Below are 72,089 nucleotides of genomic sequence, written 5' to 3'. Positions count from 1 at the left end.
AATTTCATAATAGTCAAAAGAACAACCCAAACAACCATCAAATCTATGATAAGGTTGCAACCCAAAACAATGATACAACGAGCGGCAAGCTCGGTTTACGACTAATACAGCTATACCTTCAAACCCTTTCTTCTTTCAAATACATGTCAACAACAACAACAAAAACACATTCAGGTTATCCCATCAATTTCAAGCCATAAAATGCCATAAGAACAACCTCAAAATTGTTCAACAAGCAACAAAAATACAGCTACGATTTCTGACTTTTATTTCACGGGTTTTCAAATGTACAAGCTAGCTATGACTTCTACAAGCTCAAATACATGAAGGAGGAGTGTAATATTACCTTATAACACTTAGAAAAACTCTCCACTTGAGCTAGAATAAGTCCAAAAGTTGCAACCATAAGAAACTCACTAGCACCACGGGATTCCTAGCGTTTGATTTGCGTTGTTTACCTTTATTTTGTTCTTGGGTGATATGGAACCCTTAAAGAGAATTTAGGGATGTATAGGATCTGAAATAAGTGATAAATGATGAAAGGATCAATTCCCTCCATTTTATACACTTTTAGAAACTTCCACCGCCTCAAGTGGGTCCAAAGGAGATGCCTGTGCAGTCTCGGGAAAACGCAAATATCATACTACTCCGATGTCGTATCGATGAACGGTTTAATGTGTCGGAAACTAGACTGGTTGACCTTTGATATGGCAGGTTGATCACCCTATAACTCCAGGTATATTGGGAGAAAATCTCTGTGACATCTGACCTAAATTTTCAATAAACATATAAATGTAACTTGCGACAACTTTTGCAGACTTTTGTTTTACAACTCGCTTGACTTCAAAACTTAACATATGACTCTTAAATACTTCAAACACATTAAAACATGACCTCCATAGCATATTAGGTACTCCTAGTTTGTACATCAAAAGTACGGGATATAACATCTTCTATCCGTTTAACCTGCAACCCTCACGATGCTTCCTTAACATATGTTTTAACGTATCGTAATCTTTATAAAGGTCTTTAACCTATCCGTGTAACGAACCGTTTGGTCGTTATAGCATATTCACCCATTTACCCCCGTTGACCCTTTCCCGAGCTCTATTAATACTATTTTGACCACGGGCTGGGTGGCACAGTTCCCAAGGTAGTCGGGCGAGTTTTATGATGACTTTTATGAAATAGGGCCTTAAAGTGAGAAGTGTTTGACTAATAGTTAACTTTTGGGTAAACAGACCTTTTTAGAAAATCTATCAATTTCGAGAGGTCCGGATGGTCAATCGTTATTTGGTGGTATGTCGGTTCGGTTCCCAAGGCACCCGAGAGAGTTTTGAGTTATTGGTTGGAAAGTTAGTCTTTGGATTTTGGGTATTGACCCGGTCAAATAGACCTCTGTTGGGAATTTCGAGACCGTGAGTGAGTCCCTAGCATGTTTTTATGTGTGAATGCATGTCTGATTTTTATCTATAAGGTCTCGGGTGATTGTTAGATTTTGGGATTGAGATTATGAAAACCATAAATTTTTTGGTGTCTGGTGTCCACCGTAGCAGTACCAGATGCGCCGTAGCGGACCCGCCACAGCGGGGCCTGGTCTGCTATGGCGAGTGTATGGGTTCCGTGGTGAGTCGCCACAGTAGATGGGAATCCGCTAAGGCGGGCTCGTGATAAGGAAATGAGAGGCACTATCGTGGGCCTGCTGTAGCGGACCAGTAACCACTGCAGCGGATGAAGCGGACCAGATTATATCTAATGCCTAGACAAAACCCTTCATTTCCTATCCCTTCAATTATTATTCCTAAGCATCTTTGAGGCGATTTGAAGGAGTTCTTGGCTAATTTCTCTTTTGGGTAAGTTCCCTAACCTAGAATTCATTTCTTTACCTTTCCTAAGCTTGAATCCATGCTAGAAATTCTATAGAACTTAAGAAGGAAGAGAGGTTTTGATGTCTAGTTCATCATTTGAGTTTTAGTCCTTCTAAATGAGATATGTTGGTGGATTTGACTGATCCAAGTATGGAGTTTGATGATTTAGTAACTAATCGGCTTGAATCTTCCATTTAAGTTGATGAGTTAAAATATTGAAAGTTAGGGTTTACACCCAATTTGGTGGTTTTGACTTGAATGGTGAAATTAATCTATTTTTGAGTTAATTTAGTAATTGAAGAGTAGAATTGAACTTCTAGAACTTTGGGTTACCAATCTCACCCTGAAAATACACGTTTTACCCTTGTGGGCCCGTTCCCCCCCCCCCCTTCCCTTATACATAAGTGATTTAGATTTGAGTGAAGTATAGCAGTATGGGTATCGTTGTTTCTTATTTCAAACTTAGAATTCGCTGATGGATAGACTTTGAGTACTTAGAGGCTCTCCGGAAAGGCAAGGCGAAGGTTTGATTGTTCATGCCTTCTGCTCGGCTGTCAGGTAGGTTACAACTTACCTTATGATTAGACTTCGGTTATCAAAGCATATGTAGAGTTACTGATTGTTGGAGAAAGCACGTTACGCTTTCGGGTATGAAGTTGGGATGGATTACCTAGTTTGGTATTATTGTTTGATTATGGGCTTGTCGCCTTGTTGTGATCTATTGGCTTGTTGCTACGTGTGTGATATTAGACTTGATACTTAATCATCTTATCATGATTGTGAAATTGCTATCCCTCACTTGTTGGGTATTATCTTGGATAGAGGAAAGAACTTGACTTATTACTGATATCGAGAGGTGTGTCCATGTGTGGCACGATTGATTTGATATGTTGTCATTCTTTATTGATATTATGTAGTGTACTCATTCTCATCTTTTATAATACTCTGATATGAGCTGAGCTTGGTATTGTTGTTTGATTGTGGCTTGTTGCCTTATTATGATTTACTCGTGATATTATGATATATGTCCATGTGCGGCACGATTGATATTGATAGATTCTCATTGGCATTAATATCATTCATGCATTCATACTCATATACTTAGATCGGGTTGCGCGCCGTAACTTATATATATAATTGAATCGGGAACGGAAAGACTTCACTTCAACACAATAAATGACGTCTACTTCATAAGTGCTAAGGAAAAATATATCACCAAAAGGAAAGGTGATAGGGGAGCCTAGCCATTTCACTCTACCCGAGTAATAAAGTGGAAACCCCCCTCACGATCGATTAAAAGGAAAGTCGCCCAGAGATATATGTTCAAATCCAATTCGTGAAGACAGAGTAAATTCAACAAATATAAGAAAGCAAGTCCTAGGCCTCACTATCTATCAATCAAGAAGGTAAAGGAGAGAAGGTTTGATTGAAAGTAGTACGTCTACAGGGATCTGTCGTTAACGATTTGATCGGGACATATCCAATTGAAAGTCTAATCCCAACCTCTCTGGAAGGAGCTCCAAAAAAGACTTGACTTCAGGGCGGGGAATCTTCCTATAAGTGAGCACCAAGTCAAATGTATTCAAAAAGGGCTATACCTCTGCCTAGACAAAGAGGACTTTAAGACAGCCTCGTAGGAGACATTGGATGTAACCAGCCTTCAAAGGCGGAGGAGTAAAAAGCAACTTTCGATTCAAATTAGAGAAATGCTGAGCTTTATCCGCTTCCATTCATTAAGGTATTATTATAGCCTTCTAAATAGTCAGAGTGGGAACTCAAAAGTAAGAACTCTTAACCATCATTCCAACACTCTAAAGGGAATGAATGTGTGGATCAAGGAAGAAGGGTGGGATAGCGCCCGATTGATTGAGCATCTTACAGCTCGTTATGCAAGCTAGCAAAGCCAGCGCAGAAACAGCCCTCGGATCCACACAGGGTAAGTCAAATGAGGTTATCTTTAACCTACTGCTCAACAATTCCAAATCGAAATTGGAAATCTTTATTGGACCGTGATAGCCAGCTAAAACTTAACAGGGTTGAAGCATCTTCTTGGAATCACTAAGGAAGTAGGAAAGGATCCAGGGTTTCCTGAGGCCCTGAGAGCCAGGATGCTTGCTCTTGAAGATGAAGTAAACATGGTCATGGGCTAATATCTCGGTGTTGTTGAAGGTATGAATGAACACTTTACCCTAATTGGTTGGGGGTCGGCGGGAGCTTAGTAGTTTCTTAGTCGTTCAAAAGTCAGACTGTCGTAAGCCCGACACTATTCTATTTACTCTCTCAAGTGAGGGGCTGGTTTATTTTGCTATAGGGGCCATCTCCTGTCATCCCTTACCTATGGTTCAGGAAAGGGATTGACCGGAATGATTGCAACGAGACACACCAACACCACTACTTAGAGGTGGAAAGGGGGTCGGAGGATGACAGAGCAATCACGCCTTGCTCCCTCCTGACATGTATTGGGAGGGAACCTCCTTTCAGAGTGTGATTCGTCGTTTCCAATGCGGTTAATTATTATTAGGCTTTTTAGGAAAGTTCCCCTCTGCCTATGCAGTTAGCTCGACTCCAGGTATAGCTCTTAATGGGCATATAGCCATAGGCAGGAACTCTTCTTTTTATCTTATTCTTTGGTCAGGCTGGTAATCCCAACCAAATAAGCAATCACAATCGCCATAAGCAACCTATTTCATACCCTTTTCGTCGTACTTCCTCTTCTCCTTCTCTTCTTTCTCTCCCTGTCGAGCTTGTTGGAGTGCCATTGCCAAGATCTAGTGTAATTCCTTTTCCCCGGGAGCTAGTCCCACTAGTGCTAGTATCAATAGGAAGATCTTTATTGCTTAGGATATTTCTTTTTTTATCCCCTTTAGTGTAAAAGTAATTGGCATAAAGAGCCCTTAATAACTTTCTTGTCATGTACACAATAACTGAGGATAGAGGGAGTTTCAACTCGGCCTTCTACTAAGAGTGTTGCAAATTCCCTTTCTTATCCCTTCTAGTTTAAGCCTTTCCTTCCTATGTAACCAAGTCCTCCTATGAACCTATCCCCGCCTAAAAGATTGGAAAGATTACAACTAGAAAGTAAAGGCTGAAGTAAAGGTTGTCTTCGAGCAAGCTCTTAGCTTTCATCGTGAGTGAAAGAGGAATTGATGCAAGAGAATACCCTGCTAGTCTTTACTTACACAGAAGAATAAGATGGATAGAATGGGATTTCAAGGAAAAATAGCCTATATAAGAGAAAGAGTTCCTCACTTGACTTCAAGCTAGGGAAGGCTAGTTCAACAACTAGAAAGATCTCACTTCTGTTTACTCAGATGCTTTTTTCTTATCGAAGACTCTGGCAGCTGGAACTTATCGGCAGCGACTCTTACCACTGCAACCTAGGCACTCAGGCCTTGGAGTTGATCTGTCAGTCCACCGTTACCACAAACATCTACTTTGAAGTGAAGCGACTTCGTTCATTCCCGAGTCGATAATTGCCAGAGGATGGAACCCAGTAATGGCACATCAGCTTACCGATTCCTTAATAAGCATTCATTCCTGGAATTTACTTGGAAAAAGTTATCCCCATATGGAGTCCGCCCAAGGAGAAATCCAATCCAATGGGTCACTGGGACTGGGCTTGACATCAAAGACAGAGAAAAGCGTATAAGCGCAAAAAAGGAAAATTGCCTAGGAAAACAATCCCAAGGGAAGCTTTTCGCTAGTGCTTTGCCCCACCACTGAACATTGCATTGCTATGGTCAGTAAACAGCCAACAAGTGGTTCCGAATGACCTTAAGGAGGCCCCGGCGTAGCACCTTTCTCGCTCGAAGGATCTATGAAAGTCCCACTACGAATTCCTATCCCATTAATAAAGTACAGATAAATAATATATTCCAAGTCTGACTTTTAAAGCATTCGCATTGAAAAAAACCTTTGGCTTTGGACTTTCTTCTTTGATAGATCTTTCCTCTCAAAAGAGGTTTTACCTAACCCACTATGTCCTTTGTTTAATACCCATTTTCAGGAACGGGAACCTTGAATTGAAAACCCTTTCTTCTGCCCTCACCGCTTCTTTCGCTAACCCTATCCACCTCCTTTGCGGAATACCAGAAAAAGAGATGAATTAGCAGATCATAGGGCTAAGTCGAAGCATGCCTGAACCATCTTCGTCGGAGACTGAGTTAATATACAATCCCACTTTGGAGACTTCCCTTCGGGATAGGTAGGATATGGTGCCACAAATTGTAGTCTACTCGGCATGCGTCGATTCTTTGCTGGAGAAGCCTAGATCACTAGTTTTGGACTATCGAGAAACCCCCCTCTGCCCGCATCCCTGGAACTTGCTTTGCTTTTTTTTTTCTTTAAAGACCCCGCCTGCTTCACACCTTCTATGATAGGGGAAATACATCCGCACGAGTACTAATTTGATTAGCATAAATGAGCCTCTTCTGAGCCCTTGAGATTTTACGTATAAGCTTCAGAAGATTCAATTGGATCATTCTTGGCACAGAAGAATGAGGAAGCAAAGGTACAGTGTGCTCTGGAACTCCAACACTTGGGTTGAACAAAAAAGGCTCAATCTTTCACTATTCAGGAGTAAGGGAAAGCAAATACGATCGTCGCAAGACGCCCTGGAATTCCATTCTGTAGGGAAGGAGGACCTACTGAATAAGTCTCCAATCAATCGTAGGCGGGTGAGAAAATTGATTTACCTCTTTCATTTAGTGTTCATTGTCAAATTGGACACTTAACCCCCGCCCCCAACTACGGGGGAAGTCACACTTTAACTTCCTGCCTTGACCTAGGCCTCACATCGATCTTTCTGTCCACTGAACTCATCAATCAACCTTGACCTTGACTCTCACTACGTACTCCAACTATATCTATTAATGAAAACGCTTTATCTAATGAAGCAGGAAGAAGACTAGGAAAGAAATCGAACAGACAAGGCTCTGTAAGAGAAGAGCTAACTAGAGTACGCCTGGAACGCCGAACGAGGAGTATAAGAAGAGAGTTTCGAAGGTCAGATCGGGTTGGCTGGTAAAGATTGTGTTCCAGGTCAATAAAGACTACAAACTAGTACTGCTAACAAGAAGCTAACAAAGCGAGGCTGCTAAAGAAGAGCTTGTTCCAGTTCCGGATACGAGAATAAGAAGAACGGAAATACAAGAGGACAAGAAGGAGAAGAGGCGAGTACAGTTTCACTTTTGTTTCACTTGCTTGGTAACCTCTTTCCCAGTCGGAGATAGGAAAGAATCCAAAGCTTGCAAGGATGTTAGGCTTCGAACGCTGTTAGGACAGAGAAATGGGAAAGCTAGGACGAAATAGCCTACCTTGAATACAGAATCAATTACCAGACGAACTGGCTGGCCCACTTGTACGTAATAGAATCAAAATCAAGGTAAATTCCCCTGATGGGAGTGAACATAGGGATTCCCCGACGAACGAATGCAATATATGGAAGGCTTACGGATGTAGTATTGGACGGCTTTACCTATGACATTTCCTACTCCTACTTTTCATACAAAGAGAATGGGCAGCCTGGAAAACTTGGAATGATTACATAATGCTTACCACCTTCGATTCGGTCTATTCTAAGTGGTCCATTGGGTAAGCAGTGGAGGGAAGAGGTCTATACCCATTGCCGTAGCTAAAAGGGTTCCCTTTCTTACTTGATTGAGACTGAGAGTCAGGGCATCAGAGGGAGGGACTCAGAGCGAGTCTAGGGTCTTGCAGGATCACTGGCTAGTAGCCATTATTTAGGTGCATTTGCTTTAGCTTGAGTGCTTCCATGCCCGATAAAGTTGATAAACTGAATAGAAATCCTTTTGCTTGGGTCAAAGGAGAAGGAAAGAAAAAAATCCTAGCTTTAGGGGAAAGAGATTAAGGATAGTTTGACATAAGTAGGAATCCATTGTCACGAGTGAGCAGCTGCTTCTCTTAAAGACTGGGCTCCCAAGGCATAAGAAAAAAAGAAAGCGGATTAGGAAAGATTCAAAGGATTGCTATACTCATAGACATGGTTCAGGTTAAGTACGCAACAAAGAAAAAGGATCAAAACATTCATACTAAGGAGGTGGGAAAAGGCCCGAATCGAAGGGCTCTTCTTTCTTTGATTTGAAAAGAAGGTGAGAGCCTTAACCCTCTGGTCTGTGGGGAAACCCTTCAAAGATAGAAAGTCAATGTCCTCTTTGAAGAGTTCTTCGGTGAAAGGATCGCTAGCATCCAAGGATGATCTGAGCTGAGGTCTATCCCCAAAGGGATAAGGAGCAGAGCAACTGGCGTAAAAAGAAGGGATAGGGGCCATACTACATAGCCTCATTTTCGTACGAAATTTTCAAATTTTTCACTCTTATTATATTCAGTTTGAGATGAAAGGACATCAGATAGTCTCATTCAAACAAAGAAAGATAGGTAATGGACTCTATCCAAGACTGAGACAACATAGGCGAAAGGGGCTTAGGGGACAGCTAGACGATCAAAGATCAAGCAAGCGGATGCAATCAAAGAGCATCACCACTTTCTCCGTCTTAGACTTTTTCGACTACTTCGAATGAAATGCTACAGGAAAGGGGTTAGACTAACTATTGTTCATTTCCCTTTAGCCACTCGCGAATGGGCATCAAAAAGAAACTCCCACTAAAACCTAAAGGAAGATTCAATCCCCTAGGTACAAGTTAAACATCAACTCAAGAAAGTGATAAGCGAATGGGGATAGGCCCGGAAAGGGTATTTCCCCTTAGACGACTAATATGACCACTCTTTTCCATTCGCGAACGCTTAAGAAGTCATCTCCTGATTCGTTGATCTATTGAGCTAAGGCAGCTCTGCATATAGTGTTTGACTCATACTTTATCGCCGCCTAGTCCTTTCGAACCTTAATCTTAAGAAATTCCTGAACGAGAAACCGGTATGTATGGTTGCGTATGCCTGGAAACTAGTCCAGTATATATATATACATATATATATATTAGATCGGGTTGTACGCCACAGCAGTACATGGACTTCGCGGGTCCCCCATAGGTCATGACTATCGAGGCGTGGAGGTATTCTGCCCGGAGCATGTGTGTATCATTGCATTGCATTACATCACACGTGTATTCATATTACATCCATCCACATCTCTAATTTGGTTGTTGTACTTATTGTATTGTATGGTGCATTTCCACATTGATTTCCTTGGTTGATTATTGACTTGAGGTATCGTGTGCCTGGTTAATACATACTTGGGGATTGATGGACTCGAGTATTAGAGACTTTCTCTTCGGCTATGACTTGAGGTTACGGAGTTATATTATTGGTTGTACTAGTGTTTGTGGTTATTCTGAGGAATCGTGGAAAACTTGGCAGACTTGTGTTTAGGTGCTTCACCATAGGCTATGATTTGGCTATTTGATCCTACTGTAATTGAGTTCTTATTCTTGTACTGTGTTGTGTCTATACTTGATTGTGAGCATGTCTATTCTTCAGACTCTTCCTTTATATATGTCAGCTAACTGTTGTCGGCCTATGATGCCTACTCAGTACATGTTGTTTGTACTGATGCTACCTTGCTACACTCTTCTTCGGGGTGTAGAGTGTGTGACATGTTCTATTTCTTGTTATACCCCGCATTTTCAGAGCATGAGCGTGACACGCGCTTCCTCAAAATTGACAATCATGTTGTTGCCACATAATTTAAACTCACGTTGATAATGTTGTATTCCGTACTTTTGGACGTCGGATTATTCATAAGCTGAGGTGGGGCCCACGCGTTGAGATTTATTTTAGGACACATGACAAGTTATATGAAGCACATATGTGAAGTTGAACACAACTCAAGAAAGGCCCTTGAGCCGAATCAAAGTGGAAGTCCTCCAAACAAATATTTTTAAGTAACGTTTTCGGGTGATCTGAATTCGAGGGGCAAAACGGTATTATAAGTTTGGAATTTGGAAAATTACCAAGAAATAGAAGTTGTAGATAATTGAATTAGCTTTCCAACCATAGGTAGTGGATCCAAAGGTGACATCGTATTAAGGAGATATGGACGGTTTAAGGAAGAAAGGTCAGTGGGCTAGGCCCAATCCGAGCCCAACCGGGTTAGGCCCATTACCCATGTCTTTATAAGTGCAAATTTCGGCCTTCCTCCTCATTTTAAGACCAGGAACGCCCAGAAAATTCTAGGCAGAGAGAGAGAAAAAGAGTCTTGGAGAAGAAAAACCAATTTTAATCGAAATCTGAGCCCCGAATCCCAAAGCCCATGAAGGGAAAAGTCTTGTACGCTGCGTTGTCTTCAATTTGAGCTAAAAATCAACCAAGGAGAAGAGTGATAACGTGGTGGCTGCATGCTTAAGGTATGAAAAAGGTTCCTCTTCATTTTTAACGAGTTTATTTTGAGTTTCGACGGATTAGCACGGAGAGAATAGCCTGATAAATTCGTTTGTTGGTGTTGTGAATTATGGAATGAAACTTGAAGAAACTTTTGGATGGTAATAAATGTATTTAACTTGTAAAATGTGGAGGATGTTGTTATTAATGTCATTGGTATTAATTTCAGCTTCTTTATGGAAATAAAATTATTAAATAGTTATATCGCAAATTTGGTTGGTTGAGAAATTTAGAAAACAGTGCGCGGGCTATTTTATGGCATACGTCGGTATTGGAAATGATGTTAATACTATTGGTATTGTTGTTGATGTTGTTGGTTGTTGAATTGGAATTTCGGGCTAGGCATATAAACAGGGGAAATGCTGCCCGAACTTCGGCAGAATTTAAAGGGGTTTTAATTAATGTTTCGAGACGAACGTACGACGATGATCCTAATGATATTATGAATGATTCCATATGTAGAGTACGAGGCTACAAATAATTCTTACGCGAGTTGCAAGACGGGAAGTCAGTTGAAAGTCGAGAATCATCTTCCAGGTATGTAAGGCTTACCCTTTCCTTCTTTTGGCATAATCCTTGTGAAACAAATAGACAAAGTATATGTATGATTTCAAAGAAACTCCTATTCTTAGAGCCACTAGGATGACTAATGTTCTTGACTTCCGAAAACTGTTTTGTTATGTCTTGATACATGTGTGTGGTTCCAAAAGTTCTATTTTGATTTGATCCATAGCGATATTCGAATGGTACTTGAAATGACTATTGCTTTGATTTTCCAAAGATAGCTTCTGAAACGTTCGTAGAGGTTTCTGTACTAAAATGTTCATAACTTTCTTATACTAACCCGGATTGACCCGAAACGTGTTTGTGATCTTTCAAGTGTCGTTTTGTGTACTCATCCATCAAGTCTTAAAAATTGATTTATGTGCATATAGTTTCTCACTACTCTGCTTGTGCATGCCTCAATGCATCTTTCACTGAGTCCCGGGCCAGGATATGTTATCGTGCGTATTCCACTGCATTGTTCACCGAGTCCCTCATTAGAGGGCCGGGTACGGTATATGTATATGATGATATGATTATGGCACCGAGTCCCATGATGGGCCGGGTACGGTATATGTATGTGATGACATGATTATGTCACCGAGTCCCAAGATGGGCCGGGTACGGTATGACTTCATTCACCGTGTCCCTCACTAGAGGGCCGAGTACAGTATATACGTATTTATATATATGCATGCATGATGATATGATAATGTGATGACATGATTTTATCCACCGAGTCCCATAACGGGCCGGGTACGGTATATGATAATGATATGCATAATTTATGTTTTAAAGGCAAGAGTTCTGGTATTCTGAACATTGTACTTGTTTCTGTACTCCTTATATCAGTTATGATCCTCTTTACTGTATATCATGCCTTACATGCTTAGTACATATTCCGTACTGACCCCCTCTCTCCGGGGGCTGCGTTTCATGCCGCGCAGGTACACCCAGATGAGTAGAAGCCATTATAGAAGATATTCCAGCGGAATTGGTAAGCTCCATTTGCTCCTAGAGTGTTGCCGAGTCAGAGTATTCATGCTATGGTATCTTGGTCGATGTTAGAGACTTTGCAGACAGAGTCGTGGGTATAGAATGTCAGTCTTGTAAGCGGCTCCACCAGCCGATGTGTCATTGTCACGACCCAACCCCGTGGCCGCGACTGGTGTCCTAACTGGGCACCCATACGTACCTACCTGACAGAGTTAGCGTACCAACCAACTAATTAAATTAGACATATACAAGTTCATACGGATATAGCATACATCGCACAAAATCTATTTATATGCATAGACTTATACATAAGCCGTTGAGGCCATCATAGCAAGCAGGGTCGCTTAAACCGCAATCTCACACATACCTACCAGAACAGTGACAACCCACAACCCACAAACATGTCTACAGGCCTCTAAAAGACATAACAGAATCAAATGACGGGACAGGGCCCCGTCGTACCCCACATAAACATATGTACAGAATATACAACAGAAAAAGGTATATACCAAAAGTATAAGCTCCGGATCAAAAGGGAGCACTCCAAACTGCAGAAGAAGATCCTACACTGGTGGCGTATCACGCGGTGCGTCTGTACCTGCGGGCATGTAGCGCAGCCCCCGAAGAACAGGGGGTCAGTACGGAAAATGTACCGAGTATGTAAAGCGGAAATGTAACAACAATAATCATAATCTGAATCAGAAATACAGAAATATAACGGACGAACTCGAACCCGAAACCGAAGCAGAACTACAGAGTGTACGGACAGATTCACACAATATATATATCGTAAGCACGGGGCATAGCTGACAGAACCGTAATATGAATCAGAGGGACAGAGTATAGCTGACAGAATCATAACACAGATCAGGAGTGCAGAATGTGGCTAACCAAAATCGAAATCTGAGTTAGATGTACAAAATGTGACGGACTGAATCATATTCCAGATCAGACATACAGAACTGTAACAGACAGAATCATGCATGCAGAGTCATAAGCATATACATACATATCAGATCCCGGCCCTTTAATAAGGGACGCGGTAACAGATCCCGGCCCTCTTAGTACGGGACGCGGTGGACAGACAGATCAGATCATATGCCATCCTGGCCGCCATCCCCATACAAACACATTATCAAATCATATTCAGATGTAAACAGAACCCGGCCCGCACACCGAGGGACGCGGTGAACAATGCTGTGGAATGTGCACGAGTAACAGAACCTGGCCCTGGCGCAGTGAAGGAATCATTGAGGCATCCACAAACAGATTAATGAGAAACCATATGCATACAGACGCAATGAAACGGAAATAGTCCAGATGATAGGTCAAATCGAATAATCGGACAAAATCCATAGTAGATACGCATAAATGTCATTTGGAATGGCACGACAGATTATATCAAAGTAAAATGTCTAGAACCGCTCCAGACGTCAGAATATATTATGAGACTCATAACTATAGTCATAACGCTTGTCATATAGCGGACAGAATAATAACCAAGTGTTACCTGTGAGTTTCGGACAGAAATGGGTTAATCAGAGCCATACAGAAAATATCAATATTTCGTGGGCCCACCTTGGGCCGAGCCGAGTGGACATACATGAAATTATGGATCATAAGTAATATGGAGTCGTTCATGAGAGTTTTAGGGCATTCTGGCTCCATTAGCAAACGTTGCACACTTATAGGTCAATTTGGCGGCAATTTAGAAGAAACTAGTTCAATCTTACTGAAAGATTTGGAGCCAATTTCAATATCGAATTTCGAGGAACAGGGTCGTTTCTAAGGCTCGCGTCTGAGCCTATTACATTTAGAACATGCCTAAGAAAGAAGGAAAAGACTTTACATACCTTGGTTGCGTCCTACGCTCGTCCAAACTCGATTCCTGTTTCGCCCAAAGACTGCAAATGGTCACATTTACCAGTTACTATTCATGAGACTTAAAATTTTAATCTTAACCAATGTTTGCCTACCGAAATTTCGGCAGCACTTCCCCTATACGTATAGCACCCCCGAGACGTAGCTCGGCTCAATATACCAACAACAACAACCCAACAACATCAATAATATCAATATTCCAATCAAAACGCATTCTAACATGAATAGTATTACTTTCTTCAAAATGCAATAACTTTCGTTCTAACTTCACACTTTCCATCCGATATCAACGTTTTCATATTCATCTACCAATCAAGATCACTCCGAACATTTCATATCGTTTTACTAAACATTCACAAAATATACGAAATATACAAGTTTTCCACCAAAACCATAATTCACTCAAAATCTCCAATTTTCAACATAATCATTCACAATGCATTCTTACCTTCCAATTTCATTAACAATCACCATAATTCATACTTTAGTGCTTTCATTTCCATAATTACATAAACTACAATAAAGTTACATAATTTCCTTCAACAACTTAACAACAAATTTTTCCATGACAACAAGAACCATTATTCTTCCATTTACTTCACAACAACACAATTGACATACTAAAGAAATTTAATTCATCTTCCATCATCAACACAATATCACACGTCCATACCCTATATTTCCAACTTCAACCATATTATCTACACACCTTCACACACACACGGCCAACATACACACACCACAATTTCCATAATTCTCATTCCATTTCAATCATTATAACATACATGAATCTTCCATAACACAAAAGAACAAGATTCTTACCTTTTTCTTGAAATTTCAACTTGCCGCAAACGTGGTTCCCTCACCAAACCAATTATACCACGTCGGAGAGCGTCTTGAGCTTGTTACTAATTCAAGAAGAACAAGGTTTTTGGATTGAGATTGAAGGCTAGAAATTTTTTTTCTTTCTTTCCTCTTCTTTCTTTCCTTGGAGCCGATTGCTCTCTTCTTCTTTTTTCTTCTTTTTGCTTGATTTTTCTTGAAGGTTCTAAGGATGATCACACATATATACATATCCTCTTAATTGATTAAATGATCACATGATCTCCATGTGCCATAGGCTTGGGCCAACCCTTGTTGGCCGGCCACCCCCTAGATTTGGGCTCCAATTTTTCTTATTTTATTTTGAGCCCAATTCATTAAAACCTCGTTTTGTAATTTCCGAAACACATTTCCAAAATTCCAATTTTTGCCCTTAGCCTTCCCCAACACTTCCACACCAATATTTTCCATGAACAACATACATATATAAGTTCAAATCCACATGTGACCTTATTCCTTACAAATCGTAATTATTTCGAGTTTTCCGAATATGCAAAAATACGGGGTATAACAGTCATTATGCATTATGTTACAGATTCTTTGTGATTACAGATTTACTTGCCTTGAGAACGATGAAAAAATGATTCTGCAAGCCCTTATTATGTATTTTATTCCTATTTGATTTAAAGAGTCCAAAGCGGTTATGTGTGTAGTAAGAGTCAGCGGGTTCGCTCGGCCCTAGGTAAGGGTCGGGTGCCCATCACACCCTGGTAAGATTAGGGTGTGACATTTCTGTTCCTCGAGAGTGTTTTCCGAGATAGTGTTGTTGGAGACTTAGGGTGAGCTATTGCCAGATCTGTAGCCCGAGTTTCCATTCTTCGTATACTTGTCATCTACTTCCACACAGTATTCCTTTTGATGTTATGAGCCTTGTATGGCAACATTCAAATAGTTCTTATTATATATTCAGACCTATATGTTTATTAATAGCTCTTATGCTGACTTAGACCAGATGCCTTGAGTAGAAGATGTATTCCGCACTTATTCTCTTTTGATATTGAGATTTATTATTAATTACATTATTCTTTTGCATTTATAGTTTGTATGTAAGGGAAGGGTTCTCCTACCAAGGTGGGAAGTGGTAGGTGCCCGCACGACTAAGCGATTTTGGGTCGTGACAATCCGGATCATATTGATTCACTTACGACACATTCTAACATGAAAGTATGGGGTGTAACAGATCTGTTTGTCTGCAACTGTGTTAAATGAAGAACATGACATTGACACATACACTATTAAGGTTGTTGATGATCCAAGAACGTTGAACGAGACCCTTTACATCAAGCCTCGCAAGAATACCTTATCATTCAACGAGCTTGTGGCTATATGGGAAAAGTTGATTAGTAAAACTCTTGAGAAGATCTACGTTCTAGAGGGACAAATTCTCAAAGACATCCAGAGTCAGTAATCTTCATCATTAGTCTTTAGTCAAGATTGTTTCTTTCAATTTAGCATTGGTAATCCTGAAATTGTTTATTGTATACTGTTGCAACATCTCTAATGCCAGTCAATGTCATACTAGCAATCCACCACTCGACATTTATGAAGGGACATCAAACCAGTTTTGCTATTAAGGCATCGTTTGGGGTTGAGGCCTCGAAACTTTATCTAGATGTCAAGTACACCAGTGTGGAGGAATACCTTGGTCACTTTGTCTAATTTTTACATGTTTGATGACTTCGATGATGAGTGTTGCAGGACATTTTTCCCGAAACTATGAGTGCCTGTAATTTGTGCATTGGAGACATGTTGAATCGTATATTTTAAGTCTTTTTTTATCATCTATACGAAGTACTGTGATGAAACTACAGAAAATGGAAGATATTCGTGTCTTTTTGCTTTTGCATTATCGCTCTACCTTCTTTTGGCAGATCTTAAGCTGGGATGTAATTGTTAAGCTGATGAAAGAGCCTTTGTTCTCAATAAGGATCAAGCAAAGAGGACTTTTATCGAGATATTTGAAATGTGTTATTCCATTGTCTATTTATGATTCACTTATTCATTATTCTCTAGTTTTCTTATGAGTTCAGGTAGCCCGTGAAACACAGTCTAATTGTTTGTCCTAATAATTAAGGAATTCATACTAACGCATCCAACTTTCAAGCCCCTCCCGTTCATAGGATTCAACATTTATGATACATTTTCCGTTTTGTTGTTGATTCTTCATTCAGAATGATTCGGAGCTAGGGAGGATTGGATCTCCCTCTTGCCACCTATCCCCGTCATTTATTCCATCAGGAACCTATGTAATAGTATCCCTATCATACAGTTGATGAACTACATAGGGATTGAAAAAAATCGTCACTTTGATATGAAGATTTGGAATGATGGGTTAGTACCTTGCCATTATCATTCATGCTAAAAAATATTTAGTACTTTTAGGCATACCGTCAAACATTTTTGCTGCTCAAAGTTCTACCCTTTCCATTATTGTTTTCTTCTCTTTCACGATCCATTTTGACTAAGTCGTGCGGGCACTTATCTTTCCCACCTCAGTAAGCGAACCCTCAACCCAACAATAACGAAAGACAAGAATAATAAATCAAGCAAGCATAAAAGAATAATTATGTAAGTCTCACAATAATATGTAATAGGAATAGTGCGGAAATAAGGAAACAACCCCTAGGGTCTGATCTAAGTCATACAAGAGCATCTAATGAAAATATACAAGTCTGGAATAGTAATACATAAATCTATCTATGTCTCAGAATAGAAGTAGTAAGACATAAATAGAAAGAGTCTTCAAGGCAGCGAACGTCTCGTGCTCACCCTGGAAACCCGATGCCATGCTGATGACGACTATCGGCCACGAGAGATGGAAGCAGACCCAACCTGATACTCTGCATTCGTAAAGGAATGCAGCAAGTGCAGGTCAGTACAAAACAACAGTACTAGTAGGTATCATCGGCCGACTAAGCATAGCTAACATAATTCAGACAAAAAAACAGGATAGGCAGATAAATCAACAAGTATAAGTCAAACATAATCGAAGCCAAGTACACGTCATCGCCTAAGTAGAGCATCTAATCCCAAATGTGCCAAGTCTTAATATATCAAATCCGAAACCAACATCACAAGTAAAATACCAAATCATCTCAATATAAGCCATGATGCAATGCAATAATGTATGAATGCAATGCAATGTCATGCAAATGTTGTGTGCACATGTACTCCGGACGGAAATATCGACGTCTCGATAGCACAACCCAAGGTGACTCGTGAAGTCTAAGTGCCACTCGTCCCGGATCTTTGCCTAACAGACAGACGAGACCTCTGATCTTTGCCCACGGGGGGTTCTCACCGGCACCACCCTGGGGGACCCGTGAAGTCCATGTACTATGTCGCTCCGTATCACACAGCATAGAGACGACCTTTCCACCCTTCACGCCTGCCGACCATCTCGTATCACACAGCATAGAATGGTCGCGCAATTAGTATAAAACCTCCTAAATATTTCAAAACAACATAGGCCACATCGTCACGGCCCTGTCAAATATGCCTTATATATATATATATATGCAAGATTAGTGCTCAATGTATGATTCAAGCATGCAGATGCCAAAAACAAGATCTCTTATGACACTCATTCCGCTCCGGTACATGACCTCGGATCACGAACTCTCATCTCTCTTTCACATAATCCACGATTCCGGAACAACCATCAGACATCGGACTACTCACACCACTTGCCCACAATCCACGACGTCGGAACAACCATCGGACATCGGACTACTCACATCACTCTTATGCAAACTGAGCTCAGCTCATCACAGTGTTTCATCAAGTGTCAACAATGTATCAACAGTATATCATGACGGATGAGAATGAGTGCAATGCATATGTCAACATCAAGAATCAGGTCAATATCACAAGTACCAACAATGAGTACGCCAACAACATATTAATGTCACAAGTACCAACATGGGTACGCCAACAATATATCAGTGTCACAAGTACCAACGTGGGCATGCCAACAATATCATGAAAGACTACATAAGTCATATAGAACTCTGTCCTCGTATCAACATCAACTCGTAAGATACTACAATATCACAATCAAGATGGAACAACAAATCCCAATATCTACTCACAACACGTGGCATCAAGCCAACACAATAGAACAGTCAAGTCATAACACAACGGGGTGGCTAGCCCCAATCACGCAACAGGGCCCAACCTAAGACAATATCCAACCCAACTTCATACCCGCAGTTTTACATGCTTTCTCCGACAATATAATAGAAATATATGCTTTGCTATACGAAGTCTCACCGAAGGTAAGCTATAACCTACCTGGATGGCCGAACAGCAACACCAACAATCACTCTATAGCCTTGCCCTTCCGCTGAGCCTCAATATCAAAGAAGTCTAGGCATATTCAAAATCTATATTAGAAATCATGAAGAACGATACTAACATTGTTATCATTCAATTTAGGTCAAATCCAACCCTACAATTTGGGGAAACGGAGCCCACAAGGTCAAAACGGGAAACTCGGGGGTAAAATATCAAATTAAGCACTAGGTGATCATAACCCAACAACTATTTGCTAAATTAACTCATGGAATCCCATAATTTCGAAATTGAAGCAAAACCCCCAATTTTGGGTATAAACCCTAACTCTTTGATTCAAGAATTCAACTCTAATAATGGAAGATACATGATCAATAACCTTAGATTCATCATAATCTAGCATAAACTCCATCAATTTCATCATTAATAAGCCTAGATATAAAATCCATCAAAACCCACTTTTAATCTTCCATTAGTAAGGGCTAACAAGGAAAGAGAAATCCTTAAGATGATTAGGAACAATGAAATAGGTAAGAAGGTTTAGGAGAGCTTACCACTAAGAATCTTCATAATAATTCTCCAAGAAATGCTCCCAATATGAACCACTTTCGGAATAATAATGAATGAAAAGACTTGGGGTTTTATATCATTTAAATACCCTAGTCACTGCCCGATCACCGCTTCCGCGGTCACTCAGACCGCTTCAGCGGTGCCGCTCCAGCGGTGCATTGACCGCTACAGCGGTCAAGCCCAAATGGCCAGGACCGCTCCAGCGACAGGGTGACCGCTCCAACGGTACCGCTGCCGCGATGACCAAGTTTTCACACTTCAATCCGATTTTTCAACTAATTTCCGAGGCCATCTGCTCACATACCACATACATAGACACACATAAAAACACGCTACGAACGCGCTCGTGGCCTCGGAATTCCCAACGAAGGTCTCGTTGACCGAGTCAACCTCCGATACCTTAATTCCAATTTTCCAACCCAAGTCCCAAAATGCACCCGAGTGCATTGGGAACCGAACCAAATATACACACAAGTTCTAAATGACCATCCGGACCTCTCGGAATCGACGGATTTTCGAAAAATGTCCGTTTACCCAAAAGTCAACTTTGAGTCAACTCTTTTTCGCTTTAAGCCCAAATTTCACAAAAAGTCACCCGAATCAAGTCTAGACACCTCGGGAAGCGTGTCAACGGTCCCCTCGGGTCAAAAGTGAGCTAATCAAACTCGGAAAAGGGTCAAAAGGGTCGAAAATGCAATAATGACCAAACGGCTCGTTACATTCTCGATGTTAAATCGAGTGCATTCATAGAAGAACAAACAACCACATGGCTACACAAAATTCAAAAAGAAAATGTAACAAACAGGATATGTGTAAATCATATACCCAAAATTATACCCGCTGTACTCAAAAGAAAAAATAAACCAAAACTACAAAGAGAATTTTAGAGGCAAAATTAAGATTGTAGATCAATATTCTCTAAAATAGAATCACATGTCTACATTCCCTTCAAGAAATTATAGATAGAAGCTTAAAAAAACTTTAAAATGCACATAAAACGAGAACCAAAATGAATTCTTTTAAAAGTAAATCCAGAATCCAAAGGCAAAAGCAGAAGCAAGGAAAACAAACTGCAGAAGATGAATGAAAGTAGAGAAAACTATTGTTTCAATATGGATACTTACTATGTCTTGCCCATCTTCTTCACATGCATGTGAGAGATCAGTTAAGAGTCAAAGCCAGGAATTTCTATAATAGCTATAAGAATATCTTGTAACTTCTCCTAGATTCAGTAGTCTAGCACGAACATAGATGGAGAATGTATTGAACGGGGCTAAATTCTAAGAACAACAATGATCAGAAATGTACCTTTCTAAGTTCTTTGAATGTCGAGACATCTCGGACAACGTTGTCATTTGAAGCAACGCTGCCCAAGTTTATGCAAAGGAAATGAATCGAAGGCTAAACTTGTAGACTGCAAGCTCGAATTTTAAGCTTCTCCAAGGAGGAGCGTAAGAGAATTGAGAATTTTTGGAGGAACAATGTACTGTGGGTGGGATAGAATAGAATTTTCACCATCTAGTGTTTACATGGTCAAATGTAGTGTACGTTTTTTTCTGGAAGCTAATGAAGATCGAATTGATTTATCCTTATAAAATAGTGATTGCAAGAATGCTCTTCGTCGTACCTTTAGACTCATGCTTATTATATAGTGAAAATATAATCAATTAAATGTATTAAAATCATGGATAATTTTTTCACAAGCAAATGTAATTTTAGAAAGAATTGAGTAAATAGATGAATTTTTAATCTATATAATATTATTATGTGAGATTTTCCCCATAATATAGATACTGTAATTATTATTTTTCTCTAATCTAACTTACATTTATAAATATATACTTTGCTAACCAAATTTTAGTAATTAAACTTAATAAATGACTCATAAAAGATTCAATATAGAAGCAAAGCGCAACATCAAATCTAAACAATGATATGTCTCTTTTACTTTTACAAACTATCAATAAAACAATATCTTAAAATTGAAAAGTGTACATGAGCTTAATGAATGCTGGTTTATAAAAATGAAAGAACACGTTAGGACTAAACATTTAAAGAAACAAAAAGTGAATGCTCTATGGTACTCCCTCCGTTCAAAAATAAATGAATTCTTAGGGTTGTTTTTGTTCAAAATAAATGAATCATTCAAAGTCCAAAGAGATATTAATTATTATTTTCAAAATTACCCTTCTCTTAAATGTTTCTTCAACTACTTTACATTTTCTAAAAAAAAAAAAAAATCAATGCATAAATTGCACTAATTGCAAAAGAGTAATAAAAAACTACTCCCTCTGTGCTAAAATGAAATTTTGAATGTGGCACACCCCTTAAGAAAGTAAATTCATTACAACAAGAGTCATTTGACTTTATAGTAAAAACTGAATTCTAGAACACTGAAGTTCATAAAAGCGAAAGATGGAGTAGATTTTTGCACATTTTAAGTTGGATAGTCTTTGTTCAAATTTTTATTTCTATGTTAAATAAAATGTTGTTTTACAATTGAATCTATTATTATTATTATTATTATTCAATAACTTTACTTGGACACTACAACACCAGACGAATTAGGCTTCTTTTGGGCTGCACGTCCTGCAACCCGGCCCATTAATGTGATAAGCAAAATTCGTGATGCAGCTCAGAAGCAACATAACCTTTAACTTCCAGCCACTCTTCTTCCCCGTCCTCATCAGGAAGTAAACATCATAAGTGTGTTTTGCTTTAACGTTAAAACCAATTTAAGTGGAATTGCTCGAAACTTAAATCTAAAAAATATTTTTAAATTGGAGTTTCTAAAATTTTTTAATATAGATGCAAAGCTCAATATTAAATCTAAACATGATATTTCTCTTTTACTTTTAGAAACTATCAATAAAAGTATTTTAAAATTGAAAAAGATATATGAGCTTAATGAATGCTGGTTTGTAAAAATGAAAGAATACATTAGGACTAAAAGATTTAAAAGAAAACAAATCTCTATATGACTATATTTACTACTTCCTCCGATTTACTTTGCTTTTCTGAATTTGACTTGACACGGAATTTGTTTAAAAAAATAAAGAAGATTTTTGAATCTTATGGTCTTGCATTAAAGATATTTGTAATGTGAAAAAATAAATTCTTCTTTTTTTTTTTTTTGTTTTATTTCACCCAATTGGGCATTTTATTTATTTAAGAAAAGTAAAATGGTCTCATATTCTTCCAACTACAGAAAACAAATGCAAAATAAGAAAACAAATATAGAACTTGGTCCAAATAAAAAATGTTGTAAAAAATACTCTTTCATCTCGTAGTCTGCCAGGCAGGATGTTGAAATTACAAATTAGGAAAAAATATTTTTGAACAGACTAAACAAAGAAAGGTATAAAGTTAATAAATTAAAACAAAAAGAGTAATTAGTATGTTCTAGACAAGGATGTGGAACATATTTAGACTAATTTTTTAAGTAAAATATTAAATAAAATTTTATATTATTTTTAACAATAAATATTCGATTCCTAGTATCTTTATGCACTAGTCCTTCCCAGGACTACTCCATGTAATTTGGAAATTAACTAAAGGTGACACTCAAGTTTTCTAATTACTAAAGGTGATAACTTTGACCAACCCAAGTTAAAGCTCACTTAAATTTATGTTTAAGTTAATTGGGGTCCAAAATGTAATTTTAAAACTTATTAAACTTTTTCAAAATACAAAAAAAACTCCAACTTAATCCCAAAAAACCCAGTAGCCCTCTCCCCCCCCCCCTCCTCCCACCCCACCCCCCACTCCACCTTCCCCCAAAAAAAGAATTAAAAATAAGTTTTTAATTTTTTTTTGTACCACCCACCCCGGTGACCCAACACCCCCACCCTCCCAAAAAAAATTAATTTTGGTTTTAAAAAAAAAAGTTTGAAAAGTTTTTTCTATTTATTTTTTGCACCCCCCCCCCTCCTCCTCCCACCCCTCACCCCCCTCCCCCCTCCCCCAAAAATTAAAAAAAAAGTTTTGAAATTTTGTTTTTTGTTTTTTTGCACCACCCATCCCCGGTGACCCAACACCCCACCACCCCCACCCTCCAAAAAAAATTAATTTTGTTTTTAAAAAAAAAAAATTGAAAAGTTTTTGTTTTTGATTTTTTGCACCACCCCATCCCCCTCCCTCCCCCCCCCCCCCCCCCCCCCCCAAAACAATTTGAAAAAAGTTTTGAATTTTTTTTTTGCACTACACACCCCCCGTGACCCACCACCTCACCACCCCCACCTTCCCAAAAAAACGTTTGAAAAGATTTTGTTTTTTGTTTTTTTGCATCCCCCCCCCCCCCCCCCACAACAAAAAAAAAATCTTGAAAAGAAGTTTTGATTTTTTATTTTTGTTTCTTACTCCACCCCGCCACCCCTCTCCTCTGTCAGGCCCCGAACTTGGGTCTGGACGTAACACGACACCCGTTGCCTGACTACATGTGACCGAGCGAACCAACTGGCTGACTGAATCAACATGTGGTGTCATAACATACTGAATGCGAAAAATAAACTAACACATGCTGATATACTGAAACTCTGACTGATACATAATCAAAGTGCAGAAACACTAATACAAGTCTGAAGCATAACTGTAGCCAACATAGCTTAACTTGAAAAGCCTGCGACTCTGTCTAACTGTTACTCTAGTCTATGAAGCCTCTAATGAAGTACTGAAAACACTAATTGTCTGTAAATACTGAAACTCACTGACTTGTCGCAACAACTTCTACTCTTTCCAACAACTCACTGACTTGTCGCAACAAGTAGACTTCTTGTTGCAGCTACATTAGTTTTTGCACATATTTTACAGTTGTTGGATGAAACAGAGACAACTGTACCTGTCTCCTACAACTAAGTGATCAGTTGCAACAACTCACCTAAGTGATATGTTGATCTTGTTCAAATCACAAATGTATGTTCTATTGTTAATAAATTGTTGAAAATTTTCCAGCAAGTAATAAATTTGTTGCAACAACTCTGTAACATGTTGGGGTTTTTCCAACAAGTGACAGGACTTGTTGCAGCAACTACTAAGTTGTTGAACATATCACAACAAATAGGAGGACTTGTTGCAACAACCATTTATATGTTGGAATTTATCCAACAAGTGACAGGACTGGTTGCAATTAACAAATCTGTTGCAGCAACTAAGTTACTTCTTGGGGTTTGTCCAACAAGTGACACGACTTGTTACAACAACTGAGTAAATTGTTGCAACAGCTGAGTAATCTATTGCAACAGATGGCTAAGCTGTTGCAACAAATCAAACAGTTGTTGAAGCTTTTGCAACAAGTTACTAATATGTTGCAACAGATGGCTCAAATGTTGGAACAAATTACTCATCTGTTTCAACAGATGGCTCATCCGTAGCAACAATGTACTTAGTTATTGTAAAATATTAACTTTATTGATCACTAAATATCATTGATTTCCTTTGTTTATGACTAAATATGGGTGAATCAAGTAGTTCATATCAAATCACTCTAATGATCACTCGATTTAGTGCATAATGACTTAGTTGCTCATCTGTCCTGACTCAAAATACCATCAAATTGATTAAGTACATATATTGATCACTAAATATCATTGATTTCCTTTGTTTATCACTAAATATGGGTGAATCAAGTAGTTCACATCCAATCACTCTAATGATAACTCGATTTAGTGCATAGTGACTTAGTTGATCATCTGTTTTGGACTCAAAACACCATCAAATTGATTAAGTATATATATTGATCACTAAATATCATTGATTTCCTTTGTTTATCACTAAATATGGGTGAATCAAGTAGTTCACATCCAATCACTCTAATGATAACTCGATTTAGTGCATAGTGACTTAGTTGATCATCTGTTTTGGACTCAAAACACCATCAAATTGATTAAGTATATATATTGACCACTAAATATCATTGACTTCCTTTGTTTATGACTAAATATGGGTGAAACAGGTAGTTCATATCAAATCACTCTAATGATCACTCGATTTAGTGCATAATGACTTAGTTGATCATCTGTCCCGACTCATAATACCATTAAATTGATTAAGTATATATATATTTATCACTAAATATCATTGATTTCCTTTTTCATCACTAAATATGGGTGAATCAAGTAGTTCACATCAAATCACTCTGTTGATCGCTCGATTTAGTGCATAGTGACTTAGTTGATCATCTGTCATGACTCAAAATACCATCAAATTGATTAAGTATATATATTGATCACTAAATATAATTAATTTCTTCTGTTTATCACTAAATATCATTGATTCCCTTTGTTGATTACTAAATATGGGTAAATCATATCATAGCTGTTGCAACAATTACAATATCTGTTACAACAATTGCAATATCTGTTGCAACAATTGCAGTATCTGTTACAGTAATTGCAGTATCTATTGCAGCAAGTAATATAGTTGTTGAACAAGACATATCACTTGTTGGATAAACACAACAAGTTACCTAGTTTCTGCAACAAGTCATTCCACTTGTTGGAAAAACTCAAACAACCAACCTAGTTGTTGTAACAAGTCGTGTCACTTGTTAGACAAACCCCAATAAGTAACTTAGTTGCTGCAATAAATTTGTTAATTGCAACTAGTCCTGTCACTTGTTGGATAAAGTCCAACAGATAAATAGTTGTTGCAACAAGTCCTCCTATTCGTTGTGATATGTTCAACAACTAACTAGTTGCTGCAACAAGTCCTGTTACTTGTTGGAAAAACCTCAACATGTTACAGAGTTGTTGCAACAGATTTATTACTTGTTAGAAGATTTTCAGCAATTTATTAACAACAAAATATACATTTATGATTTGAATAAGATCAACATCACTTAGGTGAGTTGTTGCAACTGATCACTTAGTTGTAGGAGACAGCTTCAGTTGTCTATGTTTCATCCAACAACTGTAAAATGTCCAAAAAGTAATGTAGCTGCAACAAGAAGTCTACTTGTTGCGACAAGTCAGTGAGTTGTTGGAAAGAGTAGAAGCTGTCCAACAACTTTTACAGTTATTGCAACAAGTAGGCTAAATTATTTATACACACTTTAGCAGTTGTTGCAACAGATTAGTACAAAAGTTGCAACAACTGCATAAATTGTTGCAAGTGTTGCAGAAACTACAACAATTGTTGCAATAAATTCAGAAGCTCTTATACAACATCTTTAGCACTTGTTGCAACAACTGTAACTGCTAATGTAAATTGTTGGAAAATCAGCAGCTATATCCAGATGAATAATTGAAATAAAACAACATTGTTTTACTTACCAAATGAGCGAAAATCACCTATGAAGTAATGCCCACTACTACACGAATGAAATTCGGTCAGAAAATTATGTAAATCGGGTGAGTTTGTTATTTTTCTTGAGCAATGTTTTTCTAAATGAAAGAAGAAAGCAGCAGCAACAAAGGAGGAGGAGGAGGGTGAGTGCGGGGTGGAGGGTGAAGGGGCAAAAAAAAAAGGGGGTGGGGGGTAAGGGTGAGGGGTGGGGGGAGAGAGGGTGAGCGGGGAGGAGGGGTGAGCGAGCAAAAAAAAAAAAATCGCTGTGGGGAGGGGGGTTGGTGGGTTTTTTCCCTACCAATTTTAGGTTATTAGGATTTTATTAAGTTGAGCCAAAGTGTAAAAAATAAAATTTGGGAGCAAGTTAAAAAATGAATCAAAGTCCTTAATCACTAATCAAAATTTTATCACTTCTACTCAATAAAAAAAATTTGAGTTACCTCCGCTCAATTTTAAAAGCTTTTGGTCACCAATAATTAATTAGCCCATGTAATTTTCCTTTATTTTATCAATTAAATGCCCCAGTTAGCCAAAAAAAAAAAAAACATCTTACATAGATCTAACACCCGATTTGGGTGAAACGGAAAAGGGCAATAAAAGAAATATCGTCGACGACTTAAATTGATCAGACTCGGAAAAATTCATCCCGTCATCAATGGCGCAGAAAGGAGAATCCGACGAAGGCAGCAACAACAACAACTTAGATTCATCATCTTCCTTAAAATTCGGTACAGCTGAAGCATTATCTCAAGTCCGTAAACTGACAGATGTAGGAGCAATGACTAGACTTCTCCATGAATGCATTGCTTATCAACGTGCCCTAGATATTGAACTCGACACTATCCTTTCCCATCGCAGTGATCTCGACAAACAGCTTTCTAGCCTTCAAAAATCTGCTCAAGTACTCGACATTGTTAACGCTGATGCTGATCATCTCTTCTCCAATGTCAGCTCCACGTCACTCCTCGCCGATCAGGTAAATGGAAAATTACGCTTTCAAAATCATTAATTGCTTTGTATCTGAGCCGAGGGTCTATCGGAAACAGCCTCTGTACCTGCAAAGGTACCCTCCCTGACCCCACTTTGTGGGATTACACTGGCTATATTGTTGTTGTTGTTTGTGTATTTTTGAAAATATTTACGCCAGGTAGCCCATACTTTTGAGTTTGCTACCCCGATTTATCTCATATTTGTATATAAACACCTTTCATACACTGTATACAAGGTTGATACATTATTTACAATGCTTTTCCCCTAGGTATAATGTCGTGTGTGTATATATATATATATATATATATATATATATATGACTGTGAACACAGTTATTGTCTCATAAACTTCAATTTCTGGATCCACCTATCTATATATATACACTGTAATATATTCAAACATGAAAATTATATAGAGTTCCAGTTGAACGCAGAGAATGTGCAATATGAAGTTTAGTGATTTGTGCAAAGTGTCTAAATGTGGTGCCAATTTAGATTAGTATGCAGAGGTTGGTCCATTAGACATGTCCTTTTTAGGTTTGTAATTTGATCCATTAGGCAATCTGTTAATCAAGAAATAAACAGCAGTGGTGAATTGTCATTAACAGCACCAAACAGGAAAATTATGCTCTATGTATTCTCGCTTTTGTTATTCCCTGTTTTCATATTGTTTTCAATATGCTTGGTCCTATCTGACCTTTTGTCTTGTTTTCCTCTCTTGAGCCGAGGGTCTTTCGGAAACAGCCGCCCTACCTTTCAAAGTGGGGGTTAGGTCTGTGTACACTCTACCCTCCCCAGACCCCACATGGTGGGATTATACTGGGCTTGTTGTTGTTGTATATTTTTGAAAATATTTACGCTAGGTAGCCCATACTTTGAGTTTGCTACCCTGATTTAGCTCATATTTGTGTATAAACACCTTTTATACACTATTATACAAGGTTGATATGATACATTATGTATAATGCTTTCCCCCAAGGTATGATGCTGTATAATATTGTATAATATTGTATATTGGGCTACGTGGCGTAATAAGTTTCAAAAGATGTATATTTTTTAAAATTTCCCATATTTTTATTTATAAACTCATAAATGTTGAATGTGCTCTACAATTCTCTACTGTATATGAAAATAGCTAGCAACACCCTAGCTAGGAAGTAGAAAATCTATTTTTATATTATCTTGACTAGAGATCCTATTTAGACATGAATTAAATAAATATCAAATCCTGAACAAATTTGGTTTCCTACAACTTTGAATTATTATTCCCACAGGTAAGCGCCAAAGTCCGCCAGCTCGATCTCGCTCAATCACGTGTTAACGACACGATACTTCGTATTGACGCTATTGTGCATCGTTCTAATTGCCTTGAAGGCGTTAACAAAGCAATCGATTCCGAGGACTATGAATCTGCTGCCAATTACGTGTCGACTTTCCTTCAACTTGATGCAAAGTACAAGGATTCAGCTGCTTCGGATCAGAGGGATCAGCTCCTTGCCTCGAAAAAACAGCTTGAAGGGATTGTTCGAAGGAAATTGGCTGCAGCAGTGGATCAACGTGACCATAACACGGTTTTGCGTTTCATAAGGTTGTATCCACCGTTGGCATTGGAGGAGGAGGGGCTGCAAGTGTACGTGGCTTATTTGAAGAAGGTTATTGCTATGCGATCGCGCCTTGAGTATGAGCAATTGGTGGAAATGATGAGTGATCAGCAGGGGCCCGGCCAGAACCAGCTTAATTTTGTATCCTGTTTGACTAATTTGTTTAAAGACATCGTCTTGGCTATTGAAGAGAATGATGAAACTTTAAGGAGCTTGTGTGGAGAGGATGGCATTGTTTATGCAATATGTGAGCTTCAAGAAGAGTGTGATTCTCGCGGTTCAACTATTATAAAGAAGTATATGGAGTATAGGAAATTAGCGAAAGTGACTTCTGAGATTAATTCTTACAAGAGTGATTTGCTGTCTGTTGGAGTTGAGGGACCGGACCCAAGGGAGATCGAAGTGTATTTGGAAGAGATCTTGTCTTTGACGCAGTTGGGTGAGGATTACACTGGTTTTATGATATCAAAGATTAGGGGTTTGAGTTCTGTTGATCCCGAATTAGGTCCCCGTGCCACAAAGGCTTTTAGGAGTGGTAATTTCAGTAAAGTTGTGCAAGATATTACTGGTTATTATGTGATCTTGGAAGGATACTTCATGGTTGAGAATGTGAGAAAAGCTATAAAAATTGATGAACTCGTGTTTGATAGTCTCACTACTTCCATGGTGGACGATGTCTTCTATGTTCTGCAGAGCTGTTGTCGAAGGTCCATATCCACTTCAAATATCAACTCTGTGATTGCAGTTTTAAGCAGTGCTGTAAGTCTATTGGGTGGTGAGTACAATGAGGCTTTGCAGCAGAAGATCAGAGAGCCTAATCTTGGAGCAAAGCTGTTCACAGGTGGCGTTGCTGTGCAAAAGACTGGTACAGAGATTGCTACGGCTTTGAATAATATGGATGTGAGTGGTGAGTATGCATTGAAATTACGGCATGAGATTGAAGAACAATGTGCTGAGGTTAGTACTAGATTCTTGTATTGATCGCTCATATTATCTCAATTTTAGTCTAGTTTATGAATGTGTCATCTGCTTTTTAAGATGTGAATAAGAAAAGCTGTAATTTTGTTGCTCAACTTTATGTATACTATGAAATATTAGTACATGGGTGAACGGGCTAGCATGATGTACTGCATCACATCCGTTGTAGTTCTACTCTGGTTAACTTTTTTGGTTTTTTGGGCGAGAAGTAAGTGGGACATTGAATTCTAGAATGATTGTCTGTTACATCTATTTCATGTCATAATCTTGTGGCATAAAAACTGTTGTGCTTCTGAGAATCCCTTGAACTTTAAGTCCATATATAACCTTAGATTCCACTGGGATTATACCCATATTTAGGTACTCATTTTTCTTTGCTTTCTACCCTTAATGTTGAAATCTAGAGTGATTATCTGTTACGTTCATCTGTTGCCTTCAATCTTTTAAAATGCTTCTTGGATTATGATTCATACTGAAGGTAATCACTTATAAAAGAAGATTACCTTCGAAATGAATCATACATGCAGAAGATACCATTAAGGTTACATTTTTTCTTTCTTATTTGCTACCTTTGGTTCTTTTGCTAGTCTTAATTGGAGTGCATTGTCAGGTTTTTCCTGCACCAGCGGATAGAGAGAGAGTCAAATCCTGTTTATCTGAATTAAATGAGATGAGCAATGGTTTCAAGAAGGCCTTGAACATTGGGTTGGAACAACTAGTGGCTACTGTGACGCCTCGAATTCGGCCAGTGTTGGATACTGTTGCAACAATCAGCTATGAGCTGTCTGAATCTGAATATGCTGACAATGAGGTAAATGACCCATGGGTTCAAAGGCTTCTCCATGCTGTAGAGACCAATGTGGCATGGCTTCAACCGTTGATGACTGCTAACAATTATGACTTGCTTGTACATCTGGTCATTGACTTTATTGTTAAGAGGCTTGAGGTTATCATGATGCAAAAGAGATTCAGTCAACTTGGAGGTCTTCAACTTGACAGAGATGTTCGAGCTATTGTTAGCTACTTCTCCAACATGACCCAGAGGACTGTTAGGGACAAATTTGCTCGTCTAACCCAAATGGCTACAATATTAAACTTGGAGAAGGTCTCTGAGATTCTGGATTTCTGGGGTGAAAACTCAGGACCCATGACCTGGAGACTTACTCCGGCTGAGGTTAGAAGAGTTTTGAGTTTGAGGGTTGATTTTAAATCTGAAGCAATAGCGGCTCTTAAGCTGTAATGCTTTTCTATGGTTATTTTGTTCAATATCTCTTTCTGCGCTTTATGGTGCTACATTATATTTTCAGGTTTAATTAACTTCCATAAGAGATTGTAATGGGCATGAAATCTTTGAAATATTGTTCAATTCTTTCTACTTTTACTCTAAGTCGAATTTTTTCTTTTTCTTTTTGAAATTTTTTCTCATTCCTTGTCTTAACGTGGCCCTTTAGCATATGAGTTCATCTCTTACCATCTTCAAAGCAATTCTCTGATTGTTGTCAGTCATATATGTACAAAATATATGTGCGTTCAGATATTACTTCTCAGAGAAGATATTGTGCGTTTAGCTCTGTTTGAAAATCACAGGTTGCATTATGTTCTCAGCACTTAATCTGACTGTCTATGCAGTTTTAGGTTGAGCTTGGTATTATTTATTTGCTATTTGGATGGAGTCTTTTTAGTAATTCAGCGGGTCACTGTTGAACCGCCATTCATTCCTCTTGTTCCAGCAATTTTCACATTGTTTATCAATTGGTTTCAAATTATATCTATGTCACATGATAATTTTTCTATTATATAAAAAGGTGAGGGAAGCAGCTCATGGTCTTCTTCCTGTCATTCAGATCACATGTGGGGATATTCTTCAGGGTTGTTCGTTGGCATCCTGATTAATGTACTGAACTGAATACATTTGTTTGTGCAATTAATGGGCTAAAGAATGAGCCTACCTTCAGCGTAATTGGTAGCTGTAAAAATGTTGTACTTATCTATTTCAGTTCCCATCCTGTTATTTGAGCATTTCTTATTATTGACAGAGAGTGCTTCGAGGGCATGATTATTCAACAACAACAACAGCCCAGTGAAATCCCACATCTTGGGGTCTGGGGAGGGTATAATGTACGCAGACCTTACTCCTACCAAGGTAGGATGGCTGTTTCCGAGAGACCCTCGGCTCAATAGAAGCATAAAAAGGGGGTCAGATAAGGTTAAAAGATTTAAAACGATATTGCAATGAAATAATGCAAGCGACACAGTAAAACAGGATAATCAAGGAATTCAAAGCGATATGGAAATGCAAATCACGAAAGCGGCACAGATAAAATAAAGTAATCAAAGTACAGAAAGTAGCAAATAATAACATAAATCAAAGCACAAGAAATTATAATGCGCTAATGCGCCTACTAATAAGGAAAGATAACGAGACTTATATACTAGCCTTCTACCCTAATGTGGGTCCTCCACACCTTCCTATCTAAGGTCATGTCCTCGGTAAGCTGTAACTGCGTCATGTCCTGTCTAATCACCTCTCTCCAATATTTCTTTGGCCTACCCCTACCTCTTCTGAAACCATCCATGGCTAACCTCTCACACCTCCGCACTGGGGCATCTATGTCTCTCCTCTTCACATGCCCAAACCATCTCAGTCGCATTTCCCGCATCTTGTCTTCCACCGAGGCCACTCCCACCTTATCCCGAATAGCCTCATTTCTAATCCTGTCGCTCCTAGTGTGCCCACACATCCATCTCAACATTCTCATCTCGGCAACTTTCATCTTTTGAACGTGAGAGATCTTAACTGGCCAACACTCCGCCCCATACAACATAGCCGGTCTAACCACCACTCTGTAGAACTTGCCCTTCAGTTGTGGTGGCACCTTCTTGTCACATAGCACTCCTGAAGCTAGCCTCCATTTCATCCACCCTACCCCAATACGATGTGTGACATCATCGTCAATCTCCCCGCTGCCTTGCATGATAGACCCAAGGTACTTGAAACTACTTTTCTTTTGGATGGCCTGAGCACCAAGCCTAACTTCCACGCCAACCTCCTGGGGTGTCTCACTGAACTTACACTCTAAGTACTCTGTCTTGGTCCTACTCAGCTTAAATCCTTTAGACTCCAAGGTATGTCTCCAATCCTCCAGCTTAGCGTTAACTCCGCTACGAGTCTCATCGATCAGGACTATGTCGTCCGCGAAAAGCATACACCATGGCACCTCACCTTGAATTTGTCGCGTCAATCTATCCATCACCAAGGCAAATAAAAACGGACTAAGAGCTGATCCTTGATGCAACCCCATCACAACTGGAAAGTGCTCTGAGTCCCCTCCTACTGTCCTTACTCTAGTTTTGGCTTCCTCATACATGTCCTTGATCACCCTAATGTATGCTACAGGTACACCTTTAGCCTCCAAACATCTCCATAGGATTTCTCTTGGAACTTTATCGTAAGCCTTTTCTAGGTCGATGAATACCATATGCAAGTCCCTCTTCCTCTCCCTATACTGCTCCACCAGTCTCCTCACAAGATGAATGGCTTCTGTAGTTGAGCGTCCCGGCATAAATCCGAACTGGTTCTCTGAAATAGACACGCCTCTCCTCACCCTCATCTCCACCACTCTTTCCCACACTTTCATAGTATGGCTTAGTAGCTTGATACCTCTATAGTTTTCGCAACTCTGGACATCCCCCTTGTTTTTGTATAGAGGGATCATTACGCTCGACCTCCATTCTTCGGGCATCGTTGCCGTCTTAAAGATGACATTAAACAACCTAGTCAGCCACTCCAAACCTGCCGAGCTCGCGCTCTTCCAAAATTCCCCAGGGATCTCGTCAGGTCCGGTCGCTCTTCCCCTGCGCATCCTACGGACAGCACCCTTAACCTCCTCAACCTTAATACTCCTGCAATACCCAAAATCGTGACGCCTCCCTGTATGCTCCAAATCTCCCAACACGATGTCTCTCTCCCCTTCTTCATTCAAGAGTTTGTGAAAATATGACTGCCATCTCTGTTTAATGAGAGTCTCCTCTACCAATACTTTTCCATGCTCATCTTTAATGCACTTCACTTGATCCACATCGCGCGCCCTTCTCTCCCGCACCCTGGCTAGCCTGAACAATTTCCTATCCCCGCCTTTCTCTTCTAGTTCAGCATAGAGGCGTTCAAAAGCTGCCGTTTTTGCCGTCGAAACCGCCGACTTCGCCTCCTTCCTCGCTATCTTATAAAGTTCCCTATTCGTCCACATCTCCACCTCATCCTTGCTTTCCATCAGCTTCGCATACGCCATCTTCTTTGCTTCCACCTTCCCTTGCACTTCTCCATTCCACCACCAGTCCCCTCGATGCCGACCACGACTACCTGTCGAGACTCCCAACACTTCCCTTGCTACAACCCTAATACAACTAGCCGTCCTATCCCACATACTGGTCGCATCCCCACTACTATCCCAGGCCCCCATATCCTTCAATTTCTCTTCCATCTCCAGGGTACTAGCCGTGGTCAAACTCCCCCATCTGATCCTAGGTCGATCATCCCCGACCCTCTTCTTCCTCGTCATCTTAATCCCTAAATCCATCACCAAGAGCTTATGTCGGGTTGTAAGGTTGTCCCTCGGAATGACCTTACAATCTTTACACAAACCTTTATCATCCTTCCTAAGAAGTAAAAAATCTATCTGAGTCTTAGCCGCCGAACTACGGAAGGTTACCAAGTGCTCTTCCTTCTTTGGAAAACTCGAATTGGCTATCACCAACCCAAAAGCTCTTGCGAAATCCAAAAGTGAAACTCCTCCTCCATTTCTGTCCCCGAAGCCAAAGCCTCCATGCACATCATCATAACCTCCCGAAATAGACCCGATGTGCCCATTGAAATCCCCTCCCACGAAAAGTTTCTCAGTAGGCGGTATGCCTCCCACTAACTCGTCCAAATCCTCCCAAAAGCGCCTCTTCTCCTCCTCGCGTAAGCCCGCTTGCGGCGCATAAGCACTAATAATGTTCAAAGTGGTCCCTTCAACGATCACCTTAATCGACATCATCCTATCGTTGACTCTCCTAACCTCCACCACCTGATCCCTTAAATCACTATCTACTAAAATGCCTACCCCATTCCTATACTTCGATCTACCAGAGAACCAAAGCTTATACCCGTCTACCTCCTTAGCTTTAGGTCCTACCCATTTGGTCTCTTGGACACAAGCTATATTAATCTTCCTCCTCTTAAGGGTCTTAACTAGCTCTATGGACTTTCCCGTTAACGTCCCAATGTTCCAAGAACCTACTCTCAGTCTAGATGCTCCTTTAACCCACTTACTCCTCCTAACCCTCGTCCCCGTCCCCGTCCCTGAACGAGAACATGACCCTAGTCTACCATCAATATCCAAAACCACGAAAACGCGTTTGAACTAATAAATTAGTCAAAGGTCTAAAGTCAGCAAATGTAGCTACAAATGTATGAACAAAGCATAGATATGAGAACCGGAGGTACCAACTCCAGTCGAAATGAACCTGTTCGCCGCCGGAAAATACTGTTCACGTCCGGGGTACTGTTCACGCGAAGTACTGTTCACACCGGGGTACTGTTCACGTCGGGGTACTGTTCACAGCGAAAAAACCAGAAAAGTTGCCGGAAAAATTCGCCGGCGACTGAGCAGCGGCTATCCGGCAGATAAAAAGGGAAAAAAGTAGAAGAGAAGAAGAAGAGGAGAAGAAAAAGGAAAAAGCGAAAGCAAAGTAAATGTAGCCGGAAAAGTCGCCGGCGTTACCTGGTCGCCGGTATTACCTGAATGTGATAGTGGCCGGAAAAGGATCTGAAATATCAGATATCAGATCTAATCTGATCTAAATCTCAGATCTCAATAACTGAAATTATAAATGATGCTCGCATGTTTTAATTTGTGAAAAAGGAAAACGATCTAGGGACCAATATATTGGTTATTTTCATTTCTGTCATTGGTAAATTTTTTCTAGTATATAAAAAGGTGAGGGGAGCAGCTCATGGTTGACATGGCTTCATCTTGTCATTCAGATCAAATGTAGGGATATTCTTCAGCATTTTTGGTTGGTATCGTGGCTAATGTACTGAACTGAATACATTTGTTTGTGAAATTGATGGGCTAAAGAATGAGCCTACCTTTGACATAATTGGCAGCTACAAAATTGCAGTACTTATCTATTTCAGTTCCCATCCTGTTATCTCGAGCATTTCTTGTTTTATTGACAGACAGACAGAGCGTGCTTTGAGGGCATGATTATTCAATATTTGAAATTCAACATGATGCTCGCATGTTTTTCTTTGTGAAAAAAGGAAAATGATCTAATGACCAATATACTGGAGATTTGATATTTCCGTCATTGGTAATTTTTTGCCGATCCATATTTCTGTCATTGGTCACTGGGGAGAGAATAATATGAGAAGCTTATAGGTGGTAGACTATCTTTTATAATTTGTGAACTTGACGTGGGATTGGATAGCAAGCTGCCTTAGTTACATAGTTATCTGTTAGGCTTACCCAGGAATTGTCTCGATTAGATTTATCATGAGCAGAATTTTGCACATTCGGTGAAATTCCACTTTTCATGTTTCAAGGTTATGCAATGCTTGTGAGTTGTATCTACCGGTAGCAGAACTGGTATACAGGTAACAAAATGATGCACTTTGTTAACTATTTTATACCCCTTTCCCTTTTGTCACGGCTTCTTGTGCCTGATAGTCATTTGTGATTCATGCCCTCACAACCAGAATGGATGCATGTGGAAAGCTTGAATTATAGAGCAGCCTCATCAGAACCTCCTCATGGTGGATTTTGTTTACATACTTACACACATTTTAAATGAGACGACATTTTTTTTTTTTGTTTTTTGTATAGGAGGGTGGGTTCAGACTATGTGAATTACTAGCAACATGTGAGTGCTAGACCTTATATCTATCAGTATAACTATGTTAACTGTCCAAAAAAAAAAAAAAAAAAAAAAAATTACTTCAAAGATTGTCCAGCTACTATATTCCTCCTCTGTGGCTCTAAGTGTGTGTTTATTTTCGTTTCAATGATGTTTCCTTGGTACTTAACAAGCTTTAACGAAACATGCCGTTCCTCAGATTTATGGAACATGAGCAGCGATTATGCGCCAATGGCATTGGTAATGGACAATATTACTGCCAAATGTTCAAAAGAACAAGGACCATATATCGATGCACCAGTCCTGAGATTGATCGATAACCTAGTTAATTTAAGTTGTAGAAGTGATGAAGTTCAAAGCTGCTAAAGTAGGTGAAGGCTGACTGATGGCTCAAATGCTGAAACAGTCGGGAAATTCTATAAAGCAGAAAAAGAATGAAAAGGAAACTAAGAGAGCTATCACAGGAATACTATGAGTGTCTTGTTAATGGTGAAGGCCTGGAGTAATGATGTCTATGATGATAGTTGTATTGTGGTGTGTCAAACAATGGCAGTGCTGTTGGTATGGTTATGGGATTGTCTTGACAGCTCCCTAAAGAAAAAATGCTTGCAACAATAATCACAATTCCAAATTATACCTCTAGGCAACTGTTCTGAAACTTTTATTGAATTGTAGGTTGAGGCTCACTGCTCACATAGCTCCTCCAAAGGCATAGGGTAACCATTGTAATGTGCTCATGTGCTCTCCTCCTAGTCAAATATCACTCTTGAATTTCTTTTACCACGAAACCAGTCATGAATTTTATGAATTTGTTTCTCATTCCTAGTTCATGTTTCTACTTTTCCTCTATTCTTTGTACATCATAGAAGGCTGGACAAATATTTTCCAAAGCCATTGAGTTCTTCGTATTGAATTTTGCAGCATGTGGACTCTTGACTTGAGTACTCCAATTAGGCAAAATCCTATATTCTTTCGTTTGCCTATGCATTAAGACTTTTTTTTTATTTTTAATATGCTTGAAAAGGTTAAATTCATTTCAAGTACTTTGATTTATTCCTCAGTTTTACTGCTTTGGTAATTGCACCTCCAAAGGCCCATGATTATGTGTCCTTAAGATAAATAGCTATCAAGCATGGACTTCTTTCAATATCAAGGTATTGATGAACTTTCCCTATCTATTTATTTTGCTTTTTCTATATTGTATCCAAGGTTTCATCCCTAAAGCACAGTGCTATGCCAACATATAGGATTAGAAAAGTAAGTTTGGTTCTGTCTTCTGTTCCATGCTCCAAGCATCTTTGATCCTTTTGATTATTCCAGATTGCTTAGAGCCTCATTTGATTTGCTTAGTTTTCGTACATGTTTTTCGAATTTTAGTTGATTTTTTCACTATACAAATTCCATTTAGTTAAGTTGTAGATAACAACCCTGTTCAGTAAAAGTGGATATTTGGATTCTGCTTCTCAGTGGAATCTGGTACTGGTTAATAAGTTTCAGACTGATTCCACTATTGACTCATCTAATGCTATATTACATATTTTGAATCACTTTGTCGCACCTCTTTGCCTACTAATTAGCAGTTTGTGTCCCTTCTATATAGTTTTTAGCTGTTCCATGTTAGTCACCTCTTATTTAGATGTTAGTTGATAAGTGCCATATCTAAATTTCTTTCCATCTACTGTGTTATGTTATTCTTGGTTTTAAGACAGGTTGCTTCAGAGGTTGGTAGCTTAAGTGTTTTGTTTAAAAGAAAAAAGGACCTGTGGCGCCTGTATGCAGGATTAACTAATCAGATGAAATACTGGCCAATATGACAGACACTAGGGATGTTTTTGGTTATTGAACAATTTTCTTTGCAAGTAACTTGTTCCTTTTGCAGAATTTGAAGATGGTATGGCTCTCCAACATTTCTTTTGTCTGTGCACAAACAGAACATTCTTCTACCTCTCTATTGGTCAGAATGGTGCAACTCAGTTACTTCCATATTCTATTGTGATCAGTTTCATGTACGTATCATTAAAACCAAAGCTTTCTACCTTTATAGCACCATAGTCGTTTTGCTAGTATGGAGGATTGCCAGTTGTCAAATGTGACTTGCTCCTAATGCAACTCGCTTCAACTCCTTTCATTTTTGAATCACAGAGCTTTAGTTCATCCTTTCTCCTCCAGAATCCTGAGCTCTCTGTGAGCAGAACTTTTAGTTTTTTCTTGAAAGCACCTTCGAGAAAAGTTTTTGCTGTATGTTTGATCCTTTACTACTACTATTCAGCAAATTATTCTGGGAAGGCAGTATTCAGTTATCTTTGTGAAAAATGTGCAGATCTGATCCAAAGTATTTTCGCCAATATCATTCATTAATTAATCAATATCACATGTAAACCAATAGCCTAAAATTATTTTGTAAGTAATTTCATTTGTTTTGAAGAAAACACATCAAAAATGTATTGATTCACATGTCGATATCTAGTGTTAACAGAAGAACCTGATAAGGAAAGGACTGAGCGAATGAAACTTGCCTCAAAGGTAAAAAGGAAAGGAAAAAGCGTAGAGGTTGATTAATTTAGCAAATTCAATTTTTGGACTATAAATTAAAGGCATTCCTTTGAAGCAAGCTGAATTTTCAGGAATTTAGATAGGGTGATACTGTTATGCTTTGCAGTTAGCTTAGTTTTGTGGTATATTGTTTCTCAGTTATCTTTATCTTCTTTTAGCTGTTTGAGCCTACAGGATTGCCCTTGCTCCCCACCAGCCAATGTGTTGACCAATGCTGATCTATTATTTGGGCAGACTATCTTCTATTTCTCCCACTTCTTTTTGTGGTAATCGTTGTGCAAAGTATCTGAACATGGCATCAATTCAGATCAGTGCGCAGAGGTTGGTCCATTAGACATGTCTTTTTTAGGTTAGTGATTTGATCCATTAGGCAGTCTGTTAAGCAAGAAGTAAGCAGCAGATGTGAATTATCATTAACAGCACCAAAGTCTTGGTTTGCAGCCATCAGACGCAGTAAGTTGCGGAATGTATTGTTATCCAAGTATGCCAAGGTTAGGATTAAGGTTCTTGATTGATGTAATATTACTGTAGGTACTTGGTAGTAGTATGTATTCTTTGCATGTTTATTAAAACACTTCTTTCAATTTTTTTCCCTCCCGGCCAAGCTTCTAACTTCATGTTGCTGGTTTATCTTTAGAGTGGAAAAAAAAAAAGGTGAAAAGTCCGAGAACCCATGATGATGTTCAACTGAAATGTTGCTGTCGTTTAACAATGACTTACTCAGAACTGCAGTGAACTATGTCGTGAAGAAGAGCCAACGAGTTTCTACCACCACCACCACCACCCCTTTTCAAAATAGATGTTACTTCATCTTTGACTGTTTGGCATCATAAAGTCCAAAAGCTAAGAAAATAAGCCGTATCATCTTACCCTGTGTTCCCTACACCAAAAGTATAGACTGTATATGCATTTATACTTTTACAAAACATGTGTTCTGTTTCTCATCCAAAACATTTTTACTCCTTTCAAGCCAAATAGGCCACATGATGCACACACGTACAGTATTCCAGATCTGCTTCAGCTCTTAGTGTAGATTTTTACTCATATGATTAATTAAAACCTGCAATTAACCATAAGCTTACAGATCATAAAGTAATGATTTTGACAACTAAAATGTTCTTGGTTTCAAATAAGAGAGCTTTCAGTTGAAGATAGAATGTTCAATGATGACTTCCGAGTCATCGCTTTTTTACTTATTAATCGAACAAAAATGCTCACAACAAAAAGAATTGTTAACAGTACATGTTGACAAGCTCGTGTCTTCTCTGACTACAAGAATACTCTGATGCTTCGCTAGTACAGGGCAGCAAGAAAACAAACAATACACAAATTGATCACTTGAAGTATTTCTTTCTTCCGCTATAAGCAAACCCAGTTGCAAAAAGTGCACTTATGAGGGACTTGTTTACTTCCCTCTGGCAATGTCTTCCAAACTTACTTCCTTACGAAATGGTCTCTCCAAAACCCATTAATTTGATCTACAAGCTGACATCCTCTCTTTCTTTTTGTGCCAGATGATTCATATCATGTGACCCCCTACCCCCCCCCCCCCTCCCCTCGGGTAATAATCTTATTCAACGCCTAGCTCAGCAAATATCTATTCTACCCTCTCTCTGGGGCATCCCATCTTTAAACAGTTAAATTTTCTACTGAGCTCAAAAAGACATTAAAAAGGAGTGGTTAGCTTAGCTTAGCATAGAAATGGACTGCGCAAAATCATACCCTTTATATAAAAAACATCAAGGCATGAAGAGACATTATGCGCAGTAGACACCGTAGTTGGAGTCCATTATCAGTTAAACAAGAGTTGAACCAGATACCAGAAATATGTTACCGTAACTGTTTCTGTATTTCAAACTTCTTAGCTGAAATTTTTCACCTGCACCTTCCTAATTCAATGCATCATATAAGTGTGATCCTCTTTTGCTTTTCTGCTTATACTTCCATAAAACCTATTTCATCCAATGAACAACCAGAAAGTGGCACTATCCCAAATTTTCCAGCTGTCTCTCAATCCAAGCCTCACTATCGATCTCATCATACATGGCTGATTTCTTCAGTGAAGTCTGTTCCAATTTCCGCCTCTTCAATCTCTGCTGGATTCGATCAATGTCAATTTTTCCATTGTGATCACCGACAGAGACAGTCTGGCAAATTTCTTTTCTGGACTCATTCTTTAATGGCTGACAAACACCATCCTCAACTGCACTATTTGCACTACCACACTCGCTTGTCTCCAAATGCTCCGTCTCCTTGACTGTGTTGAAGCTGTTGCAGGATTCTTTCTCGCTGAATTTGGATGTTACAGATACAGATGACCCTCTAGTCTCCACCAATTCCTTGTTCCTGGAATCTTGTGCAACAACTGACACACTTGAGATACAAGACTCTGTGCCGCTTGAAGTTGCCTTTCCAGCAACGGGTTTTGATTCAGTCAACTTGCCAGAAGTCGATGGTATTACTTGTTTCTGATTCTGCTCCAGCAACTGAAGCATCTTTTGAATAACCTCTGAGAAACAAAACAAAAAAAAAAAAACAAAAAAAAAAGAAGAAGAAGTGAGGTGCCAAGTCATTAAGGGCGTAACAGGATGGAATGGAAACATTTACCAAGGAAGAAGGGTTAGTTTATACGAAAAAGTACGTACAAAGAAGCTCAAACAAGGAAGGAGTGCTGAGTCCCCACAACTTCTGGATTATTAATTGTTATCTAGTGTAGAGAACATCACAGCTTCAGGACGTTTTCATTTAAAAAAAGGTTTAACTGCAAATGAGTCTTCAGTAGAAAGTAGGTCTCTCTTTTAGTGCTTCATTTAAGACATTGCAAGGGTAAGGGATTGATCCTCTGGTATCCCATATGTAACAACAGTCTTGCCATGTGAAAATGTTGGATTGGTTTAAATTATCCAAAGAGCAAGAATAAGGGACATATGATGTACACTTTTAAGGAGATAAATCAGAAGTACTTTACAAGACTACATTGTTGTCCTATTTCCTTGAGCGGTGCTTTCAGTATATTACTACATGACCCCAGAATGTAAATCACTTACCTCTGTGAATAACATTAGTTTGATGTGATTGAAACTTTACTTTACAAGCCTTAGCCCAACCATTTCAAGATTACAGAAACAAAACTGCATTTCCTGTATGCTTTTCTTCTAATTGAGGAAGACATTATAAAATTGATCCAAGTGAACCAAAGATGCCAAAAGCCCAAAGGTGAAAATTTTGCAACTTAATTGTCTGGATTGTTAGCGAGAAACAGCTCCAATATTAAATTTGAAGCTCAACCATCAGCCTATAGATTCAATTGCCTCTTCTTAAGAACTCACCAGCGTTATTCTGATTTTTACTCTATAATGGATATTTCTTCATCACTTTTAAATAACATGGAATCGTGAAAACTCTGTAGGTAAATATATAACATACCTTCTAACTGCTTTGGAGCAACGTCAAATTGCATCCACCAAGGATTCCCTTTTCCGGCAGGCAATTTCACCTTCAGAAGTTTAGCAGCAACGAACATGGAACCAGCAGCGATATAATGAGGCTTATACTGCAAACAGAGTGTTGTGCGAAGCCTACCAACCACATGATAATTAATTTCTAGCGTTTCAAAATTGAAAGTAGAAAATAAGCGAATCACATTCTACAAATAAAGAAGCATCATGATCGCATGAAAGATACTAACCAATCATTCACAAAATTCCAGGCTACTTTGACGATCTCCTTGTTAGAAATTTCCAACCTCTTCATAGCAGCAACAAGTGGCTTGTAAGGATGTTCGATGTTAAGATCAAAGGCAACTGTCACAAGCAGCATTCTCTCACCAGCTACAACCATTTCCTTTTCCTTATCGTAAATATCCTATGATATGAAGCATGACTTTAGAAAAACCAAGTATAGAAGATAGCGCGAAATAACAAAGCTGAATATTTGATAACACACCTTCTGTCTGATCCTCAGTGGAGCTGATGGATCCCATTTATATACAAGCTTGTACGCAACAACAACAAGATCACTCAGCCAGCGTGGTGTTTCTTCAGCTTTGCCAGCAAGGAACATGCTCACAGTTGCGACAATCTGCACAGAGTGCAGTGCCACACCAAAGAGTGCATGATGAATCAAAAGATAGGGACATACTTAATGCAATGCATTAAGCCTCATCTGGCTTAAAATTGATATCTGAACCAATTCCAGTCAGTCTTACAAAGAGTAACATCAGAATTTACCAAGGAAACAATTTTACATTAGCTATATATATTACTTCTCGGCAAAGCTCCACATAACATTGTTTATACAAGTGTTTTATCCTGTCAAGCAGCTCAATTCCCAGTTTGGCAAAGCAAATATTTTAACAGTCTGCAAGACACAAACCATGCTTCTAAAATACCCCTAGTGGGAAGGAATTAACAACAGATCTGTTTTTTTATTAGTAACAGATCTGTGTTACAAGACTCAGAAATGACTTCTACCTGCCAGTGGTTCTTTGCATGAGACTGGCGCATGTAAAAGCGATGGCAGAACATCATTGCAGTAGCTATTGTCACTTGAGGCCTGAAAAAAAAAAATATGTCCAACAAACCACCAATGAGAAATTGAGCACACACAAGTTGCATGAGTTCTCCAGGAAAAAGTAAGGGAATAAGAGAAAGAGACAGATCCAAAGGATATGGTGGTTGCCTACATGTAAGTATCAAAAAAAATTTATCCGATTAGAATAGAGGGGATCTTACACTTTCAGCTCTATCCCAAGCTCTTGCAGAAAAGAGCAGTACAACTTCCTTAGATGTGACTCTTTTTCATAATCAATCCCATCCCTTGTTGATGGAGAGTGATTTTCTATTTCTTCTGTAGTAAAGTACCATCTCTGGGTAGAAGACTCAGATTTTTCGTGAATGTGCATACTAGATGCAACTCCCGCAAACCCTGGATAAGAAGCGTTCTCTGGCAGTTTCCCTGCCATGGTCTTTCCCTCTCTTACCTAGCAGAGTAGCGGAACAGAATTTGGCAGCTGAATAAGTTCTTCATTCCAAATAGGTAACCAGAATATTCTGCAAGTAGTAAAATATAACTTTCTTAGGAAGTTGAATCCTTGCTACGTTTAAACGTCCAAGAAAATTCATAGAAACGAGAATTTCCAAGCCAGTTGCATTCATGATCAGCGAACACTTGATGGCTAAGACGTGTTACTTGAGAATCTTTTACCTTTTTGCTACTTTTCCAATGTGGAACTCAATTAGCACGGATATCAACATGAACCGTAATGAAATCATGCTTAAAGACTATTTACAACAAAAACAGTTGAAATATAGCATCAAGGCAAAGATTGCTTATTGTTTAATTACCGAAATTTGTTTAACATCGGTAAGAAAAAAGAAGAGAAAAATCAATTTACGCTAAAGAATACACCTCAGAGAATTTGAAAGTAACATGCATCCATTGGACAGGTAGCATAGAAATTGAATAACCTTCTCTAATTTCACCTCTGGTATGGAGCACTTGCAACATTTTTAAGTAAAGTATTCTCTCTCTAAAGATCATCCCAACTAATTAGAGATCAGAAAGTAGTTGTGTGATTAATTGAAACCTATTTTCTCACACGAAAGACCGGGTGGTAAGGAGATTTCTCAATTATGCTATAATAAACTTGAGCTTATCACTAGAAAATTGCAAGTTATAATGACATCCAGCAAATTTAGCTAAAGGATAATTTTACTGAAATATGATATTAGTAGACACACACATAGGAAACACTGAACAAACACTCCTTTTTGAATTCATTAAGACAAAGTCAACACATAGGAAAAAAACACAAACTTCAGATCCAAACACCTGAAAAATTGAGGAAAAGGGGCAAACGTGATCCTTGTACAAAACTTATAATTTTCTTGATCATATATATACACCCAACTCCAATCAAATTATTAAGAAGCTATTCTATACAAGACACTGTGGAAAACTTGACCCCAAAAAAGAAGAGTGTGACAATTCTTGGCAAAGGAAATTAGAACCAAAACAATAAACAAGAACAAATTATATTAAAAGACATAATACTAAAAAGGAGTATAACAATTCTTGGCAAAGGAAATTTGAACCAAAACAATAAACAAGTATGAATTATTATATTAAAAGCCATAAATCAAGAAAGATCGATGTCAAACAATTCACATGCTTCTCCACTTAATACAATCCATTGAAGAAAAAAAAAAGAGATCTCGAATTTCAACCAAAAAAAAGAAAGAAGAAAAGATCTTGAATTTCCCATCAACAAACGAGCTTAAATTGTAAAATTTTTGAAACCCAAAAAGGCAAAAAGGAAAAAAGGAAGAAAAGAGCAAACCTGAAGAAAATTGAGAACAAAGCTTGGGATATCCGCTGCATGAATGGCTAAAGAAAAAGAAAGTGTAAGTTGTAATTTAATGTTTTTTTTAAGGTTAAAGAATAAGAATGAAAGATATTGTGGGAAGTTGATGAGTTGACTCAACGATATTGGGTCTTCTTGTATTTCTGGGTTAAGTCTTGCCTTCAAAGAATTGCTTTGGAAGTACGAAAATTTAACTGAAGGTGATAACTTGTAGGACCAGTCAAAACCCAATTAAATTTAGGATTAAGAAAATTGGGGTTGAACATGTATTTTGCCAAACTTGTTAATCTTTTATAAAATACAAAAAAGACCCAAAATCATTTAATCCAACCCCCCATTTATTTCAAAATCAACATCGGTCCAATATCAAACTAAACCACACGAACTTCATTCAAAACAAGAACTGATCTCAACTGCTCCTTCAAACTTTCAACTTCAAACCCACAAACTGATCTCAACTGCTAAATGTGCTTGTTGAAACCGTCTTCAACCTCTTCAAAAGCCGAATCTCATACGAACTGCTGCTCTCCATTTCTCTCAGGTAAAATCGCTCAACTTTTTCTTCTTTTAAAGTTAGGGTTTTGAAATCAAAGCGAGAAAATGATGATTTTGGTCAGAGAAGAAGAAGAATAACATGGGTTTGTCTGCAATGTTGTTTATTTTGTTGTTCAATGCTTGAGAAACCCTTATTTGCTGTATTTGTTCGAGTTGTTGGGGTTTGTGTGTTTGTAAATAGTGTATGTGGTTGTGAAATTCTGGTTTTTGGTGTTGTTTGTGTTCTCGTTCTCCTTAGGAGTTCGAAAAAAGGGCTTGTTGGGCTTGACAAAACCCGCATTTGCTCTATTTGTTCCACTTGTTGGGGTTTCTGTGTTGTTAAATAGTGTATGTGGTTGTGAAATTATGGTTTTTGGTACTTTTTGTGTTCTTGTTCTCCTTGGGGTTTCGAAAAAAGGGTTTGAATTTTTTCCAACAGCTGAGTAAGTTGTTGCAGCAACTTCAGCACTTGTTTGACAGTTGAGGTTGGTTTATTTTGTTTAACTTGTGATGATTGTGTGTTTGTATTGAAACAAATGTTTTTTCTGGTTCAAAAGTTAGAGTTTTGAAATAAAAGTATGAAAATGACTAATTTTGGTTAAAGAAGAAGAGGAAGAACATGGGCAGGGTGTCTATGCAATGCTGTGTATTTTGCTCAATTTTTGACTGTTGTGTGTTTGTAATACACTGATATTGCAGCCTGATAGTGAAATAGATGTTGTTGTCCTATTGTTGTCCTTGTAAGGCTTAGAAAAAATGGCCTTGCCAGGCCATTTTTTTTTAATTTTTACCCAACAGCTGAGTAATCTGTTGCAACAGATTTCTAATCTGTTAGTAAAAATTCAACAGTTGCTGAGGTTGTTGCAGCAAGTGAATATGTTGTTGCAACAGATTTAAAATCTGTTGAAAATTGTTAAAACAGTTGCTGAGGAAGCTGTAGCAACTGTTCTGATGGTTTCCAACAGATTAGTCTGTTGGAACAACTCAATCATATGTTCCAACAACTTTACCAGTTGTTGCACCAGATTATCCATCTGCTGGAATTAATCAATACAGTTGCTGAGGAAGCTGCAACAACTGTATTAATATTTTCCAACAGATGTATAATCTGTTGCAACAACTTATGAAGTTGTTGGAACATATGATGGAGTTGTTCCAATATATTACACACTTGTTGCAACATATGCTTCAGCTCTTGTAAAAATTCATTATTTATTTACTTTAAATGGTGCACAAATCAATTGAAAGTGTTTTTGCTTATCTCCTGTGTGCAGATAAAATGTCTTCACGAAAAAGAAAAGGGGAGGAATCATCGAAATCATCTACAGTTAGTAAAAGAGCTAAGGGGCCATCATTAGATGATCTTGCTGAACAGGCAAATATTCTTTCTGATCAAACTGCTGAACAGGAAACCTCTCAAGTAGGAGTTTCTGGCAAAGAAAGTAAAGAAGATCAAGTAGATGAACAAGATAAAGAAGAAGAACAAGAACAAAATAGAGAAGAATAACAAGAAGAAAATAAAGAAGAAGAAGAAGAAGAAGAAGAAGAAGAAGAAAAAGAAGCTAAAGAAAAAGAAGAAGAAAAAGAAGAAGAAGAAGAAGAAGAAGAAAACAATGCTGAAAATGAAGAAGAAGAAGAAAAAGAAGAAGATGATGTAAATAATGATGACAATGAAGAGGATAAAATTGCATCTTTTGAAAGGTCGGCGACCGGGGCTGTTGATTCTTCTATTGGGACTGATATTGACAGACCTTCCACTGATGAAGTTGTCAAAACTTTCAGTATTGAGAAGTTCCGTGTGCAGATGCCGACGGATAAACTAGGTGATTTGAATGGTGATCTTGTTGTAAAATTAGTCATGGGCAAGCCCTTTGATCACTTTAGGAAGATACTTCAGGAGGAGAACTTGGAGGATTTCTTCAGGGCCACATGTTTTGGCATGTATCTAGATTTGCCTGAGGACAACAATGCAAGGTTTCAAATGACCATTGTGTATGGTCTTCTCAAACGAAGAATTATTTGCAGCAAAACTGATGAGATATGGATAAACTACTGCGGCATGCCAGTTTGTTTTGGCATCAAGGAGTTTGCCATAATCACCGGACTGAGGTGTCATGATCCTTCTCAGCCTCTTTCTACAGTTACATTAAAGAAGGGAGCCATGACACCCAAGTCATCCAAGGGAGCCAAGACACCCAAGTCATCCAAGACAGCCAAGAAAGGCAAGAAAGGCAAAACCAAGGTTGATGATGATTTGGATTTAGTGGATGTTTGTGGAAAGAGCTGCAAGGCAGCGGATTTGCTAGCAGACTTGAAGTCAGAAACTATGTCAAGAAAGCACAAGGAGTCATTGTGCTTAGTTTGGTTTGTGAATTCTATTCTTTGGGCAAGGGATGTAAAGAATAATATAGAACTTGGTTTGATTAAACTGTCGGAGGATCATGAGGCATTCAATAACTATCCATGGGGTCATAAAAGTTTTAAGTTGACTGTTGAATATTTGTGCAAAGCTTTGAACCCTAATGTAAAGACTTCCAACATCTATGACTTCCCTTGGGCCTTCATGGTAAACTTTCTTTCTTCAATGTTAAATCTTTTTAATTCTTTTCCTTCATTGATTATTCTGATTTTTGGTGGCATAATTTTTTCTAGGCTTGGGCATTTGAAGCCATTCCTCACCTACGGAGTCAAGTCAGGGACTACTCAGAAGAAGTTTGTTTTCCAAGGATCCTCAGATGGTTGACTACCAAAAACAGCAACAAAAAAATGAATCTTGATCCTTTTAACCCCCCTAAGGAAGCAGTAAGTCAGAATCTATTGGAAAATATCCCTGAATAGTTTTATAAGAAGTAACTACTTGTTGCAACAGATACATTTATCTGCTGCAACAACCTCAGAATATGTTGGAAAAATCAAAACAGTTGCTGAGGAAGTTGCAGCAACTGTTATGATATTTTCCAACAGATAGTGAATATGTTGCAACAACTCCTAAGATGTTGGAACAACTTGATCAGTTGTTGCAACAGGTTCACAATCTGTTGGAAAATATCAAAACAGTTGCAGAGGAAGCTGCAGCAGCTGTTTTGGTTTTTCCAATAGCTAAAGAATATGCTGCAACAACCTAGGAGGTTGTTGAAACATATGTGGGGGTTGTTCCAACAGATTACACACTTATTGGTTGAATATATCTGCTTGTTTGTTGTAGGTTGTACATCCAAGGCTTATCCCGACAAAACGAGAGGTGCAGATGCCATGCCTCGTTAGTTTAGGGCATAGGGAATCTGTGCATGATGAATTGATTGATCAGATAAAAGAAGAATTGGTTGGAGCCACAACCATCATAAGGGCTGGTGTTGTTGATGGTGGTGGTGATGGTGATGGTGATGCTGTTGATACGAATACTATTGTTGATGTTGCAAGACAAGCAGTAGAAGGTCTTGCTGATAAAAGAAGAGATGATGATGGTGGTGGTGATGGAGTTGGTGGATATACTCCCCAAAGTGGTGGTGGTGGGCAGACCACAGATATCCCTTATAGGTTGGGTAGATATTCTTCAGTTGGTGCCGGTTCCTCCAAGGTGTATTCTTGTGCTTGTGAATGCAGTACTTGCAGGCTGAAAATGGAAGGTTTGATAAACAAGGTTGAAGAGTTGCTTCAGGCACAAAAAGATACGAATTCAGCTATAAAGAGTTTGATGTCCAAGAGGGGTGTCCAGCCATCCAAAAAGCTCAGCTCACCCTATACTCCTATTGGGATTCGCAAGAGGGCAAAAACAATTTCCAAGGCACTTGCTGATTGTAGAGCAAGGAAAACAAGTACTCCACAGAAGTCTATTGCTACTCCTCCTGCTGAAGTTGTGCCACAAGTGCTGAAAAAAGTTGATATTTTCAAGCGTGTAAACCCCCAAAAAAATAAGAAGCTTGAAACCTTGATCAAATCCAAAAAGAGTAGGAGAGCACTGTACTCAATGCATGAATTTGGGGCCGAAGACTTCAAGGTTATGACAAACATGCACGAATGGTGGGAGGATTGGGTAAGTTTCAACACTCATGTATATAATTCAGTATGCTGTTTGAACAAGTCATGTAATTTGATGAACTTGTTGCAACAAGTTAACTAGTTGTTACAACAAGTTACTAACTTATTGCAACAAGTTAACTAGTTGTTCCTACAAGTTAACAACCTGTTGCAGCAAGTTCACTAGTTGTTCCAACAACTCTAACTACCTGTTGCAGCAAGTGGCTGACTGTTTTGATACTTTTACTGCAGTATGTAGATGAAATCTTGTTGCTGATGCGTATGAGGCAGCTCAATTTCCCTGAGTACTATGATTCCTCTGATAGAATCATGGACCTCAACTTCTACCATCACTGTCGCAACAGGTACTTAGGATTGTCCGATGAGTCTACAAATGTGGGTGCCGTGCCCTATGATCAAAGACTTGCTCTCTTTATGTGGGACGATGATGGTCTCGCTTTTCCCAGAGGTAGTGTGCCCTACCCAGGTGGCTGGGAGTGGATTGGTGCCAAAAGGATCATAGCTGTCATGAATATTAATGACAACCATTTTGTCACTGTTGAGATCATCATTGAGGAGGGTATCATAAATGTTTATGATTGCAACATTCCATGTAATGACGACGGTGATTTCTTCTGCCACATACAACCGTTAATGGATTTGTTCCCTAAGTTGCTAAAGCAGAGTGGCATGTTCTCACACTTACCTGAAAAATTGCTAAATGAATCATGGAATTTTGTTCGGAAGAAGGATATCCCCCACAATGAGACCAATAAGGCATATGCTTCCTGGTCACTTGCTTTTGTTGAAGCTTTGCTTACCCGCACGAATATGACCAAGCCCGATACCTTATTGAGTGACAATACTGTGGAGAGGATGCAATAGAGGTGGGCTTGTGGAATTATTGATAAGGTGTTGGAGCCCTAATGTGGGGACAAACAATTTCTCTTAAACTATGTTTGCATTAAACAATTTCTCTCATTTTTTGCTTGCATTTGAATTATGGTGGATGAACACATTATGTAAATTTGTTAAATATGTATTATATGCTCAGTACCCTTATATATTGTTTAAGTTTTTTCAGTAGTTTTACGCAAGTGACAGATATGTTGGAACAACTACCTCACTTGTTGTAACAAGTAAGGAATCTGTTGGAACATATGGATTTTCTGTTGCAACAATTTACTTAGTTGTTGCAACAAGTGATGTAGTTGTTCCAACAGATGTGTTACTTGTTGGAGAGAGCTTCAGTTATGGTCTCTGTGTCATACCAAGATGCAACAACTAAGTGGGTTGTTGGAACAAGTGACTCACCTGTTGCAACAAGTGAGGTAGTTGTTCCAACAGATGTGTTATTTGTTGGAGAGAACTTCAGTTATTGTCTCTGTGTCATAACAAAATGCAACAACTAAGTGAGTTGTTGGAACAACTAACTTACCTAAGTTGTTGCAACAAGTAAAGAATCTGTTGGAACATATGGATCTTCTGTTGCAAATAATCCAGCAACTGCTGAAGATGTTGCAACAAGTAAGGAATCTGTTGGAACATATGGATCTTCTGTTGCAACAATTTACTTAGTTGTTGCAACAAGTAAGGCATCTGTTGGAACATATGGATCTTCTGTTGCAAATAATCCAGCAGCTGCTTAAGATGTTGCAACAAGTAAAGAATCTGTTGGAACATATGAATCTTCTGTTGCAACAATTTACTTAGTTGTTACCACAAAATACATCAAATTGATTAAGTATTCCATTATTTATCACTAAATATGGTTGATTTCCTTTGTTTATCACTAAATATGGGTGAATCAAGTAGTTCACATCAATTCTCTCTAATGATCACTCTATTTAGTGCATGCTGGCTTTGGAGATCCTCTTCGCTGACTAAAAATACGCCAAATTGATTAAGTATTCCATTATTTATCACTAAATATGGTTTATTTCCTTTGTTTATCACTAAATATGGGTGAATCGAGTAGTTCACATCAATTCTCTCTAATGATCACACGATTTAGTGCATGATGGCTTAGGAGATCCTCTTCGCTGACTAAAAATACATCAAATTGATTAAGTATTCCATTATTTATCACTAAATATGGTTGATTTCCTTTGTTTATCACTAAATATGGGTGAATCGAGTAGTTCACATCAATTCTCTTTAATGATCACTCGATTTAGTGCATGTTGGCTTAGGAGATCCTCTTCGCTGACTAAATATACATCAAATTGATTAAGTATTCTATTGTTTATCACTAAATATGGTTGATTTCCTTTGTTTATCACTAAATATGGGTGAATCGAGTAGTTCACATCAATTCGCTCTAATGATCACTCGATTTAGTGCATGCTGGCTTAGGAGATCCTCTTCGCTGACTAAAAATACATCAAATTCATTAAGTATTCCATTGTTTATCACTAAATATGGTTGATTTCCTTTGTTTAGCACTAAATATGAGTGAATCGAGTAGTTGATCACTAAATATGGGTGAACCAAGTAGTATCTGCTGCAGCAAGTATAGTATCTGCTGCAGCATGTGAGTAATCTGCTGCAGCAAGTATAGTATCTGCTCCAGCATGTGAGTAATCTGCTGCAAAAACTATAGTATCTGTTGGAGCGGCTATAGTATCCGTTGCAGCAAGTACAGTATCTGTTGCAGCAAGTACAATATATGTTGCAGCAAGTAGAATATATGTTGCAACAACTATAGCATCTGTTGCAGCGGCTATAGTATCCGTCGCAGCAAGTACAGTATCTGTTGCAGCAAATACAATATCTGTTGCAGCATATGTAGAATCTGTTGCAACAATTGTAATATCTGTTTCTTTTGAGTGATTAAGTTGTTGAACAAATCCTTACTCGTGTTGGATAAAACACATGTTGTAACACATAACTTAGTTGAAAAAACACCAACATATAACTTGGTTGTTGCAACAGATTTATTGCTTGCTGGAAGTTAAACATAAATTACCATGCTAAGAAACAATAACATTACAATGTCATAAAGTTCCAATAGATAACTATTGTTAAAGCATAATGCAATTTACAACTATGGAGCATTTAGGCTTGGACGTGTTGTTTTTTTTTGGCCAGCTGTTTTGCATAAGGAGCATTTGTTTTTCCTCGTTGGAAATGATTCCCCGATTCCGCGCCTCCTCTTTGTCCGCCTTCTTCCGGGTTTGCTTGGATCAACATATGGAGGAGGTATCTCTCTCTCTAAAATCTCCAAAGGAACTTCCCAAGATTCTTCAGAAGGCACAGGATAAATTTCCTCACAATATGCAATTATGTAATTCTCCACCTTATAATATGGAGATGAGTAGTCATAAATCCGCCTTCCAAAGTCGTCACCATATTGGACACGAAGCGCTGCCATTGCATGTGGACAAGGTATTTTGTCCAGGTCAAAACTCTACAAGTACAAGATCTACTTTGCAGATCGACTGTCGCAACTGCACCGTGACCGATGATGCTGAACTTGTAGTTGGTTATTTGATGGGCTAAGAACTTGTTCCCCAAGTTGACAAATTTTGAATTTTTTTTTTCAACTTAAGGAACAAAGATGTTTGGTGAGTCGAGGAACTCCATACGTCTCTCATGAAATTTTTCTGCAAATCTCCTGTTTATGGCATCAAATAAAGCAGTAATGGGAAACTCTCTTTCAACATTGAACATTGAATTCACCAACTCAGCAATGTTTGACGTCATAAGATTATACCTGTGAAAATAAAGATCTTCAGTTATGGTCTCTGTGTCATACCAAGATGCAACAACTAAGTGGGTTGTTGGAACAAGTGACTCACCTGTTGCAACAAGTGAGGTAGTTGTTCCAACAAATGTGTTACTTGTTGGAGAGAGCTTCAGTTATGGTCTCTGTGTCATACCAAGATGCAACAACTAAGTGGGTTGTTGGAACAAGTGACTCACCTGTTGCAACAAGTGAGGTAGTTGTTCCAACAGATGTGTTACTTGTTGGAGAGAGCTTCAGTTATTGTCTCTGTGTCATAACAAAATGCAACAACTAAGTGAGTTGTTGGAACAACTAAATCACCTGTTGCAACAAGTGAGTTAATTGTTCCAACAGATGTGTTACTTGTTGGAGAGAGCTTCAGTTATTGTCTCTGTGCCATAACAAAATGCAACAACTAAGTGAGTTGTTGGAACAACTAACTGACCTGTTGCAACAAGTGAGTTAGTTGTTCCAACAGATGTGTTACTTGTTGGAGAGAGCTTCAGTTATGGTCTCTGTGTCATACCAAGATGCAACAACTAAGTGGGTTGTTGGAACAACTAACTTACCTGTTGCAACAAGTTAGTTAGTTGTTCCAACAGATGTGTTATTTGTTGGAAAGGTAATGTATGAATACCTATTTCCTGGGAATAATACCCTGCTCCATCTGTGGAATCCAACACGTTCAAGATGTTCGGCGGCCCCAGGGACGGTATCTCTGATTTGATTGAAATGGTCATTGAACTCATCTATATTGTACGATTTTGCTACTTTATAAAACTGAGATATGACCTTCGTATTGTGAAAGGTGGTTCGGAGATTTTTCCCAAGGTGCTTCATGCAACAACCATAATGAGATAAAGGGAAGACAATTGAAACTGCCTTTTTGATACTTGGATGCCTATCAGAAATTATGCACAACTCTTTGGTATCATTTACAAAGCTTCTCATTTGTTCAAAAAAATATTTGTATGAGGCATCACACTCCTTGTCCACTACACAAAATGCCACAGGAAAAACATGATTCTCCGCATCTTGCGCCACAGCTGACAATAACACTCCTTCGTACTTGCTCTTCAAGAATGTCCCATCGACAGCTATGACTTTTCTCATTTGCGCAAAACCAAGCATCTAAGCCTTGTAGGCTACAAAAAAATACTTGAACTTCCCATTAGCATCAACCTTCAATGCCGTCTTACTTTCTAGATTTGCGGAACGAAGCATATAACGGTACGCATCAAGCACTGCACACCCGTGCTCACATCTTGTAATATGCTCAGAACCACATGTGCGGAATGATTGGCTCATATCTTTTGTAGATGGGCCTTTACCGTCGGGAAACCTATCTTTGAAGTATTCACCAATGACTTTCGCTGTGGCGTGTGGATTATGGCTAGTAATATGCTCAGAACCACATGTGTGATACTTTACGTAGGTTGTAATACAAAATCTGTCAGAACTTAAAAGCTTCATAGCCCTCAGCCACCATTTGCACTCCGGATGTACACATCTAAAGCAATACACAGTGCGCGAATTAATCACCTTCTTGAGTGTAAAATCTTTCTTCACGCAAACAAGTTTCAACATAGTAGCTAGTTGTTCCTTGTTCTTGAATGACATTCCTTTATAAAAGCCTGTTTCATCATCTTGAACATGGATGCACTGTGAAGATTGTGTAGAACACGGTGTATTGCTCGCAACTTCGGGTGTAGGAATCGGCTCACCCCCACTTCCATTATCTGGAATATCCATATCCATATCTACCCCATCCAATTTATCATTTAACACATCTTGTTGGTCTTGACCTAAATTATGGTTCTCTACCGGGCTTCCAACCATGTATACCCTTAAAATGGGCCTAGCTACATCATTCAAATAAGTACGCAAGCGATCCTGATCAGTTATCTTAAAAGGCAAGACCCTCTGGTTTTCAAAAGAGCTATGCATGTAAGTGATGGCAAGATCTTTCGGTTCACAAGTTAATTCACAATAGGTGATGATTAAGTTCACAAAATCATCAAACACAACATCTCTTTGGACACTCATCGTGTAACACCTCGTAACTTCGGACGTAAGTTTGACTCATAAGATGATAATATAATGGAACCAATATGAGGGTTATAGGAAGTGTTATGAAAACCAATTAAGTCATAAGAAATGTCTTTAGGCAAAGCAAAGTTGAAAACCACTCTACGGGGCATGTTTGCAAGTGAGTTTATAGAAGGTCTTACTTCCAACGACCATAACCCCTTTATTAATTGAGCATTTGGGAAAACTTCCTTGATAAAAGTTGTAGCCCTTTGAAATAGCTTTTCAACGGTATATTATGGGTCTTGAACGGAGCTATACACAAAAAGTTATGGCCATTTTACGACAGACTGTTCGATAGAATATCACCCTCTGTCACAAGATGCGACTCAGGATGCGACTCGCAAACACTACATGCGACGCCGCAGTCCCGTCACAAGTTGTGCCAGAGAGATTTTGTCCAGACTTTTCTGGACTACTTTAAATAAGACCCAACTCGTCCAAAATCATATTTTCATCATTCTTGGTCAAGAAAACCTCTAAAATACTCTCTAACATTCATCCACAAGAAAATTCAAGGGAAATCCATGATCAATAACACCAAATCCATGAACCCAAATGTATGAAACCTAACCAAAGTTCATCTAATTCAAGAAAACCCAAGGGAAGTGAAGTAGGGTTTTGGTGCTAAAGGAGTAACTCCACTCAAGACTTGTTCAACCACTATCTAAGGTAAGTTTCATGACTTTCTCATGATGATTAAAGTGTTGATGTATTCTTGGGAGAATAATAATTGGGTTTGATGAAGGGAATTATATGAACTATGCTAGAGTTGTTGGATTGTTGACTTGGGATTTGTTGTATTCATATGAGTGATGAAGAATGATGTTAATTACATCTAATTGAGATTGTAGAATCATCTAGAAGTAATAGAATGGGATTGGGTGAAGAAAACACCATTAATGAAGGTTGTGGAGCTTCATGCCCACCAAGTGTTTGATAAAATGCTTAGATGACCAAAGCATGAATATTATTGCTAATATAGAATCCCTTTGACTTGTATTGATATAGATCAAAGTTGAGAGGGTTGACGAACATTGTATTACGCTCAAAGGCTGGAATTGAGGTATGTGAGGCTAACTATCTACGTTAGGGAATGTTCATGATTCTCCCTACGCCTCATTCTTCATACTTGTTAGAAATTTGACTCAGAATATAGTTAGCTCTAGTTTCATGAAATGATATAGAACTGTTATCTTCTAGGGTTGCAGTTACAGAATTCGTTCATTGTTGTCACTTTGAACATCATGAACCCAACACGTAATCCTTATAGACTTATGCATTATTATCACATGAGTCTCAGTCAGTGTATAACCAGTTAACTGCAAGAGTCCCAGAATCAGAAACAGTTATCATGCTATCAGCTATAACCAGTCTCAGTTTTATAAAATATCAATGTTGAACACCTGTATCTGTACTTTTGGGCCCTAGGCCACAGTTTATGCATACGTATTGCTTGGGCCAGAGGCCACAGTTTTGTGCACATTATTTGGGCCCTAGGCCACAGTTATATATATACAGTTTTACAGGTGATTCTTCATCCAGAACAGGGAGTACTTCAGCTTCTTGCTTTCCTGTGTAGTTCAGTTTCAGTTTTCAGTTTCAGTTCCAGTATTTTATTGCTTCAGTTGCTTTACATACCAGTACAATTCAAATGTACTGATGTCCCTTTTTATTGCTTGGGGGCCTGCATCTCGCGATGCAGGTAACGATACACAGTTTGACGACTCAGCTAATTAGGAGTGCACGTATCAGCTACTGGTGAGCCCCACATTCCTTCGGGGCGTTGTCAGCTATCCGGTTATTTCAGTTTATAGACAGATCTATCATTCAGTACTCTTAGAGGCTTCATAGACACAGTTCAGACAGTCAGATATTTATTATGTTAGCCTTGTTGGCAGTTGTTCAATCGTTTTGGTTTAGCCATGTTGGCTACTATCAGATATATTTCAGATTGTCTAAGTATTTCCGCATTATGATTTCAGTCAGACCTTTAGTATATCAGCATGTGTTTAGTTATTCCACATTTAGTTGTGTTTTGATATCACAAGTTGATTCAGTCAGCCAGTTGGTTCGCTCGGTCACATGCAGTCAGGCACCGGGTGCCGTGTTACGTCCAGGCCTAGGTTCGGGGCGTGACACATCGCTATCGTCTCTAACATGTGACTACCCTTCCATCGCCAAATATATCGATTGTTCTTCTCGATCCATTCACCATGACAATCAACACCTATTGTTATTGAGTCCCCCATTAATGCTACCTGAATATATTTTTTTTTTTTTAAAAAGGTCATGACTGTATAGTAGCAAAATACAATAACTTAATGACTTGTTGGAACAGATGAATCAGGTGTTGCAACAAGTGGATTACCTGTTGCAACAAGTACTATCCTTGTTGCACCAACTAACTAATCTGTTGGAGTCAACTTCAGTTTTTTGAGTTCTGTTTAATCCAAAGACAGTTGAAGATGTCCAACAGATTAATGAGTTGTTGCAACAAGTAAATTACTTGTTGCAACAGGTAATACACTTGTTGCAGCAACTAACTAATCTGTTGGAGTCAGCTACAGTTTTTTTTTTGGGTCCAGTTTTTGGGTTCTGTTGGACTGAAGCTGAATCCGACGGATCAGTGAGTTGTTGCAACAAGTAATATACTTGTTGCAACAGGTAGTACACTACTTGCAACAACTCACAAATCTGTTGCAACTTATTCATACTATGTATTTAACAACAATTAGTATAGAAGTTGCAACAACTACATAATCTGTTGTAATTGTGGCAGCAACTACAATAGCTGTTGCATAAACTACAGCAGCTTCTGCAGCAACTACAACAGTTGTTGCAAAAATTTAGAAGCTCTTATACAGCAGCTTTAGCACTTGTTGCAACAAGTACAATTGCTACTGTAAATTTTTGGAAAATCAGCAGCAAAACCCACATAAACAATTGAAACAAAACAACAATATTTTACTTACCAAATGAGCGGAAATTACTTCTGAAGTAATGCCCAGCCAAAAAATTGCAAAATCTGCTGGTTTCGTTTTTGTCTTTGTTGAGCAAATTCTTCAAAATGCCGCACCAATGGAAGAATAAGAAGCAGGGGAAGCAGCAATACTTATGAAGTAATGCCCATGTAGACACTAACGAAATCCAACAAAAAAATTGCAAATTTGGTGGTTTAGTTTTTTCTTTTGTTGAGCAGATTCTTCAAAATGGAACAACAATGGATGAAGAAGAAGCAGGGGAAGCAGCAATGGAAGATGAGGAAGAAGAATGGAGGGAGAAAAACAGGCGGATGGAAAAGAAGAAGAAGAAGAAGGAGGAAAAACGAATGGAGGAAGGAGAAGAAGAAGAACAGAGGAGGGAAAAGAGCAAAAACGGGTGTAGCTATTGGCGCCCTTTTTTTGGACCCATTTTGGTATTTTAGGGTTTATATTGACTGGGTCAAAGTGTTAAAAATAAAACTTGAAGGCAAAGTGTTAAAAATAAAGTTAAGGGTCAAAGTGTCAAAATAAAAACTTTTGGGCAAGGTCAAAACCTCTTAATCACTAATCAAAAAACACCACCTCCACTCAATAATTAAAACTTGAGTCACTTTCTCTCAATAAAAAGACTTAAGAGTCACCTCTAGCTAAATGCCCCTTGGAAGTACAACTCCTTACCTTTCGCTTGTCGGCCAAAGGGCAACCTGCAATTTCCCTATTTACCTTTTTCTTTTTTGCATTTCAATCTTTTATTTTATTTATGTTGTAAATTGTAATTACATTTCTATTTCTATTATTTTTATTTTTATATATATTATATTTATATATATATTTTTAATTTAGAAATGGGAGTTGGAGGTACAACAAGGACAACTCTGAAACTATGAATATTGTTAGGGGTAAAATGGTACTTTATGCTTATGCTTGAATGTCAACAATACGTGTCCAATGTTAAAAGAGTAGGACACAGACACATCTAGAAGTTGGATTCCTTTACCATCTCTTCATTCTTACTCTGGGCAGTCCGCAGCGGGAAAGGTGAACGAGCACGGCATCAAAGATTACACACAAAGGATCGTAAATTGTACAACTCCTATAAACTTTGATAGATTCCAATTTTCGAACCACGTGTAGCACTTTAAACATTATTAACACTACATTTGGGTTTAGTCAGTGCATTTCTCTTCTCTTTCACTACTCTTTGTTCCATGCTCTCTGCAATTTTGCATCGCTACTCCCTGGTTGGAAGTGTCACTTCTCTGTTTGGTGAGTATTTTTACTTCCTTTAGCGTTTCTCTTTTTTGCTTCAGTCTCACGCTTCTCTTTTGGGTTTATACTTTTGCTATTAGTTTTGGTGTGTTTATTCTACAAATATCTATCTTAATTTGATTTTATTTCTGATCATTGTTTGTTGGGCATTGTTCGTTTCCTCTTCATTTTCTAATTTTTTTAAGTTTCTGATGAGTTTATTCTACAAATTTCTTTCTTATTTAGACTTTATTTTTATTCATTGTTTGTTGGGTATTGTTCGTTTCTTGTTGAAATTTTTACGTAAATGTTCGTAATATGATCTAATTTACTCCTGCCCACTTGGATATAGACACATATTGTAGGAATCTTCTGGTGGATACCAATCTGAATTTTTTGGGGACCGAAACTTAATTTCGAAATCAATTGCTACTTCAAGAACTCGATGAGATTCTAATTCATGAAGCACTAATTTAAAGCTCAGAAAGTGATTCAGTTCAAAAAATTGCCAATTTTTTTTAGAAAGGAAATCCCATTGAAATTTCATTCTCATTTATAAGGATTCGAGCTTCAATATGTGCTAATTTGCCTCCCTCCTTTCTTCTTAATGGGTTGTTTCCCCCAGTTCAACAGAATGTCCACAAACAAAGATGTTACGGCACGTAGAGCTCAAGAGAATAAGGAACAACGACGCGCTAATTGAAATTTGAGACGTCGCACCAGATATGTACAAATGCACACAAACGTATATATATTATGTGGATGTGCCGTTTTCTCTTTTTCGTTTGCTATGCTGATTACTCTCCTCATTTTTCCTCTTCTACTTTCAATTGCAGAGTTCGTGATGAAAGATCATTTTGTAGTGAAAAATAACGAGAAGGCCTATATCGATACGCTCAATGGACATGTCTCTCTGGATAATTTGAAGGAGGCATTTCTTTTGCATTAATGATTCCTAATAACAAGCTTTAGCTTCTTGATTTTTTTGCAGGATTCATTGTTGGTGGACAATAACGGTAACAAGATGTCCTTTAATTGTAATTAAAAAGAAATTCAAATTAATATTTTAACTAAATGTCTTTGATTAAGAAATGTGCGTAATGGATGAGAAAAAGAGTTAAAAGCGACAAAATAGAAGAAAAAACTTATGGAAGTGGTCCGTGTTCTTTTTTCCAACAATTGCTTGATTTGATTAAGTTGTAGCGTACTTTTTGTTGTTTTGTTAATGGATCATATATCTTTTTCAGTGTTAATTAATGGGTAAACATTAGAATTGATATTTTTTAGACTTGAATGGAGAAAAAAGTGTGAAATCGAGGGGACGTCCGGGGCACCAATACGAACACCATATGTGCATCCAAATTTGATTCCCTGAAAACTTAATATTCATGGAATGGTACATTCATATTATTTTATTGACATTTTGATATTATGTTAAGAATAAGATATTTGTGTAAGCCATGATATTTTAATACTGTGTTCGCAGGATTTATGAAGGCACATTTTAATTCACCATACAAGAAACTTCACTTTGACATCATCCTGAAGCTAAGGTTATTTATTTCATCATGAAGAAAGATATGAAGTCAATAAAACCTTCTAAATAGAAATAATGCTCTAATTTGACCAGTTTTTGCAGTCAAAAGCATTTAAAAGTCAGCAAATTGTTCAATTTGTTTTCCTTTCCATGTTCCTTTTAAGGTATCGGTTTACCTATTCGAAAATGTTTAATATTGCGCTGCTTTCTTGCCGGAAGCTTCTAATGGGAGCTGCATTTGGAGGAAAAGATGCAGAAAGGATGACTAAAATGAAATAGAAGTTCAAGTAAGGCAGCGTTAATGTCGAAGGATCACTTTTAGTGTTCTTGTCAATTATTTAACTCAATGCATCTGTCTAAAGTTGACAGGAGAAGAAGTTTTGATTCAAAAGATACCCATCTATACGTTTCTGGAGCTAAAGCATTGAACAACATAAAGGCTTCTCATTATAATTTCACTCCTACTTTGGGACATATAAAAGAAAAAGGAAGTTTATATAACAAACCCTTGCTCCCTTTACTATTTTAGAAAGTATTAATGTTTTGCTTGTCTATTTCCCCGTCTCAGTTGGCAAGGCCATCTTTGCTATACTCCAAGACAGAGGCAGAGTTGAATTATCATGTGCTACAGTATTTCATCATGGTATGATCTTGACCTTACATATCCTGAAAGCTTCTTTCAGTATGTGCTTTTATCTCATGTATTCAGTGAATATAGTGATGTAGTTAATTGATACTTCTCCAAGCTACATATCCTTAAGCTTCCTCTCTAATTGTAACACCCCGTATTTTAGAACTAAGTTTAGACTCATGTCAATAGATCTTTAGTGGAAAAACTGAAGGTTTGAACGTTTTGCGAAAATGGTTGATAGGCCTACTTCGGGCAGCCATAAATCCTTGATTAGTTGGGAATTTGGGAAAGTACCCTTAATGAAAGTTGTAGTATGTAGAAATACCTTTCTAACGATATATAGACCAGGCCAATGAGAGATCGGAGAAAGGAGATATTATCGTCTCAATATGGCTAATAGTAAGACACTTAAAATTCTATAGAATCGGCTAAGTTTTCGATACGTTTGCCTTACGGTCAAATTTCGTGAAAATACGTTGGGCATTTGAGAAAACTTAAAACATGAAAGTTGTAGCTCTTTGAAATAGATTTCCAGCGGTATATTGTGGAGCCCAAAAAGAGCTCTGTACAAGAAGTTATGACTATTTTACCGAACACTGCATAGAACCGACACACGTCGTTTTTCAGGGCCCGTGCGATGGCCTCGCGTCGCGGGCCGATCGCACAAAAACACCCTCTCTGAGTATCAACCTGCAGAATGTTGCGCGATGCACGTGCGTCGCGGACCCATCGCATAACATGCCGGGTTTCTGGTCAAAAGTTGGGATTTCGCGTTTTAAGTTATATTTAAGCGTGGGGTTTATTTTCCTAACACCCCTAGTCACGAAAAATTATCCTAAAGTCAGAGAGAACAAGTCCCAAGCCTCAAGAACCCTACAAGGTAAGTTTTATCATGATTCTAGATTGAATTCAAGTCCCTAATCTCTTTCTAACTTGAGTAAACCCTTCTAATCAATAGAGTTGTGAGTGGAACATTATTGTTGGGCGTGGAAACCCTAGAATCAAGAGGATTGAACGTCAAAAAGGTAATGTTTTCTACACTCTAATCATTCATAATAGTGAATTGATGAGTTCTTGGGAGAATAGTAAATGGGTTTAGTAAAGAGAATTACACGAACTATAGTAGGGTTTTGAATTGTTGACTTGAGGTTGTTATAATGATATGGGTGATGGAGAATGATGTTAATTACATCTAATTGAGATTGTAGAAGCACCTAGAAGTAATAGAATGAGAATTGGGTGAAGAAACACCATTAATGGAGATTGTGGAGCTTTATGCCCACTAAGTGTTTGATAAAATGCTTAGATAACCAAAGCATGAATATTATTGCTAATATAAAATCCCTTTGACTTGTATTGATATAGATCAAAGTTGAAAGGGTTGACGAACATTGTATTACGCTCAAAGGCTGGAATTAAGGTATGTGAGGCTAACTATCTACGTTACGGAATATTCATGATTCTCCCTACGCCTCATTCTTCATACTTGTCAGTAATTTGACTCAGAATATAGTTTAGCCCTAGTTTCATGGTATGATATAGAACTGTTATCTTCTAGGGTTGCAGTTACAGAATTCGTTCATGGTTGTCACTTTGAACATCATGAACTCAATACGTAATCTTTATAGACTTATGCATTGTTATCATATGAGTCTCAGTCAGTGTATAACCAGTTATTTGCATGAGTCCCATAATCAGAAACAGTTATCATGCTATCAGCTATAGCCAGTCTCAGTCTTGCAAATTGTTAATGTTGAACACCTGTATCTGTATTTTTGGGCCCTAGGCCACAGTTTATGCATACGTATTGCTTGGGCCTGAGGCCACAGTTTTTGTGCACATTATTTGGGCCCTAGGCCACAGTTATATTTACAGTTTTACAGGTGATTCTTCATCCAGAACAAGGAGTACTTCAGCTTCTTGCTTTCCTGTTTAGTTCAGTTTCAGTTTCAGTTCCAGTATTTTATTGCTTCAGTTGCTTTACATACCAATACAATTCAAATGTACTGATGTCCCTTTTTATTTCTTGGGGGCCTGCATCTTGTGATGCAGGTAACAACATATAGGTTGACGATCCAGCTACTCAGGAGTGTTCGTATCAGCTACTGTGGTGAGCCCCAGTTTCCTTCGGGGCGATATCAGTCATGCAGTTCTCACAACTTTCTAGACAATTACCTTTTTGTATTCATTAGAGGCTTTATAGACACAGTTCAGACAGTCAGCTATTTGTTATGTTAGCCTTGTAGACAGTTATACTTAGTCGTTCAGTTGTTTTGGTTTGGCCATGTTGGGTACTTTCAGATATGTTCAGATTGTCTAAGTATTATGATATTTCAGTCAGACGTTTAGTTAATCAGCATGTGTTAGTTTTATTTTATAAATTAGTTATGTTTTGGTATCACATGTTGATTTAGCCAGCCAGTTGGTTCGCTCGGTCACATGCAGTCAGGCACCGGGTGCTGTGTTATGTCCAGGCCCAGGTTCGGGGCGTGACACTAATTCTCTTTTTTGACTTTCAATTATATTATTTTATAACACGTTATTAGCACGAGTCTTTAATTTTATGTCACTATCTCTGAATTGAGCATTTTCATCAACAAACAAGTGTTCATTCTTTCAATAGTCACCATACTATCCTACTTGCAATTAGAGGTGTCAAACGGCAGGTCAAAATGAGTTGAATTAATAAATGGGTGAGTTATTGACCCGCTCAAAAGCTACTTGGGATGAAAAGGATCAGGGCGAAATGGGCTAAAATGCGGGTCATAACACAATCCATCCAATTCTTACGAACTTTTAATTACTTTATTTATTCTTTATAATATTTTAGTACCTTATAAAATTCTTCTTCTTCTTTGTTAAGGATATATATAACCTATCAAATAAGAAAAAAAAACTTTTGAAAATATTTTGACAAGATTTCTAATGAGTTAATTTGGGCCACATATCAGCGCAACTTTTGATAGGCTGAAATGGGCTGAGCCAATAAATTGTCAGGTCGATAACCCGTCAAAACCTTGATAGATTGGGCGGATTATGTTTTTATGGGATAATATTGCCACCACTACTCGTAACCCAAGGTATGTGCCTTATTACGTGTAGAAGTTTCCAGACCACCGTTTGCTTAAATGCAAAAGACGGGTACTTCTTTATTGAGAAAACACATCATTTCACCCCTAAACTTGACCGCACAACTCATTTTAGCAACTAAACTTAACTTGTAATTATATACCCCCTAATCTAGTATGAAGTGAAATAAATACCACCTTTAATGCTGATGTGGCAAAAAGAAAAAAGAAAAAAGAAAAAAGAAAAAGAAATTTAGGCAAGTAAATAACATAAAAAGGTGGGCCTGCTGATATATGTATTATTATTATACAATAAAACAATAAAATAAAATAAAAGTAACCCTAACCCTTTCTCCCTTCTTCTAAACACCGCCCCCACTCACCCCTCCTTCTTCCCTACCGTTTCAAGCTTACCACAGCAATTCAAGTTCTCATTTTCTTTCTTTTTCTTTTTCTAATACAGTTCGTCATAACCAAACCTATTTGGGTAAAACTCGTCATCTTTGGTTTAACAATGGCTTCATCCCCACCCCTCCATTTCTTTCCCATTTTTATATACTAAAGGTTTTCATTGTTTTATATATTAAATAAATAATTTTCTCAATTCTTGAAAACAAATCCTCTTAAGATATGATGACCCGAAAGTTTTTGTTACCGGAAAAGAGACCAATTTATCATCTCCGTCGGAAACAATAATTTCAGCACCGGAAAAGTTATGATTCTCTCGATTGATGTTGGTGGGTTTATTGATGGTATTCGCCGCAAAAATGTTTGACCCATTTGGAAACTACCCTTCACCGGAAATCAAAATTTGATGTCCATATTGATGATTTTCCGATGTTGTCACAGGCTCCGGCTGTTATATCCCGTATTTTTTACATTGGGACATTTCGAGCTAACCGCGATAAGTTAAGGACAAGGCTATTTTCCGGTTTGGTTTTAATGCACAAGTTGCTTGTAAGTATTATTGGTATGGAATATTAAGGAAAATTTGGGGTTAAAAGTGAATTATGGAAAACTTATATTCATGAAGCAAAAAGGGCCAAGTGGCCGTCCAAGGTGGTGTGGGCCATGACCCACATGGAAGCTTAATATATGTACATAAAGGATGACCAATTAGTCATATTTATCATCTTTCACCTTAGAAGCTTGGAGAGACTTGGAGAAAAAAAAAAAAAAAAAAAAAGGCCATTCGGCCATGGCAAGCCAAAATTGACCCCACGAAAAATTGATCAAAAAATTATTTTCTTCTAGCAATCCAACCAATTGGAAGGTCCTCTTTAACGTGGAGTAGTTGTTGGGGCAAGTAAACCATTCATTCTTGCAAGGAGCAACCTTAGCCAAGTAAGAAGATAAGTGGAAAAGGTAAGGTTTAATCTTCTTTTCATATGTTATGGATGGTTTGTATATGTTGTAGAGTGTAGAAGTGGATGAAATTCGCGAAAATATGTGTGTTGGGTTGTAGCCGTGTGGGTGGTTGTTTTGTGTAGAAGTAATGAACTAATTTTACTTAGTATATTTTTTTTTGGTTGTTGTTGTTTTGATTCTATGATAAAAATGAAAATTTAATGGATCAAGTTGAAGTGGTAACGGTGTGGGCTGTTTTAGAAGCCAATGCGATTCTAATGTGGTTTCTTGAATTCATGAGGATAATGTCGTTAACGTGAGAATTGTTGGTGTAGTTCATGAATTTGAAAGAAGGAAATGTGTTGTTATTGTTCTTGTTGAATTTGGAAGGTTTCGGGTGAAGTGGTATGTTGGTTGGGTTGTTTTGAATATTTTGTGAATTGTTTGAAGTGTTCTTGAATCATGTTAGAATGATTTCGGATTAACACTTGAATGTGAGATCATTGGTGTTAGCTTGACTGTATATGGTCGATTTGAATGTAAATGGGATGTTGTCGAATTATGTAGAAAAGAGTTACTAACGTTAGAATGCGTTTTGAATTGATTGTTGATGTTGTTGGGATTGTTGTTGATGATTTGGCCGAGTTGAATTCTCGGGGTTGGTTGTAATTACAGGGGAAATGCTGCCGAAATTTCTGTAAATGAAGTGTTAGTTTAGGACTGGATTTTCAAGTGTCTATAGCTAATGTTGGATATCTACTAATATTGTTGTAGATCTTGCAAAAGCCGGGACTTAAGTTGGATTAGCGTAGGAAGCGGGCAAGGTATGTAAGGCTTACCCTTTCTTTCTTTTGGCATGTCCTAGAGCCAAGTAAGGTATGACACGTACCTTGGGGTAACTCTACTCTTTTATTCCGAGCTTGTTTACGATTCTTATTCACTTCTTGCTATGAGTACACTTAATATAGTCGAGCTTATTGTATGATTGCATAACGAGCAAATCAATAGGATTTCTTGATTTTAAAGAGTTCTACAAGTGTTAATGTCTCTAACTTTCGTAGACGGTCTCGGATTGCTTTAAAACGTTCGCAGAAGGTTCTGTAGTAAATGATGGTCATGCCATTCTTATGTAAACTCGGATTAACCCGAAACGTGTTTATGATATTTCAAGTGTCGGTTTATGTACTTATCTATCGAGTCTTAAAAATTTATTTATGTGCATATGGTTTCTCACTACTCTGCTCGTGCATGCCTCAATATGTCCTTCACTGCGTCCCGGGCCAGGGCATGTTCTCGTGCGTACTCCACTGCATTGTTCACCGCGTCCCTCACTAGAGGGCCGGGGCACGTTATATATATATATGATATGATATGATGACATGATGATATGATGATGGGGTGGCGGCCAGGATGACATTTGATGACTCTATTCACCGCGTCCCTCACTAGAGGGCCGGGGCACGTTACATGCATATATGATACATGATATTGACATACATGATATTATTCACCGCGTCCCTCACTAGAGGGCCGGGGCACGTTATATGTATATATGATATATGATGATGACATGCATGATTTTCATTTCAAAAGACAAGTGTATTGATGTTTTTTTACCGTCATATTTGTTTCTGGTAAACCTCCGTCTTAGTTATAATCCTCCTTACTGTATTTCATGCCTTACATACTCAGTACATATTCCGTACTGACCCTCTTTTCTTCGGGGGCTGCGTTTCATGCCCGCAGGTACAGACGCTCACGTGGGTGACCCGCCAGCTTAGGACATCTATCCTGCTACGTTGGAGTGCTCCCTTGTTTTCGGAGCCCATACTTTGGGTACATATCCTTCTATGGTACATACATATATATATACGACAATTTCAGGGTACGGCGGGGCCCTGTCCCGCCATATGATGCTGTTGTTACTCTTAGAGGCCTGTAGACATGTATGTGGGTCATGGGTCGTACTTATTCAGTATGTTAGTATGGTTCACGTTTGGCATTTCCCTATACTATGATAACCTGACCGGTTTGTATGCGATATTATAAGTAACGATTTTAATGCTATGTTGTCCAGTATGCATGAAAGTCCTTAATATGCTAAACGCAAGTAGATTTTGGCTAGTAAATATGTACGAGTGTCCATCTCGGGCACTAGTCACGGCCTACGGGGTTGGGTCGTGACAATAGTGGTATCAGAGCGGTCTATCCTCGAAATGTCTACAAGCCGTGTCTAGTAGAGTCTTGTTTATCGGTGTGTGGTGCACCACATCTATAAACAGGAAGCTACAGGACATTTAGGATGTTACCGTTCCTTCGATCTTAGATCGTGCGGTAGAGCTGTATTATTAGGATGGTTCCTTTCTAATAAATTGTTATGTTTACAGTGATGCCTCCGAAGAAAACGACCGCTGCCCAGAAGGGCAAATCAGTAGCAGGGGACCCTAGCCAGCCTAGGAGAGTTACTAGGGCCCGCGCCCAGATCATGCCCGAGGTTGTGCTCCAGTCCGCGAGTTCTGCGACAACGCCACTTCTAGAGGAGCCGAGGGCAGCGACAGCCCCAGGTCAGGGGGCGGCTCCACCACCAGTTCCTGAGGTCCCCGCACCTGAGCCTCCAACTCCTCAGCCAGGGGCGGAGGACAGAGCTATGAGAGATGCTGTATAGTTGCTGACTAGATTAGTAGCAGGGTAGGCTCGCAGACACGGGCTAGAAGATGATCATGCGGATAGACATGACAACTTAAGGGTTCGTGACTTCTTGACTTGTAATCCTCCGGAGTTCTACGGGTCAAATCCCGAGGAGGACCCCCAGGAATTTATCCGACAGATGCAGCGTACGCTGAGGCTAATCAAAGCTTCTGAGACCGAGTCTGTCGAGATGGCTTCATACCGGTTGCGTGATGTGGCTGTTAATTGGTATGAGTCCTGGGAGTTGTCTAGGGGCGAGGGTGCTCCCCCTGCGGTGTGGGCTGAATTTACAGAGGCCTTTCTCGGCCACTTTCTTCCTCCCGAGGTGTGGCGAGCTAGGGTTGACAGATTTCTACAGTTGAGACAGAGGGGCAGAAGCGTTCGGGAGTACAGCCTAGAGTTTGACTCTTTGGCTAGATATGCACCCACTATTGTAGCTGATATGACTGATAGGATGCATCGATATGTGATGGGGCTGGATCGTTATCTGGTTGATAACTGCACGGCAGTGGCTTCCCGGCCAGGGATGGACATCGCTCGGGTACAGGCATATGCGCAGGGGATGGAGGATCAACACAGAGGGCTCCAGCCCGATAGAGATCGTGACAGGGGCCAGCCCAAGAGGGCTAGATCGGCTGGTTATTCCGTGGAGTTTCGAGGCGGGCAGCCCCAGCAGCAGTATACTAGACAACCTTCTCAGCCAGCACGGAGTGCACCCCCACAGTCTACTGGTGAGGGACTTGATAATACAGGATATTTAGGAGGTGGTCAAAGCTCTAGGGCTTCGGGTTTGCACTCGAGCAGAGGGTTTAGCCAGGGCAGGCGCCATCTAGGGGAATGCCGTCTTGCTACCGGTGCTTGATTTTCTTGTGGCCGTCAGGGCCATGTTATGAGGGAGTGCCCATTTAAGGGTAGTCCAGGTGGTTTAGCCCAGCCCACTGGGTCAGTTGTTGGTTCGTCTTCCTCTTCGGTAGCTATGCGCCCTACGGAGCAGGGTATGTCGACACCAGCGGGCCGCGGTAGGGGTCGTGGCGGAGCTCCCGGTTCTAGCGGTCCTTCGAACCGCATATACGCCATGGCCAGGCGACAAGACCAAGAGGCGTCACCAAATGTGGTTACAAGTATATTATTAATCTACTCCCGAGATGTATATGCTTTGATAGATCCAGGCTCTATTTTATTATATATTTCCCCCCGGTTGCTAGTAGAATTGGGATAATACCCGAATCGATAGAACCGTTCGAGGTAGCCATACATATAAATGAAAAGTGAATATTGAGGATTTAAAAGGCTAACACGGTAATTGTATAGTTAGAAGAGTAAAAGACCCTCTCTAGATCGGAGGGAGACACGTTACGAGAATATTTTGGAAGTTGTTAAGACACCGACTTGCCCCAGACTACGTGATAAAGGTCATGCGATGAAGTGGATGCAGTCATACCAGCATTAACGCACCGAATTTCGTCAGAGTTTCGCAGTTAAGTGTGCTAGGGCGAGAGAAATTTTAGGATGGGTGACCCCCTGGGAAGTGCACTGAAGGTTCCATAAATGTAGATATAAGAAACAAATGGGGAACTAGGGTAACCTAGAGGAATCTAGAGTATGCGGAGTAGTTAGAAACCTTGAAGAGATCGCGTAGGATGAGGCGGACTAGACCGGTGAAGAGGAAGAAAGCGCATCACAGCTCTAGAATAGGGTGTGTAGAGCCTCTAAGAGAGAGACGACGGGTAAAACATGAAACTATTTGAGTAGAAATTCGAAGGATAGGTCTGTAAAAGGATTAGAGTGTGGTAGTATGGGACAAAAAGAGGAATAGATCCAAGAAAGGTTAAGGGTGAAAATAGGAAAAGCATATGGGAGTACGAAGGATACTTCGACAAATTGGCGATAGGAAACTGATTACTCACCAAGGGAAGGACAAGGATAATGAGTTGACGCGGTTGATTAGAAAACCCATGACATGGAATGAGGATTCATGTGAAGACCGGGAGGTTCGATTATAAAGAAAATAGGATGAAAGATAAGGAACGGGCATGAAGGAAAGGACAACTTGGCCGAGCGTACTATTCAGACGCTAGAGGATATGCTACGGGCTTGTGCTATTGACTTCAAGGGTAGCTGGGATGATCATTTGCCACTTATTGAGTTTGCTTATAATAACAGCTACTATTC

The 72,089-nt window shown here is 38.8% G+C and overlaps 2 protein-coding genes and 1 long non-coding RNA gene across 13 annotated transcripts; 2 read left to right on the top strand and 1 right to left on the bottom strand.

Annotated features, from left to right (window-relative positions):
• Nucleotides 1–27,193: 27,193 nt before the first annotated feature.
• On the top strand, nucleotides 27,194–31,642 carry LOC132619325 (conserved oligomeric Golgi complex subunit 4). Its single transcript, XM_060334263.1, has 3 exons — nucleotides 27,194–27,642; nucleotides 28,930–30,213; nucleotides 30,845–31,642. Exons 1-3 carry the CDS (start codon nucleotides 27,322–27,324, stop codon nucleotides 31,472–31,474), a joined length of 2,235 nt encoding a protein of 744 aa, XP_060190246.1. The 5' UTR covers nucleotides 27,194–27,321; the 3' UTR covers nucleotides 31,475–31,642.
• An 8,901-nt stretch (nucleotides 31,643–40,543) lies between these two features.
• Nucleotides 40,544–46,231, bottom strand: LOC132616721 (cyclin-T1-3-like). 2 transcript variants are annotated; one of them, XM_060331317.1, is made up of 7 exons: nucleotides 46,025–46,231; nucleotides 44,418–44,735; nucleotides 44,157–44,238; nucleotides 43,630–43,764; nucleotides 43,373–43,548; nucleotides 43,111–43,262; nucleotides 40,544–42,193 (listed from the first exon to the last, which is right to left on the bottom strand). In XM_060331317.1, exons 2-7 carry the CDS (start codon nucleotides 44,645–44,647, stop codon nucleotides 41,670–41,672), a joined length of 1,299 nt encoding a protein of 432 aa, XP_060187300.1. In that variant the 5' UTR covers nucleotides 44,648–44,735; nucleotides 46,025–46,231; the 3' UTR covers nucleotides 40,544–41,669. The 2 variants fall into 2 exon arrangements, with proteins under 2 accessions (XP_060187300.1, XP_060187301.1); XM_060331318.1 differs by having other exon boundaries at nucleotides 44,418–44,665.
• A 14,131-nt stretch (nucleotides 46,232–60,362) lies between these two features.
• On the top strand, nucleotides 60,363–65,167 carry LOC132617171 (uncharacterized). 10 transcript variants are annotated; one of them, XR_009573646.1, is made up of 6 exons: nucleotides 60,366–60,664; nucleotides 61,272–61,391; nucleotides 61,483–62,826; nucleotides 63,773–63,839; nucleotides 64,180–64,234; nucleotides 64,867–65,167. It is a non-coding gene; the product is annotated as an uncharacterized LOC132617171 (long non-coding RNA). The 10 variants fall into 10 exon arrangements; XR_009573650.1 differs by having other exon boundaries at nucleotides 60,363–60,664; nucleotides 61,483–62,042; nucleotides 62,133–64,234; XR_009573649.1 differs by having other exon boundaries at nucleotides 60,363–60,664; nucleotides 61,483–62,199; nucleotides 62,403–64,234.
• Nucleotides 65,168–72,089: the final 6,922 nt, after the last annotated feature.

The sequence above is a fragment of the Lycium barbarum genome, chromosome 11 (assembly GCF_019175385.1).
Source record: "Lycium barbarum isolate Lr01 chromosome 11, ASM1917538v2, whole genome shotgun sequence".
Lineage (NCBI taxonomy): Eukaryota > Viridiplantae > Streptophyta > Magnoliopsida > Solanales > Solanaceae > Lycium > Lycium barbarum.
Note: the sequence above shows the minus strand (reverse complement) of the source record. Positions and strands in the feature narration are given on the sequence as shown.

Bases quoted from the DNA above. Each gene is read 5' to 3' on its own strand.
- LOC132619325 (XM_060334263.1), top strand. From the start codon at position 27,322: ATGGCGCAGAAAGGAGAATCCGACGAAGGCAGCAACAACAACAACTTA. The intron at 27,643-28,929 runs GTAAATGGAAAA...TTATTCCCACAG, and splicing joins CGTCACTCCTCGCCGATCAG to GTAAGCGCCAAAGTCCGCCA. The intron at 30,214-30,844 runs GTTAGTACTAGA...GTGCATTGTCAG, and splicing joins TTGAAGAACAATGTGCTGAG to GTTTTTCCTGCACCAGCGGA.
- LOC132616721 (XM_060331317.1), bottom strand. From the start codon at position 44,647: ATGGCAGGGAAACTGCCAGAGAACGCTTCTTATCCAGGGTTTGCGGGA. The intron at 43,765-44,156 runs GTAGAAGTCATT...CACTCTGTGCAG, and splicing joins ATGCAAAGAACCACTGGCAG to ATTGTCGCAACTGTGAGCAT. The intron at 43,549-43,629 runs GTGTGTTATCAA...TTCATATCATAG, and splicing joins CACTGAGGATCAGACAGAAG to GATATTTACGATAAGGAAAA.